This window comes from Acipenser ruthenus, chromosome 21, assembly GCF_902713425.1.
Source record: "Acipenser ruthenus chromosome 21, fAciRut3.2 maternal haplotype, whole genome shotgun sequence".
NCBI classification, from domain to species: Eukaryota; Metazoa; Chordata; class Actinopteri; order Acipenseriformes; family Acipenseridae; genus Acipenser; species Acipenser ruthenus.
In genome coordinates this window covers 9,345,652-9,417,740 of record NC_081209.1, presented here as the reverse complement: position 1 = coordinate 9,417,740, position 72,089 = coordinate 9,345,652, and the positions used below count along the sequence as shown (strand labels likewise).

The 72,089-nt window shown below is 37.1% G+C and overlaps 1 long non-coding RNA gene across 1 annotated transcript; it reads right to left on the bottom strand.

The window, feature by feature from the left end:
• Window positions 1-26,099: 26,099 nt before the first annotated feature.
• On the bottom strand, window positions 26,100-55,592 carry LOC131699070 (uncharacterized). The gene is made up of 4 exons (XR_009308009.1): window positions 55,442-55,592; window positions 52,458-52,575; window positions 27,952-28,033; window positions 26,100-26,282 (listed from the first exon to the last, which is right to left on the bottom strand). It is a non-coding gene; the product is annotated as an uncharacterized LOC131699070 (long non-coding RNA).
• Window positions 55,593-72,089: the final 16,497 nt, after the last annotated feature.

The window sequence follows — 72,089 nt, the reverse complement described above, 5'->3', positions numbered from 1 at the left end:
CTGAAATGCAACAACTCATGTATGGTTCTCTTTACACAATTGTGCAGTTAGACACAAATATTGCCACTACTGATCAAAACATTTCTTCTGATTCCCAATTCACAGTCCACACTGCCTCCTACATGCCAACCAAGGGTAGTATACTGTACAGCAGTTCCCCAATGGCAGGGCAATGATGTACTGGTAAATGGGGGTCCATTTCCTTATGACTGATATAGGGAAAATAACTAGAGTGACCTTGCTTCCAAAAATGGAGTACTGTCTCTTTAAAAAGTGTATGTTAGATTATTATTGAGTCATTATGTCTTTAAGTCTCTCCATTCTATATGCAATCTTCTCCACCCCCCACCACAGAAATGTTTTCAAGTGGAACAGCCTGCAGCGGTAACAACAAACACCTCTGCCGCAACCTGTCCTTCATTTGCATATGAGCAGCTTAATTTTGATGAAATATGCAAATACATGCAAAATGAAATCCATCTCATAATGACACAAGACGATTAAACAATTGTTATGCTTAAATATTCTGTTTAATGAAATCAAACAGACCCACGCGTGTGACAAATTCGCCCCAGCATGGGAACATTTGCGAATATCAAAAAAAAAAAAAGAAAAGGAAAAAAAAGATAGAAACTCTAGTCTGTAGTCAGCGTACAGCAAATATGCTTTCAAATTCCTCTTAAAAAAATTAGGAGCTTTCCCGGAAGCTATTGAATTGCAAATTATATATTTTAAAAACCTTATGGCTCATGATAGTAGCCCTTTGCGAGGCAGTGGTACCATTGTAAACTGAAGCATGTTAAGCTAGATCACCCAACACAGACAGACACACGCACCAACAGGCATCTACCAAAGGGACACTTGAGACACATTTAGTTATTTGTATCCATATGAGAGCTGCGTGCACTTAGTATGACTGTTTAATTTATCAGTGCAATTTATGTAAGCGCCTTTTCTTTTTAATCAGAGTAATACTGTAAACAAATAATACAAAATACAGCTCCACAGTTTATTTTAAATGTATTTTTGTATATGATTTTAATTGCCACATGTCATTATATGAATCATACTTGCACTTTTGTAGATGCACCAAATAGTGTATAGTCTAAAGGGTTATGAGAACCAGATTCATTGCTTAACATGGTCAGGCTTTATTTTAATTAACTGTTATAATCGTATATGTAACAAATTATATTAATGTTTTGTTCTTGTTTGGTAATGAACAGTAACGTATTTATTAACTATTAAAATAAAGGTATCGCATACAACCTAGTGTTCCTTGCAGAATGTTACCACAGATTAAAACATAAATACATTAAAAAAGTTTAGCTATGTTTAGTTAGGTACATACACTTCTGCTGTCATGTTTGAGGTTTCACAGCCTTCCAGTGGTGAGACCTGTCGTGGCATCGAGATTCACGGATGCAGATATTATACCTCCACATGTGTGACACACATGTGAGTGAGAAAGCAGTTCAACAGTTTCAGTTCAAAACCCTTGTGAAAAGAACATGCACTTTCAATGTAGCTTGTATCCCAATAAGCCAGCCACTTTGACATATTGTGTTGTGGATCTCATCTTCTATTGTACAGAACCCTAAACGATATTCTATATATATTGTATATGCCTTATATAAATGGTCATATTGTATATGAAAAATTATAGTGAAATGTATAGGGTGCTGTTTGATACTGTATGTTTAAAATATAGCTCTGCAATACGGACAACACGGGACACAGCAAAGGTAACGTAATGTGTTGTTTGTTAAGGGTGTTCTGCAACACCAAGACAATAGGATACAGGAAGAGGGATATCATAAAGAGTTAGCAGCTTCAAATGTAATTTCAATAAAGTCCCTTTATATTGCATGGCATTTATCATTCTGAGTGGTTTGGGGTTCTGTTGCTCCAGTATTGAGTTATCATCATGTTTTTCTCAATCTGCCTTTGAGCTTCTTTGAGCTTGTCAGGAGGATTCCCCATTTTATTCAGATCATGTCAAAGTCACTTTACAAAATCTAAAAGATTCAATATGGGAGCAATACAACTGCTCAGAATGATTGCAAACCCCATAACATAGTAAAGAAAAGAAACAAAGAGCTAATTTGAAGCTACTTAGTCTTTAGTTGTAATTGCAGAAGGAAGACGGTGAGTAGTGCTTTTCCTCAGGCCAGCACTCTGCTTAATCCTACCCACTGCTATGCTGGCATAGTGATGTAGGCCTTATTATATGACCAGAGTGCTGGGAAACCGCAGAATAAGTGCATTATTGCTCATTAAGTTTACTGGGTGTTAGACCTTTTAACGCGCCACCTTAGCGCAATGTGCCACTGAGTGCTCATAACACCTTGGAACAAGTGCATTGAGAACAGAGTGCTGCTGCTGCCCCCATGCTATCTCTCACACACTGCGTGGGACTGGCTTCACGTCTGTGTAACTGCAGCGGGAGCCGGGGTAACATCTACATAAAAGAAATATTTGACAACCCACAAATGCTAGCCCCAGGCGGTTCATATTTTAATATGTTTTATTATCACTTTGGTAATGCATATAGTTATTAAGAAAATGGAAATGATGCTGATAAAGAAACAGATGTTTTCTTGTTTTTGCTCTGTAAAGACATAAACAGAATCCCTGATTATTCTTGGTGCCACAGAAATATTATAGTAAAAAGAGAGACAGGGTTGACAAAGACGGACAGTAGTAATAATACAACAACATATAAAAGCCAGGGTGATTTTAAAACCTGTGATACTTGCCTATTTACCTTATTTACCATTCACCTATTTGATGTGCATATAAAATAAAACCACAATTATTAGACAATTGCTGACTATTATATGCTTTTAAAAGGCATATACTGTATATATATATATATATATATATATATATATATATATATATATAGCATTTTAGCATTTTAAATGTATATATTTTATGAATAGTTGCTGTTTCCCATATTATGGAAACAAAATGGAACAGCCATTTGGAATATTTTGGATTTAAACTGAATCCAACTAAAAGACCTTCATCTAAAGTCAAACCTGCTTTCCAATTTTTTTTTTTTTTTTTTAACAAAAGGTAGGACAGAGGATTCTGAAGGTAATGATTTCACCTGAAGGCAGGTCAATTCTAATTAGTCCTTCTAAAAGAGTACTGCATCTTTAACTGTATCGGATTGGAGTCAGCATTGATTTCCATTGATTTTGTTCCCTCTCTCACTTTCTGGCTCTCGACCTTCCGGATTCAAGGTGAGAGCTTATCCACTCCATTAGCGCAGCACGCCCCTGAACTGCACTTTCAACACCAGCCTCACGCGTCCCGTTCACACAAAATGCAGATGCTATCACTGAATTGTCAATGAGATGACGCAACTGCTTTAACAGAACACTGTATTCCTGTACCCACAACTCCAGCAGCCTGCTCCCAATACACTATTAAGTTCTGCTTTCAAAAGGATTTGGAATACATGCAATTGAAAACAGGGTTCAACTCCATGGGTACAGTAATATGTTGAACCCCACTGTAAAGGTCTATAGAAGGGAATTTTACCCATGAAACCTAAGTGACATCCAAAAATGATAGGGTGTATTTGCAGGACTTGTATATTTCCACATTCTTATTTATTCCATCTGCAGTGCATTCTATGTAGGCCCACTTGCGCAATTTTGCTTATTTTGAAGCCATTTTCCATCCATTTTGTAATGTGGGTGCCATCCTTAAACAGTATCATCTTCCGCTATCTTGCAATGCTAAAAAAAACTTTCTGAACACTGCAATTGTTTAAAGACGCTGCTCCATTAAATGGATACAAAGTTATAAAAAATGACCTTAAAATTTGAAAAACTCAACAATTAGGTCTACATAAGATTCGGTACAGATGCAAAACATTAGAATTTGGCAATTAATTAAATATGATATTATTGTGGTAGTTCCATTAAGGTGAACCACCTTCCATAGTAAATATTTTTTTTATCATTTCAGTAGGCAAAATTCCCATCCTATAGACCGTTGTTCTTTGGTAAAATGTGACTGAATCGTAAGATATGAAGCATATATGTGTGAAATCAGTACTGTAGAATCTACTGACTCGGTAGTTCATAATGACCTGTACTCTGACCCACACTGTTATAGTGAAATGCATGCTGACAGCAGCTTTAGAAATGTCAGTATCATGTACAGCTCTGTCTGTACAGTATATTTTCCAAAGGTTATATCACTGATTTGATTAAATATAATGTGAGATGCCTTTTTAATATGGTTCTGATTGCGATCATAACTAATTAGAATTTGGTCCAGACCCAGACTGGCTGGAGGGGGTACTGGATATATATATATATATATATATATATATATATATATATATATATATATATATATATATATATATATATATATATATATATATATATACTGTATATTTAAAGCTGTGATATATATATATTGTTGTTGTTGTTTGCGGTGAAGTGTATGGCTTTCTGACACCACAGTATCGAATTCCTACCAGCGCCATCATTTAAAACTGAGCTGTAATTCCCAATAGAAGGACCCAGGAACTCAATGATGAACTTATATTAGTGCTGAGACAACCATGGAAGAAGAAGCAAGATCTAATTGCAAGATCTCAAATCTTTTCGTTGCTATTTGCCTTTTCTGTATAGCATAGCCTTGGTGAAGTTAAATACCATAATCCCGACCTGAAAAGTGGTCGCATGGCTATCGTAGGGGGTCATGTGATCACAAAACATCACCTTAAATTCCTTAGCGTTTCATTACAGTGCATATACACTTAATCCCTAACAGTAATAGATGTATTATGAAGCCAGCCCTCCCGTCGTGTTTTACTGGTCAACTAATTAATATTTTGTTTTCCTTTTTTACTTGACTAGAGCGATACCATAAGCACACAGCCCTTAACAACGTGGCCTCTTTGAAACAAATGTGTTTGGTGGGAAGGTGAGTGGAAGTGAACCGTAAAAATCATGTTTGTTATGAAACTAATTTGCTTACTACAAACCATGTCAGGAACTTACCATTTGTGTTTAAATCACAAATAGCTTATACTATTTAAGCACAAAAAGCTTTAAAAATAATAATGATAAATAGAAAACTGGGTCTGTAGGCTTTTTTTGCAGGTTTTCTTACGAAGCCACGCGCAGTGTGACACAGACTCGTATAGTTACAAATAAAATGTGGAAAAATTTTGTCAATAGCAATCTATTAATGCTTGTTTTTTGGTTTGGTAGATAAAATGCAATAATTTCTTTACTTGGTTTTTCCAAGCTAACATGTTTTGTTTTGGCGGATTATTTGTAAACGGGTCCGAGATGAGTCCGTAACTCAAAACACTGTCATCTGAAATTAGTGTTAATTTAGCTAAGGGACCGGGAACCTAGAATGTGTAATGGGTTTTCTGAAATCAGGAGGGTTTTTTTGTTCTACCCTCTCCTGTGTCGAAGTACTATAAATGGAAGTGGCTACTGTACAAAGTACATGTATATATATATGAAAAAATAAATAAATAAAAATAAATAAACTGGTGGTAAATAAAACCGCCAGTTTATTTATTTATTTAGCAGACGCCTTTATCCAAGGCGACTTACAGAGACTAGGGTGTGTGAACTATGCATCAGCTGCAGAGTCACTTACAAGTACGTCTCACCCGAAAGACAGAGCACAAGGAGGTTAAGTGACTTGCTCAGGGTCACACAATGAGGGAGTGGCTGAGGTGGGATTTGAACCGGGGACCTCCTGGTTACAAGCCCTTTTTTTTAACCACTGGACCACACAGCCTCCTATTAATTCAAGTAGCATATGATATGATGCATATAGAAACGAATCCCTATTACAATTAATTCCATATCCACACTACTGCTGCTTCTTGGTCAAGCTGTCTAATTGAATAATAATAATAATAATAATAATAATAATAATAATAATAATAATAATAATAATAATAATAATAATAATAATAATAATAAAGATGTTACTAGTGTTGATATGTGTTCTCTGTTGTAATAAGAACCAGGTGATAATAAATCTAGTGCTTGTTTCCTGTGCACAATATACACTGTTAAGACACATTGTTTCTGTATGGGAAGGCACCACAAATCACAGATCTCCCAGATTTATACACATTTTTTTTTTTTTTTAACAGATTGCTATCAAAACCGCCAGTGAGTACCAGTATGTATTCTAAATGCATGGGCGCCTTACTGTTTGTGCTGTTTAAGTTGGCAATGTATGGACAGAGGCCTCGTTCTCCCGAAGGGGGAAAGCAGTAGGGGAAAATAGAAAAAATAAACACATGCAGCATAAACTCCCCACACACATGCATGCACTATACAGTGTCTTGATAGACATTGAAAGAGTTAAAAGCAAAATCTCCAGTAAGAAGAAGGCTGTTGAGTCAAGTCTAATCCCTGGGATCCTGGTGTAGGTATATATAAAGCTGTGCTTCACAGATCACTCCTGCTGTGACTGTGGCGGAGGAGAGCTGCTTATTTTTGCACATCGATCCACCTGAAATTCCTTCAATGTGCTTCTCTTCCCCTGGTGCCAGAGAGTACACAGAACTAGGAGCTATCAGTTTCAGCTCTGAAACGCTGCACCCTGCCAGCACTCATAACATAGCCATGATGTAAGGGATGAAAAACTTGACAAGAGAAAATCTAGGGGAGGGGGAGGCGTGGGGTTTTACACACATTATTAACCCTTAATGCCTGTGCTAATCCCCTTTCCCTGGCAAAATAGCTGCGCAGAGACTGCTCTTATCTGATCTTTGTTAAATCCACAGACCTTGATGATCTAAATCCTTTGTCATGCTTAAGTTTATATTAGAATTTCCATTACTTCAGTTCTGAATGCTTTCGTTCACCACCCTCCTTTTAACAAAGAGCTTTAATCTTTGTGCAGCATTGAAGCTGGAATAAAGAGCTAAACTGTAATGTTTAAAGAAAACGACGTACCTTGTATATAGAAATTTGTGTTTGTGCAAAATGCCTCGCCTTCCTGAAACTCGCTGATAACCAAGCGACCCCGGAGACAGCAAAGAGACTTATATTAGCAAGCAGACACATCCTCCTCAATGTCTGAATACAAGTGTCTGTTTAACTGGAGCAGAGCCTGTCTGAATGAGTGTGAGGGGAGTAATAAAAAGAACATGCTCTTTAAAACGAGTTAAACTAACAGAATCCAGGGTGGTCTTCATTGGACAACTAAGTGATTTAAAGTCTGACCATTATCAGCTATCAGCATTTTTGCTTACCAGTGTCCCAAACTTCAATGTACTGCCATTGCTAGAGCGCATATGGTTCTATATTAATTGCAATGTCAATAATTGTAGTGTAATAAGATGTAATTAGAGATACCTAATGCCAAAGGAAAGGCACTTTCTCCCCAGACAGGATTGGATGTAATTGTACACATTTTGTGTCTGTTTATTCTGCAGCATCTCTCTTGTCTCCCACAGAGGTTGCCCTTTGGGGTCCCCAGACAGGTCTGTAAACTGTTTTTTAAAACAAAATACATTTAATGTGCACAGCTTGATCTTTTATAGTTACGGTGAGAGAAAGGCCTTGCGATATTCACAGACAGGATACATTAAACATTTACTTTACCCCACAGCACAGTTACTTTCATTTTTGCGAGTGGACTTTTCCTCAGTTTTCATTTGAGGGTCCCTACTCTTAAAGGGGTCGCACAAGCATTGCATTTGCAGAAGCTCTGGTGTAGACCACTTATCTTGAAATAGATTTCCGATTTTCTTTCTTAACCCAGGATTCCAGCCTCCTGAAGCAGAGATAAAGCATTGATGGCCACGTCTGCAGGAATTCTTATTGTTATGGTGTTGCACCTCTACTGTCATCAGTCGTGATTACATACTGAACATGCACCTCTTATTGTGAATGATCACCTATTACCAGATTGTTTTATTAATTGCCAGTGTGGTACGTAAGAAATACCTATTGATAATTGGTTTAAATTTTAGTTTGTTAAATATTCTATTTTTGCTAATTAATCATTTTGCTAATTAATGTTCATGTTACTTACAGATTTTATATATATATATATATATATATATATATATATATATATATATATATATATATATATATATATAAACTTAATTTAGAGTTGTACTTGTTGCAAAGAGGTTTAAGCTATTAATTCAGTTTATTTTCTGTGGGTTTTTTAATGATTAATTCTGTTGAAAAAAGCTGCCTGTCTTTGTATCCCCAACACTTAATGGTGGTGTGTAAACAGTATAAAACAACTTCTGAGATTATAGGTTATGAACCCTTGGATCTTATCTGCCATAGTGAATACTGCACACCCTGTGACGCAGCATTGCCATTGACATGATTAGGTCAATTAGAGATAGCTCACATTAACCCCTCATTGACTAATACTTCTGTGATTAAAGTAACAAACACATTCAGAAATCGCTTGCGGTTACATGGATTATTTAAAATAGTTTATTGGCATGTTTGAAGTGGAAATAATGGAGACTAATTAATTTAGATCTACTGACATTGGTAATGCCTTTTTTTTTGCCAAATGAGAATAATTAATAGCATACTTTACAAAAGAGATTAGGTTGTTCTAATTATATAATTATATTATATTATTTATTTATTTGAGTTCTTATGAAAAGGCCCTGTGGACAAAATAAACAAGTGCTTAACTTAATATGTTGCGCTCCATGTGTTAACTGCATTCGCTGGGCACACTTCTGTTGGCAATATTTCCTAAAGTGAGTGAAATATAGCATGTTCAAATCCACGGGTTTTGTATAACTGAGATGTATTTTTCGTGTCAATTAAAAAAGGTTGGCTAAGGTTGGTTTGTGTTAGTGGGCTTATCTTCTGGCAGCACAGAGCTCTACTGAAGCCAGAATGGAATGCCTAAATCTGCTCTCCAAGGGGGGTTTTATTAGCCAAGTTAGATATGCTATGGGCAGACAACCAAGCCCAGACTGTTTATATTAAACTAATGTCTAGATTGAGTCTATTCCAGTGATCTAAAACAGTGGCAGATCTAATCACCACCATACTAAAACTACGAAATGAACCTTTTTTAAATTATATGTTGTGTGTGTATTCAAGTTTATGAGGCTAAAAACAAAAAACACTGCGAGGGGAAACCATAGTGGAAATAATTAACTAATAACCAGCAATGGTTATGTGCACCAGGGCATTATATGATGCGGTCTTTGTTTATTATTTTTGTTTTTTAAGTTAACTATACTATGTCAGTTTCATTCAGAAGCTGGAGGCAGAGTTGTGATGTTGTTATAAAGGTAAAGCCTTTATGTTGTTGGGTTTATTGTAGGCAGGGGTGAAATTCTCAACAAAACACTGCAGGTACTCACATGCACAGCCCAGTGTAAGCAACCATCCCTATACTTCCCAGGCCCTGGGTACTCACCTACAACAGGACCTGGCCATGCTACAATAATAGTCTTGGATTAGAACATATATGCCTGTTTCTTTTATGTATTTTTTACTTATTACTTATCCTACAATAATATATTCTGTGTGTTTCTCGGTTGTGTTTCTGCGTAGATTAATTACCATGATCTATTCCATAAAAAGATGTTCCAGGCAGAAACAGTATAAAAGTAGACTTTAAAAAAAAAAAAACAATTGCAGTTTCTGCACAACAAACATTTTTTAGATGTACACGCAAGTGAAAACTTATGTTTAACTTAAATAAACTGTTTTAGAAAAGGGGGCATTGTACTAAGAAAAAACACCTCACTGTTGTGGTTTTTGTTTATTACAGTCCTCATAACAGAAAATACTAGGATCACAACAAAACAAAATGTTGATCACTATGCTTAACATGTACCTTGCAAGTTGGGCCAGTGTTTGAAAAGCGTGAAGTACACCTCAATCTGTATCCCGATTCTGACTCGCTTACCAAATCTGAAGCTGCACTTTCTTGATCCTGTTTTTTTTAATGTTAAGCCCTACTGTCCTACACATCACTTGCCATTTTAGAAACTTCCATGCAAATTCTGGCAATGTGGTAAATCAGTGCAAGGCAAAACACGTTTTGACAATTATTTATGATATTTATCAACTATGTAATTTACGGATAACACTGATGTGGCTTTTCGCCTTCAAATTCATGTGAAGCAATGTTTGTTTCGAATATTTCAGATAGTTTCTCCGCCACACTAAAGAAAATAATTATTAGTTCATAATAATCAAAATTCCTCCAGACTGCTGTTTTCACTTTGCACTGCTAAGGTCTTGTTGATGTGACTCATGCCAAAATGAAATCTGATCAGAATGAAAGCTCGGCCAATCAACATGCAGTGATTATACTGATGTTAATGGTGGCCAATAGCAGCTAACAGAATCAGAAGCAGTATGAGGAAAGAGAATGCAAGCAGCTGAACTGAGCTGAATGAAAGCGCATGTGAGAAACGCTGCACTAGTGGACTGTGCGAGTGGATGGAATGCATCCTCGTTGGAGGAAATGGAGATTCTGGCATCAAAATATGTCCCGGTACAGAGTACCGGTGAGTACCGGCAGAATTTCACACTTCATTATTGGGATTCCAAGTCTATAAGTGGGGCAGTCAATTATACTGTTGTACGATATGAGGATATAATACAGGGAGTTAAAGGATATTATTATTATTATTATTATTATTATTATTATTATTATTATTATTATTATTATTATTAATTGCAAACACGTGATTAATATTACATAGAACTGAAACACAACAACCTTGCAATTTGAGGTGAAAAGTAAAAATAAATGCTGCTTTTTGCATATAAACTGTAACTCAGCATTGTATTTTATACCATAAATCTAACACACTGGTACGTGCTGCTGCACAGAGATATTAACGGTACTTCCCTCGGGTCTCACTAGATGGCAGCACAAATGTCTCCCTTGGTATCTTAAAAAGAATGTTGCTAGTTTTTCAAAAGTTTTACGTAAGACTTTATTTGTCATTGACATATAATGCCATGGGATACAGTCAAAGATGAAATAATGATGTATTTATGTTTTAAATTTTAAAAATGTAGCAATGCATTGTAGCTTCTATGAAAGACAGCCTGTCTCCCCATTCCAAGGAGCAACTAATCACCCACGTGATTGTAGAGAAATAGTTTGACTTGGATATTTGATAGCACGGGCATGCTTGTGTATCTTTTTTTGATGGAGGAGGAATGCTCCAGATGTAGTCGTTATGTTTGTGGCTGTTTTGTGATCCCTGCTTTGAGAGACCTTGCTCAGGTGCCCCAATCAAATAGTGGGTTTCTGTCCACATTGTGACCCTTAATGCTGAATTGTGTCTTCTACCTTCTGTTTCAGATATCCAAAAGTAGTTTTCAAACTTGATTACCTTCCAATCTCTGATTCTCCCATGATTCCAGCAGGTTGTGTAAACGAAGCATAGGAAAAGCTAATACGAAGCTGTTGATATTACAAATGGAATGCTTCTGTAAAAGTTCATTCCTTTAAGCCCAGGGATTAGTCTGGTTGCTCTTCGTTGGACTCTCTCCAGGGTAACAATGCCCTTTGGGGGCTGTGGTGACCAGAATTGAACACAGTACTGTAGACTGTATACATGTTAGACAGTACAAAATCACACATTGTAAAGACTAAAAGGATACAAATAAAATAGATGCAGAAATCTAATTAACATATGCAATATTAGACCTAATCCACCAATTAGGAAGCACTACCAATGATCCATAGTACATGAAGATGACCACGGGTCCTGCAGATAGAATGTCTGGCTTTAAAATCTGATATGGCACTGTTAGGGATAGAAGCATCACAATGCAGAGGGCTGGTCACCAGATATATTGGAATTAGACAAAACCAGGTGTTAAGGAGTTAACATTTTTAAAAAAAAGTCCAGTTTAGCTCTCATAGCAACTAAAAAAAAAAAAAAAAAAGAAAAGAAAAGAAAAAAGATAAGCCCTTTATCTGTTAGAAGCCTGTCGCCCCATTACTGCATGTCTTAGCATTTGGGATTTTAAAATGTCACAGCATGAACCGCTGGGAGTGCTGGGATATTATATAAAGTTAATAATGTCCATTAGACATGTGAAAAAACAACACTATTTACAAGTAGGATGTATTTAGATATCTCCTATTCACCAACATTGTTAAATAGCTCAATGGATTTGTAAGAAACAGCGATAGTCCCAGCGATAAGGTATGACCAGCATATTAGATTTGTATCAAGAACACAGATCAGAGGGGGGCTTGGTTGTATGAAAGTCTTTTGGCTTGAGGTATCAAAGAATTCCTTGCTGAGCTGAGACCTACAGGAGATAACACCCGGTCTATAAAAGCAGTGAGAGATAATCAAAGGGGACACTACCACACTGTTTTGGGTGTTTGGAGGAAAAACCTGTCACGGTTTAGAAACCATTTATGAAACGTGTAGACACTCTCTTAATACTCTTTGGATTGTGAACCTTTTTCATTTTCAGAATAAGATGATGTTAAATAGGCATATTGGGGAACAGAGAATAATATGAATGAAGTAATAATATAGATTTTTTAAAATGTGATATGTTTCATTTTCATACCACATAGATTACAACAAATAATCGTTTCTGGTACCAGTATGCATAAATAAAGTATGATCTGCTGCTGGCAGTTCCCGATTGGTATTCATCAAAGCGATTGTGTGATATTATTTACTTTATCCAAGGAATTTGCAGGTTTTTTTTTTTTACTTAGATCAATGTAACAACCAAAAGGACATTGATATATTTCACAAAGTATTATTATTATTATTATTATTATTATTATTATTATTATTATTATTATTATTATTATTATTATTATTATGTTTAAAATGTTTTTAAATTATCAGTTTTCACTCGCTGGTACAGTACAGTACAGGGCTACCAATTTTGCAAATTATCAATTGTCCATAAAACTTAAGTTATCTGATATGTGTTTGCACCTAGAACAGCATTCCCACACACAACAAGATTGTAAAATTGTAAATTGAAAAGTATGTTCTTCATGTAATGCTGGTAGTGGTCTATAAGAAAAGCATCTGGCAATCTTCTATGAGATTGCTACAGAATCATATGATCTTGGCCATAATGTATGAAACTAACTAGCTTGCACTGTATATATACTTATATATACTGATGCACAAAAGAAACGCAACATTCAGGTCTAATGGATTTAATAAAATATTTTAAACATAGATATCAAACAAAATCACAGAAAATGTGAACAAAAATACAGATCAAAGAATCATGATAAGTTTTCAGTATAAAACGTGACACACTGTCAAAATGAAAACATTACAAAGTTAGTATCGGGTATGACCTCCCTGAGCAATAACACAATCCTTGCAGTGTTGACACATAGACCTGATCAGCCTCTGGATAGACTGCTCTGGGATGTTACGCTGCTCTTCCTGTGCAGCTGCAGCCAGCTGGCATTGTCTGGTTGCGGTTGTCTCCTGTGCATGGCACTAGCGATTTGGTTCCACAGATGTTATATTGGACTCAGGTCAGGAGAAAAAGCTGGCCATGGCAAGACCTTGACATTGTTTTCTTGAAGTCGTGCAATTGTAATCCTAGCACAGTGTGGTCTTGCATTGTCCTGCTGGAAAATCGACACTTCCGGATTGGCTTGCAGGAACGGAAAAACTGTTGCCTCAAGGACTTCGTCAATGTATCGCTGAACAGTAAGGTTGCCCTCAATCTGCACCAAAGGAGTTATTGTGTTAAAGGAGATTCCTCCCCACATCGGTTGGCTTGAACAACGCGACAGTCAGCATAATGCTCACCACGACGTCTCCACAGACGTTGTCTCCCGTCAGGTCTGTCAAGGGAAAAACGGCATTCATCTGTGAATAAAACACTCCACCACTCTCTCTGCCACCAGCTCAGATGTTCTTTGGCACACAGAAGACAGCGATTTTGTCTCTCAGCTGTCAACATGTTACCACTGAACGGCCTACGAGCATGCAAATCATTTTCATGCAGACGGGGAGCTACAGTCATTCTGCTGATGTGCGGGTTATTTCTTCCTGGAATTTCTCATGCTGTAGCCACTGCAATCTGAAAATGATTAGATGGATCAGTCAGATGTGGTGGCCCTGGACCGGTGTAGTGACCCTCTGCCTTCCAGGATGGGGCCTGTCCCTCACAGAGCCGGTTTCCTGGTTGCTGATTGTTGAAGCAGAACATCTCATTTTCCAGGCAACTTCTCTCACAGACATGCCACCTTCAATCATGCCGATACCAACCAGGTGATCTTCATTACTCGAACGGGGAATGGTCATATCTTTCGCTGTTCTTGTGTTAATTAAAATCATGTCTTTTCGAATGGCTATTTATACAGATTCTTAATCAACTCATTTTAGCAATTTTAACTCAACTCAAATACCAAACACTGAGCACCTGGCGTTTTTATTAAATCACATGAGCTCAATATTTTGTTATCCCAAGGAAAAACACTACTCAAGCAATCAAGAAAACTATCTGCTCACTATTTAAAATGTAAATAACATCATGTATGTGCCCAGTGAGCTAAAACTTGCATTTTCATTGTGCATCAGTATATTTCAGAATTCACATCAGGGATGTCCTATGTGTCTCAAATGATTCATCTGAGTAACATTCCAGTTATAGAGAAATGTGTACAACAGATTGCTGGGATTTCACAATGTTGTCTCACATTTCTGTCCCTTTTTCTGTAAATTATCTGGTAAGCTAGCTATAAGAACTGAGCAACTCCAACCTCCCAACTTACAGTGCAGCCCAACTGTCCTATTTGCGAGGCTTCTGGTGATGTCCTGTTAGATCATTAAAAGGGCAAGCCGCTACATTTATCTACATTAGCAAATCTTAATTCATTCTTTCAGCTTGAATTAATCAAGATATATCCATGAGCTGCAGTCATACCGCCAGTTGTTGGCCCAGAAGAATGAACAAAGTGATATCAGGAGATTGCTGCTTAATTAAACAATTCTGCGTTTATGCCATTGTGAGGCAGGCTCTTTAAGCTGATAGCCCATCATAGCACAGCTCTCACTTCTGTGCTAGCATCATCTATCTGTTCATGAGACTAATACATGTGTTTGTTTCCAACTGGAGAAATTGTGTGGTTTTTCACCATGTATACTGTAAAGAGTATAACATTAAATCTTACAAAAAATGTCAATCTTTTTGTTTTTAAATGAGTAGTTAAGAGGTGTTTTATAAGGACAGTAATCCGCTCAATGGTGTGTGGTAAGACTGCTTGCTGCTGTTCCAGGGTGGGTTATATGACATGCCCAACCATGTTAGTGCTTATGTATACTAACTCATTTAAAACACCATGGCGTACTATATTGAATACTGTCACCTAAGTCTACTGTTCACTTTGTGTATGCACAATATGTATTTTAATTATCCTACAATGTGTATGTTGAATAACTGTAACATAACATGAAATCTCTTTCCTGGCTCCAAAACGGCCGCTGTATGTAGAACAGGTGCAGTCAAATCAACAGAGGTGGTAACAATTAAAACAAGCTGCAATTGGCAGATACTATAAAGTCAATAGGACGGTCTCTAACTACATACACATGTGTAGTATTTATGTAACGCAGCATTCTTTAATGATTTTAATAACTTGAAAAGATATTGAGTTTCAGGGTTATTTTCCTTATTCTAAACAGCCCTCTTGATTAGCCATCTCCTTTGGAAAAACTTTGCATATGTTTTATTGCTTTATTTTATTAGATTATTGATGCGCCGTTGTTTGACTGGCTCTTAAGCATGTTGGGATGTTTCTTCCGATTGGTTGCAATATAGAAGGCTATATCTTGGAATCTGCTCCAACTGCTGTTTTAAATGCACTGCAATAACCAAGTCTAAGCTTGTGTATTCATTGCAAAACAACTGTTAGTGCTGATGGTCTTAATTTAACATGTGTGTATTTACCTATTTTTTTTTTTGTCTACAAACCAGGATTCATAAAGGTTGTATCTATGTTAACAAAATATGAGGGGTTACCAAGATTGGAAAAAGTGTAGTGTTGATTTTGGGACAGCACAGCTTTAGTAGAAATGCTGGATTCACTGCACTTTTAAGTGCCTTCCTTACAATCCCACTGGGGTTGCCGACAAGCCAATTTAAGAGCTATAAGGAAGATACGCTTTGTAAAATTACATTGAACTCACGATTCTGAAACATGGGAAGAATTTGGTGAAACGTCTAAGACATTATTGGTCCCTTATGTGAAAAAGTGTTTGTCAATCTGGTTTTATGACGGTTTGTTATGCTTTGATACGCTTTGTGTGTTTGAACAGCATCTTAAAAGCCAGTGCTTGACCTATAGTGGATTCCTCCTTTCTAATACATTCCATTTATATGAGGCAAACTTGTCTACCTGTTATGACGCACAACTGTATAGAAACATGAATTAGTATTTAAAAGTGCAGCCATTGAAAGTAGCCACGCGGACGCATGGACAGCACAGCGTTTCTCAATCCGGTGTGTTGCTAAAGGCAAATACCAAGGTGACAGGTGTCTGTACAGTGAAGCTGCAAGACCCTACGTATTGATTTAGAACTTGCAAAGATGATCCTGGTCTCTGCTGTGTCTCACCTGTTTCAAATACTTGCACAGACAAGATAAGTTAATATCTCTCTCCCATATAGTCAAATTTTTTGATCTATTAGGTTATGCTTAGATTAGAAGGGGGAATTATAGTTTAATACAAAAAATGTGTGTAGAAAAGGATGTTCAGCCTGAATCTGATTGTAGTTTTCTTTTAATGTACATGGCGTTTCCATAGCCCTCCTATTACACCGTTTCATTCATATATATATATATATATATATATATATATATATATATATATATACTGTATATATACACAGTGGTGTGCACATGTATTAGAACACCCCATTGCTTTTGTTGTTGTTATTCGTTGTACATATGAATTAAAGCCACTTTACTGAAAATCTTGGAAAATTGTCAAAATAGGCAAATTAGCGATTGTCTAATTTAATTGACGACTTTAATAGGGCAAACATGCAATTAATTTAAAAAAGTAAGAGAAAAGGAACACAGCCACAAATGGTCAAATGCAGGTGACCGTTTAGAAGTTGTTTAAGATGCCTAATTAAAGCACAAAGTGATCTAATATTTTCATACATTATTATTATTATTATTATTATTATTATTATTATTATTATTATTTTTATTATTATTATTATTATTATTATTATTATTATTATTATTATTATTATTATTTCTTAGCAGATGCCCTTACCCAGAGTGACTTACAGTTGTATACAAAAATACATATCAAGAATTACAGTACAATTAAGAGTAAGATACAAAATACAATGACTTCAGTCCTAATATATACATCAGTTCCTATTGTTTCCATATGAACGCAAATTGAAATTCTCACCCCTCTGAGAATTTCCCCCCTCACCCCCCTCAGGTAGGTATATAAAGGATATACATGACACATCTTCTAATAAAGAGGTGTTCTAATACATGTACACGTTACTATATATAGATTGAGGAATTACATGGGACTGTTCTGATGTCTGAACAAAAACCTTCATAAAATGTCAAATTCATTACCAGTTTAAATAGAAAGGCTGAGTAGACGACACGTTGGGGAGAAAACAAGTAGACAGAGTGTGAGCCTGGCAGTTGAAAGGTCACTATATTTGATTATAATGAGGAAGGCAGTTTAGTCCCAGCACTGAGACAAGCTAAAAACAGCTCAAAGCCACTCAAAGCCAGGTAAAACCCAATACTGAAGGAACTGTAATCCAGAACCATACAATAGCAAGGGGAATGTAAAAAAAAAAAAAACATGCCGTTAAAAGCTACTGTACTAATATAAAAATCACTATTAATAAAACAGTGTTGTACTGATTCTTACTTGAGCAAAATAACACAAATCAAGCGCAGCCAAAAGTCTCCATACACACAAGACAGAATACATTCAGCACTTCTGGAAGATGTATTTCTGTGCATCCCGCCATGCAGGCATCACTTAAACGAATGTTTATGTCACCCAGCACATTAAGGATCCTTATATTTTCCTTTCCTGTTGGACGTTAATACCAGTTAGGGCCTCCTATGTACTTTATTAAAAAAAAAAAAAAAAAAGTCCTGGTGCCAATTAACAAGTAATTCAATATGAAATGAAAACAAAGCCGTCGCCAAGGTTTCAAGTAAATAGCCGTGCTGCGTTGGTGAAAGTTTCCACGCTCCCAGCCTGGCTGGGAGGTTTTTGGCTGTGGGGAGTGGAGCTCTGGGCCTCAGACAGCACACAGATGGAATATTTTTTCTGATTGCTATGGATTGGTTAATCCATCTTTTTGTACCAAAACTGTGATTTTATTTGCCCTTACCCAGTACCTGTGGTGCTGCTTATCCCATAAGCCACTTCAAAGCAAACGGTCAACTTATCCTTGCATGGAATCTGTGTTTCCTGAACAGTATGATATGTTCTTTTGGTTTCTTTTTACTTTTATAAATCCAACAGTTTTATTCAGTTTTGGCTCAGTACATGTTTTACTTGATGATGAGACTGCCCAGAAAAAGCTCTGGTTCAAAATAGTATTTTGTCCTGCTCTCTGGTACTTTTTTGCCACTAATTGATTATGTGTACAAAATCGACAGGTTTTTCTCATGTTAAATTATTACAATTCAATATTGAAGCAACAGAAACCAGAACCACTCAGGTTAATTCTTGAAGTCATGAAAGGAAACGGAAGGTGAACAAATAAATAAAAAGACATTTGAAGGTACTCGCCCTTGCAAAGATGCTGGTTTTATTACAGCTTCTGGTGTGGTATCATGGTTGCTCTAATTGACATTTTACAGTCCTTGTTGATGACTGCATGTGTGTGATACAATTCATCCATGTTGGGAACAAAAACAAAAGGCACATTGTTATCAGGAAAGTAAAGATTGTTTTTAATAATGTAAGGATGAAATTGTGGCTAGGGTTACCAGACGTCCTGGGAAAACTGGGCTTGTCCCACTTTTCAGCCATTGTTGGTCGCGGTTGGAAAAAGTTAAGTTGTTCAATTGTCCCAGTTTTGCTGTTGTATTCACGTTTACTTTTAAACTCACTGTATCAGTGTGCTCAGCAAGTTAACAGCAGAGTAATGTATTAGGTTGTGTTAGCGTCACTGAAAAATAAATGAAACAATATGGATTATTTGTTTAATAATTCTGGTTATGTGTATGTCATATGCAATGGTAGTAGCTGATCTAATCTGCATACATTTAGCATGTTTTGGTCAGGTGACAACAGAAAGAAAGCAATGAATTGTTATGATTTGCAATAAATACACCCGATGTTTCATTTTTAAATTATGATTGTGTTGTTCTATACAGTTATCTTAACTGCTTCGGAGTTGTTACGGCATGAATTAATACAAAAAATAATAATAATAATTTAGTTTTTACTCTGGAAATCTGGTAACCCTAATTATGGCCCACTGTGTCAGGAGGTACAGGTGTATGTTAACAAATGTAATATCTACTTCTATCAGATTTCATTAACTTAAAACATCTGGTATATTTCTAAGGTATCATTGTAGTTAATTTGTTTCATGTTTTGTTCTTTTTAGGGGAAAGGCTTTAAGGTAAAAAAATAAATAAATGTTGGTCTATAATGCTTGCGTTACAAGTTTTACTACACTTTGTTTTGCCATAGCATATCACAGTAACATTTTATAAAGAGACCGACCGACCCAAGGGGTAACCAACAGACTGATAAGGTTTTTAAACTCTGTAGTTAGTATCTTCTGCAGTCTCCACTGCGTTCTTCTTGAACTGTCTTTTTAGGATTACTCCCAAGACCCGGCTGTACTTATTTATTATATCCTTCCCATTAGCCATGTTGCTGTAGGAGGCATCTGCTAATTATTTAATTATTCTTCAACTATAACCGTAGTCTTGCTTTTTTTTAATTAGTCTGATTCACAATGACCTGTTGAAAATAGTTTTTCGAGTGTAAAAAATGAATGCTTACCATAACACTTAAAGGGGCCGCTTCAAAACCAGCTTATTTTGAGTTTGGTGGACCTTTGGGGACTGAATTGCAATAAGACCACGAAGAATGATTGCAACATCACAAACAGGGTGCACTTTACCACATTCTCCTATAGGGGAACTGCTACAAGGATGTTTTGAAAAAAACACATGTTATAGCACACATTAGTTTTAGGTGCCGCTCAGGTTCTATGCCGTTATTCTCAGGTTATCTGTTTGCATTTCCTGGTCAATTTCACCTGAGTAGTGTCTTCCTAGTCAAAGCATATTAATTGCTATGTGAAAGCATGTAAGTCAATAGGGGAAGTAGCTTGTTGACTAATGACAACAAAGGATCCATTGAAGAATAGGGAACAATTTCACCAAGCAAGTGCAACACTATCTGAAAGCATGGCTTGCAAACAGAGATTTCTTTAACCAAGTGTAGTAGCAGATACCATGTTTTAAAATAAAATACAAGTTTGCAATAACATGCGTTTGTTTCAAAACTGAAAACTACGGACTTATATAACGCATTCCTCTCACAAACATTGCTCGAGTTTATCACAGTAGCTCAGACATCAATTAGACAAATTAAATCGTCCTAAGTTAATACCAAATGCTAGACAGCCCTAAGCATTTTTTTTTCGTCAAATTTTACAACCAAAATAATAAGTTTATAGAGTTTGTTAAACAAAGTGGTGACAATAGGTGGACAATCTGTTTGTGATTAACACTGCTGCAGAGCTCTGATGCCAAGTGCCTGCAGTTACTAGAGCTCTCCAGAGCTGGTGGGGAGGGTATTCGGCTCTGTGGGATTGACAGATGTTGGACAAGGAGCTTACACTGAAACTGGAGGATCAGGAACACTCCGCCAAGTCCACCACCTGCCTGCCAGCACCAGTGTGCTTAAATGTATTTATTTAAAAAAAGGAGACAATTCTTAGTCTAGCAGACAAATGTCCTGATCATTTTCAGTGGCAATGATTTTATTTCAGCCCACTTTTTTGTGAATGTGAGTGCATGTGGGTTTTGTATCTCCAGTCCTTTTATTTCTCTAAATGTGCTTTCAGCTGCTTTGAGCTGGTTTGGAGAATCCTACGTGCCAGGACCGAACATCCTTCATAGTTCCATTCAAATACAGTATGTATAACGTGACATGTGATCTTTACACTTCCACCTATACTATTGACAGCAGTAGATGGGACTGGTTTGAAGCTCGCATTGTGACATGTGGTACTCTGGATTTTCCAGACAAGCTCAAAGCCAAGTAAAGGCAGAAAAAGAATAATTACTCTAATATGGGAGTAATAGAGCTACTCAAAAAGTTTGCAAACATCATAAAACATAAAGAAAACACTTGAAGCTACTTACTTTTTAAAAAAACAATCAATTTAAATAAATGACTTCATTCGCATTTAAAGACCAAAAATTTAAAGAAATAGTTAAGAGTTGTTTGCAAAGACACAACTAGCTCGAAGACATATATTTTCTTCCTCTATGCTAAGAAAACTTCTGTCAGTGGCTGAAATGGTTCATCTTTCCATATTAACTGTTTTTTTTTTTTTTTTGCAGCATTCCTAAACTGTCTTTTAAAGGTCAGTTTAACATACTGTCTTTATACAGCATAGACTGGGGGATGCTGCTGTCTAAATTTGGGTAATAATTATAGGCAGATGAAAAGGGCCCTAATCTTCTGCCAGTCTAACCTGCTGACCGATAATCACTTCTTGGAAAACAAACGGATATCACTCAGACATGGCCATTACCGTTTCCTGGAACTGTTTCAAATAGCAATTTTTTGCAAAATAAAATATATATATATAATGTATTAGGATTGTTTTTATGCTCCTTTTGTCCAGTTTTGTTCACTGCTACTTCTTGAACTACAAAAATCTCATAACCCTTTTTAGCTTGGCTTCACATCAAACTGAGGTTTGACCTGTGCTCCCGTTTCGATCTGCCAAATCCATTCCCAACTGGAGTTGAGCTTGAGTTTCCTAGACTTGGGCTGAGAGATGTAGCCAGCACATATGAACTTCAGCCTGGCAAAAGAACTGTCATAATCATTCTGGAATTTTGCCTTCAGTGATCACCCTCAAAGAATGGTGAAGACACCAACTGTGCCAAACTGTGAGTTGGTTTTGTGATGTGGACTGCTGAGACCACCAAACTAATTCCACTAACCAGAAAAGGGAAGGCATGCAAGACTAGTGAATTATCTAAATGTGTTCTGGAAAAATATTCATATCAATTGACTTTAGATCCGTCACAGGATCAATCTGTATCCTTGTGCTTGAAACCTACCTTACCAAGAAAAAGATTAATACATGTATGTGCACGTCTGTTACCACAGGACCACATTCTGAAAATAGTTATGCAGTAAACTTAATCTAGGACAGGACACTTACTTATTGTAGAATGGTAAAAAAAAAAAAAAAAAATCCAGTGAATCAGCTCTCCTAAATGATTACCTTTCTCCTAGCTCTCCAGCAGCTATTCACCTCATTAACAGTCTCTCTCTCCTTCTGGGAACCATAGCTCTTTTTCTGCAATCATTACTCTTTGATCTCTCTGCTTTATCAAAAAGCACAACACAGCCACCGCTATACAAATTCTTCAGTAGCTGCCATTGCCACCAACTGATAATTTGCAACCTTATTCCTAGGTTCCACGCTAACTCTGTGTGAACTGTTAGAACACAACCTGTTTTTGTTTTTTTGTTTTATAGAAACAAACCCAAGCTGAGAGTCTGAGGAGCCAGACAAACTCAAGTTGGGAATTACAAGTGGTAATGAGGCATAACATTTCACATTAAGTTATTTTAAAACAGACACATTTCCACTTCTCATCCCTTCCATCTGAAGGAGATACTCTCCTTGCCAGTTCTGATGTGAGTGCAGCTTAAGTGTACCTTAAGGTCTGTGTGTTTATATTTGTGACAAAACAGTTGGAGGAAAACTAGTTTTTCCCTTACTTAATATTCTTCAATGTTGATGCATTGGCACTACAATGGCACTGCATTGGTCCTGTAATATATTTTGACGTCATTGGTTTCACAATAGTATGAAAAACAATACGCATTGCAAAAAAAAGAAAGAAATGATCGACAGTTCATTTCTTACTGAACCAAATGATGTAGAGATCTTTCTGAGCTGTACTGTATGTATGTTTGGAGAAGGACTTGGATGTTGACAGAGTTGTCTTGGGATTGCAAGAAGTGTCTGCAATTAATTTGTCAGCTGGCACAATAAATCTTTCTTGCTGAACGGTGTACTTTATGAATGCCAAGCATAAAATTCTGAAAAATAATCTGAAAAGCTAGTTCAACAATTCTGAAAAGGAACACTAAATGTTCTTAGGTGGTAATCTCTGAAAACTCGCAAATGAAATTTCATGAAATGTTCTCCTAAAACTTTATTTTTATGAGTTTTGAAATAGGAATTACTTTTCAGAGAACCATGAAAAAAAGACAGCATTTGTTGTGTGAATAAAAACTCACTGTATGGTTGTCTGGATCTCACCCAGCAAGCAGCTTGCCATTGAACGACCTGCAGGTTACAGGTGAGACAGGTTTGATAACTCCTGGATTGCATCTGATCAGTTCAAAGCAGATTTAATATGTGTGTGGCTGCAGAGATTACTATCACATCATTTTTACTAACAGAAATGGAACTGCTGGGATCAGAAATACCTCATTCACACAAACTAAATGATGCACGATCATGATGTTCTGAATACAGGATTGTGATTGAAGTCAGTAGCAATTAAGTGGTTTGTAAATAGGTATCAATAGACAAATGGATTGTGCATTTATCAGTTTAGTAAATAAGAAATGAATACCTGACATTTTGCTAGAGATGAAATACATTATTGGTGGCTTATTTCACAGACCTTGATTAGTACTAATCTTGGACTACACCTTACCTAAGGTTTGTGATACCAGCTGGAAAAGTTACATTTTTAAACTTCTCATATCATTGGTGGCTGAGCAATAAGCCAATTGATTTTCACAGTATACATGCAATATTTACCAGTAGTGTCATAGTGCAGCATTCTAAAAGGGTTCCTTTCATTTTCAAACTCTTGCATTACGAAGTTGGATAGGGAACAAAAATGGAAGGAGACCATGTTTGATTGTGGCACGCTGACACACTACCCAGCCACTAGGGAATAGTTTCTGTTTCGAATACACTTTTCGAGGTCTGTAGACACTTCAGTGCGGAGCAAGCATTAAACTCTGAAACAAAAAACAACAAGCCTGCTTCCAATTCCCAGCTGTGCCACACCTCCACTGATTTCTGTACTTCCCAACTCAGCACCTCTTTACTCACCCATTACTGTGCCTTTAAAGTGATGGACAACAATAAAACCTCTTTAATCCACTACTCTTTAGGTTTACAGTCATTACAAAGTGCTTAATTAAGTAAGCCTTGTTTAATCACTACACATTTGAATGCTAAACGAGTACTTGCGAAGCGTGACACTTGACATATTCTATAGAAAAATAATTACAAGCGGGAGTGCTGGTTTCACCAAGCCTGCAAACATTTAATTTCCAGGACCTTTCTCATTCATCACCCAATGAAAATGAAAAACCTAGATGAACCTGGGTAATGGGAGAACTCCCTCATTCCTGCTGCGTGACTCACAGAGGGAGCCAATTTCACAGCCAGAGAACTTAAAGAGGCAGATACAGCACAGACCCGCTTTACTGCAGGGACGATACACTTCTATTATATAATATAGCGTAGTCCCTGAAACAGCCATCTGTAGTACGTACCATTATGGTACCATTATGGTAACATGGATTGCATCGAGACTTCCGGCAGGATGCCTAACGTCAGCGAAATGAGAATGTTTTCGAACCTCTGCTGTAAGATATAAGCTGATTTTCACCCAACAAGTAGTCATTCTGACCACGCCGATATATATATATATATATATATATATATATATATATATATATATATATATATATATATATACGTAATTTGATTGGCTCTTGTAATTCTGATATTTGCATGAATCCAGATTACCCATAATTCCATAGTTTCTGCTTTCTCTCACATTAACTCGAAAGCTACTTGTATTTACTTACTCACCTGAGCTTTCTACTTGTCAAAGTACAGTTACACTGCACTGATGAGCCCCAAACAGGGTGAAACATTTATGCAGATACTGTGCTTTGATTTTTACAATATTAAATATGGACTGGAGAGGAGGGCTATAGTGGAAGATTATTGACCTGAGGGAAGACAATGGTTACCAACAGGGGGCTCTAATGCCTGAAGCCACAGGCTGAACGCATTGCACCCTTTAATTTTCCACTATAAGCTGATTCTGAAATGCCTTGTTTAAACAGTGCTGGAAATGTTGTGTGGTCATTTTTATATCGATTGCATTTATTATATATTTTTGTTGCGACTTTCTGTTATGTGGAATGTAATAAATGAGAACCAAAACAGTGAGTTTTTTTCCCCTTCATTTTACAACACCATTTCCACCTTTGTTTTATTGAAATGTTTAAAGTTCATTTTCAGTTTTCGTCTGCTTGTTCAGCTACAAAAAAAGCACACGTAAACCATGTTATTACTTTATGAAAATGTGTCTGTGACTACTGTTTACTATGAAGAAGCGGCAATGGCAAGGAATAAAAAAAGCAATAAATAAATAAACTGTCAACTTTATGTACTATTTATTTCGGGAATAAACAAAACAACGTTTTACTTGACCTATTATTTGGCAGCCTTTGTTTTGTAGCTAATTCACTGGGGTTAAGTAAGGCCTACACAATGTATTCTTTACTCCTGGGATATTTTTCTATTTTAATGTGTTAAGTATTGTAATGTCTTGCTGTAAAATAAAGGCACACACACAGGGACCACAGCCACTACAGTAAAGTGCATGCTGTAGTCAAGCACCGAGACAACAGTTCTGACAGGTGGAACTAATTCCACTGGAAAATATTGGACCCCACAAAAAATATCAGCTGTTCAGTATTTATAAAACATTTATTGTTGCTTAGACATTGCACTCTAGTGTCTTATTAATCTGTTATACATGATTTATGAAGCTGTAGGACTGGGAGCATGATACTCTCCCCACTAGGTGAGGTCACAGTCCTAAGATGAGCTTTTGGCTGATGTTCATCCCCAGTCATGCACTTCTAGGACTGGGTTATCTCAAACGTGGCTCTGCTGCACAGCCAGCAGCTGAGGTAGGGAGGACAGCATAGCTGCTTCACCCATAGGGGAGGTCTACGTGCTGGGGAGATGGAGGGAACACCACAGGTGAGTTATTAAGGACTGTTCCATTAGTAACTAAGAAGGGGCAAATGTTGCCCTGCCCTGACTGAATGTCAATCATCTTTAGTATCAATGTGTTGCACATCTCTAGTGGCCACGTTGCAACAATGGAAACCACCATTAAGTTAGAAAGGGTTAAAATGCAACTGTGGAAGGCATGCGTAATAAACCATTGTCTATAAACACAATGTTCTGTATTCTCAGACACACTAATTGCTGCATGTGGTGTACAGTAAAATTAGAGTTTCGTTGCCACGGCTAATTTCCTTTTGGGTTCCAGGGCTGACTTTAAACCAAATTGACACAAAAACAAACAGACCCTCTCTTTATTTAAAATTAAACTGTAAAATGATCCTGATGAAGCAGGAGGCAATTATACAGGGCTAATTTGTGGTCTCAAAGCTGCACCTCTTCCAAATGACACACATGGGGAAAAGGGATAAAACTGGTATTGAGTTGCTGTGAAGAAAGTGATGCTGAGTCCATGCAGTATGATTAAAAAGTCTATATTCCTAGGTGATGATTATAGGGCTTTAGAAAACATTAAAAAAAACTTCAGTGCTTGCGTAAATATTCCAGTGTACATACCAGTTAAGAATGGAGGCTACTTTCCATGATTTAATATCCAAACATGGTTGCACTAATTGCACTTTGTTAAACTGTAACCTCACAGTAAAATAAAACAGGATGCATTTGGATTTGTGTAGGTTTTTTTTTTTTGTAATTACTGTACTCATGGAGTTTTGAATTTGGTGCAAACAACTCCATTTCAGGGCAGGGCATCTGTACTTTATGTAGAAGCCATACTACCATTCAGCAATACAGCCTTACACTTTCCCTTCTGAGCTTGTTCGGATTATAGGTCCATTTGAATTACTGGGATCAGATTAGCAAGGGTTTCATTTGACTGTTTAATTACATTTTTTATTATAGATTCAACTCACACTGATGATAGCATTTTACATTTTAGCATTAGGTTTCCTTTTCAGGGATGTGTCATCAGTATTGCCTCTACGATAACAGATATTAAGAAATGATATTATGTGACAGTAGGTGGAAGATTTCTTATTAGGTTGACTGTCGTTCTGTATATTTTCTTTTTCCATGAGTATTTACCTTTTGTGTGGCAAAATGTTTCCTACACATCTCATTTTAACATCGTAAAGGGAAATTGTGAATTTTAACACTGTTTTATTTGTGTTTCACATAAACACTACATCTATGACAAACAGCTGAATAATTTAGTTTTTAACTGGGACATAAAGGGTCCTAGATCTCTCAGACTAACTGTGGTTTACTTAAAATGCCATATGGTGCACAGCACTGACGGAAGAGGAGCTCCAGGACTCAGGTGAAAGCACCCTGATCGAGCGTTAGCCAAACCCTGCCCTTAAGAAGCCTACACTGTTTGAGAATGGGCATGTTAATGCAAAAAGAGCATTAGCCTTCAATGTTAATGTGTAGTACGCTATCGTCAAAGGCGATGTAATAATAATGGCCAAGCTTAAAAAAGACCAATTTGTCAATGTCTTACAGTGGCATTAATCCAAGAATGAATGGTGGAGACAGAAACAGAAGCAGCACAATTACACAACAAGATCCATTTCCACCAATGTTGTGCTACTTACCACCTAATTAGCACCACGTTTACATTATCATCATGCAGCATAAAGGGGTTGCTGGAGATACTGCAACTTGGATTAAATGAAGCTGAAAAACAAAATACATCATTCTCATGGAAACAATGAAAGTAACAGAAAGGTGTTTTTATTTGGATGGGGTTTTAAAAGCAGCTCTGTAGTGCTGGACGAGAGCTCTCTTCCTCAGCGTGCCTCAAGCTGATAGCATCACTGTGGCGCACGCAGTGCAGTACCCGTGGCTGTGCTGACAGGACTGCTCCCTGCTCATGCAGTGGAAACACCACTGGTGTGTGAATATCAGGTTCAGATAAGATCGCTATCTGAAATGACTTTTTGCTGCCTCCTAGCTCTCTGGCATCGGTGTGCATTGGACAGTGCCTGGCATCATCCTGTACAGCATGTAAGGACTGGATGGATGCTGCCTCAATACTGGAGGCCATCTAGCGCAGTGAGCTTATGTCTCATTTGCTTCCAAATATCTTCCTCTCTTGGCTTTAAAAACCAATTAACTTCTCTGTTGTCTTCATGTATATAATAACTTGACAAGCTACCAAGCATGACTGCGTCTCCTTCCCTTTCTTATTTTGTGATGATTCAGAGTTACAGATTTCAATCTCCTCTCAGAAAACACTGTTTTTGGACGTTACTTCCAAAAATATTCTTCTCCTGGTTTGCCCCATCAGAATTAGGTTGGTTGTAATCTTTCAGAGACGATGTCCGGATAAGATGTTAGAACTTCCTGCTCCACTCTGGAAACATCCTATTCAACTTTTAAAGGAGAGCAGGGGTTGCTAAACCTCCTCACCCCTTTCACACTCCACTAATCACCAATGCTCTTAATTTGTTTTGTTAAATCCCATTGTTATATATTTTTAATGCTGCCATTGTAAAGCCTAGTTAGGATGTGTGATGTTTTAAGTTGTGTCAAAATACATTTTTGAAAAAACAATGTTATCAAAATGATATTAACCAATCCACAACGTATACAGCATTGAACTGGCTTGTTACCACATCAGGACCAGTGTGCTATTATTATTATTTGTTTATTTAGTAGACGCCTTTATCCAAGGTGACTTACAGAGACTAGGGTGTGTGAACTATGCATCAGCTGCAGAGTCACTTACAGTTACATCTCACCCGAAAGACTGAGCACAAGGAGGTTAAGTGATTTGCTCAGGGTCACACAATGAATTAGTGGCTGAGGTGGGATTTGAACCGGGGACCTCTTGGTTACAAGCCCGTTGCTTTAACCACTGGACCACACAGCCTCAGGACCACTATACTATGTTGGTTTACAATCCGTTGTGTTACCATTGCTATTATAAAGTGTTTATAAGGCTGTAGGAAGCATCGTCATTTCATTGTGCTTTACTACACTTTGCAACACAGGGAAAGTGGAATCCTTGTTCCAGTGAAGTTAGGTTTTCATTTCTGAGTGGTTTTAGTGAGAGTCATGCTTAGCAGAGGTAGGTGGATTGTGACTAGTCAGTATCACCCTTGGAGCAGAATGCTCTGTCAGCACCTTGTAAATCACACCTGGAAGTAAAAATAAAACATTTGTGCCCCGAGAGCCTGTAAAAGAACTAAACTGTCATCAAAGGCTGTTCATAGCAGGGGAGGTGAAACATGCAATCAGCATGGATTTAAACTACTTACAGTACAACCATTTCATATCATATGTAACATGCAGGTATTATCAACAAAGGTGTTGAATAATAGTATAGGCAAGATACATATTGGAATCAGGCTACATTACATAAATGTACAGGTTATAAGTGTAGTGTTTTGGACCACAAATAGTAACAATTTAGCACAAGGGCAGCTCCCGTGGTGTAAGACATTGATAGAATTGTATCATAGTATCATGAAACCAATAGTATTAGCATAGCAATACTATGATACCATAATACACAGTGTAATGTTTGTTTCAAACCCTTTAGATTTCCATTGCTGGTAATGCTTTTGTTTGCTTGGGTCACTTTAGTGGAGTGGTATTCAACTACATTCTCTGCAAACAAACTCTTGCAAACAAATAATTAACAAAGCCCACTGTAATGCTGTTAAAACAGCAAGCTTTTAATCCGAGTTTTATTTAAACTATGGGATTCAAATGATGAGTTAAATTCATGGGAAATGCATGGAAATCTAATTTCCCTTTCGTACTGCCTGAAATTGACACTCTCTCACACAGTCTTTGTTTTTGGGAAATGACTGTGCATCAAGAATTCAAGCTAATAAAAGCATGTCTTTTATGAATCGCTTTATTTATCTTGCATAAGCATCTTAAGCGCCGGATTTAAAAATGTAGCACTGTGTCTAAATATGTATCAACACGTTCTAACTCCAGTGTGTTTAAATGTAAATGAAAAGTTTCTAACTTAATGCACGTCATCACAGTAAACTGAGAGAAAATAAACTTAAGTGCATATTTAACGTACCATCTTTGACAGGCATTTCTTAATTGCCATACAGGTTTTTTTTAAGCCCAAATAAAAAATCTTTGACAGGCTGTTTTTTTTTTCAGGTAATTTACCATGCTTGAATAGTTTTTTGTCTTATTTTCTCTCGCTCTTTGTTGTTTTGTCTCTCTCGCTGCCTAGGGCTATCGATGCTTTACCTCACCAATGTGCATGTTTAAAAGAAAAAGCATAATCGTGGTTCTTTAGGTAACCAAACTAACGGTGTTTAGCCCAGTAAGTCATGTGAATATAAACTATTGATTTATTGATATGAGCGTAGCTTGCATACTTGAGTTGTAAACAAGGAAGGAGAAGGATTATTACCAGATACAGTGCAGTGATCACTTATTCTTGTATTATGGTGTAAGAAAAACACACACCACTAATGTGTAAAGGTATTAAAAATAAGGTCTGATTTATTGTAATAATAGAATACAAACAGAGCAGCGAGCTCTGGTCTCAGTAGGATGTACCTGAACCCCAGGTGCTGGGTTATACATAAAAGAGTTTCATCCCTCAAACACAAGACATACACAAGACATGCGTAGCATTTGAAGTACAAACAATGTCTGTATATGGTTGTTAATAAGTAGTTTAATTCATTTCTACATGTGTAGCTCTCAGAAATATGTTATTATTAAGCAGATAATATGCTATGAGAATGGAAGACAGGATGACATGACTCCAGTTGATTTTGTCCTTGCACGATACGTTTTCGCCGGTGTCCTGGGTTTCTGTGAGATTCTCTGGAATTCTGTCAAAACTGCACTTACTAAAGACAGACATTGATGCAAAAAATCCTCCACTCTTATGTGTTTTTATGTAAACCCTTTATTACAGTATAAAATAATCTTACAGTCCCTCCTGAAAACTTCAAAAACTTAACAAAGTTTTCCACATAAATTCACCCACAGACAGTGTTATATTCCTGTCTTAGGTTGTCCGGTCTGTATATACCAGTTCTTACCCATGTTGCCAAAAAAAAAAAAAAAAAAAAAACCTTTGTTAGGGTTACACAAATGTCCTGTAGATAGCGGCGGCCTTTCAATGTTACATATCTGCTATTTCAGCTTTTGTAATGAAGGACAGCTGACGCTTGATGGGTCAATGGAAGGCTCTCACAACCGGATTAGGTCCGTGGGCTGCTTTAGTGCAATATATAAATATTATAATGATATAATTTATTTTCTAAAAGTTTTTTTTTTTTCTCTCACTCTCTCTGTGTCATTTAAAATTCTGTTGAAAGAAAATAATAATATTTAGATATGTTGGTTTTCATAACCTTGTTAAAGTAAGCATCTCCAAAATACTGGTATTACTGTAACACAAACCTAAAAAAAAACCAACCAACATTTAACGAGCTACAGTACAAGCTTGTTGTTTCTTATTACAATTGTGGTGTAACTGTGATAAGTTATACAATATTAAATATTACTATGCCAGAGTAAAACAATAGAGAATAAGCACCATTTATTTACATTTTTAAAAAGTCACCTAGATGTGATGACTGAAACAGAAAATGATACAAAGTGAATCTAAACAACAAAAAGAAAAGCCTACAATAATATATATATATATATATATATATATATATATATATATATATATATATATATATATATACACATTGTCTGATATTTCCTAATAATAACAATCTATTGTCATTCATGTATTATGCAGCAACCCAAACCTTGCAATTATAACAATGCAATTATACCACAGCCCTGGGTGAAACGTGCATCCCAGTTCAACACCATGTTTGTAGCGTGGTTCAGTTCAAACGTGCATCCCAGTTCAACCCCATGTTTGTAGCATGGTGTAGTTCAAACATGCATCCCAGTTCGACACCATGTTTGTAGCGTGGTTCAGTTCAAACGGGCATCCCAGTTCGACACCATGTTTGTAGCGTGGTTCAGTTCAAATGTGCATCCCAGTTCAACACCATGTTTGTAGCATGGTTCAGTTCAAACGTGCATCCCAGTTCAACACCATGTTTGTAGCATGGTTCAGTTCAAACGCTGCACTTCTGTTTCGTTACAGTTGTCCCATCGCTGCAGTGGTGCCGCCTACTTCAATCTGAACTCACAACATTTCTCTTTTCTAAATCCTCCCAGATAGAAGGAACACAAACTTCAATATGCAAAGCGTTGTATACATGAAATGATCGATCGGCATCACCTTGTAACCTCGGGAATAATTACACTCACCATCAGCTTGTGTTTACTATGCTGGCTGCATGTAAATACTCCCTCTGTAACCTGAAGCAGCTACTTGATTATTCCATATACAACTGCACAGTCTCCTGCTGCATGCCACAGCATTTTTAAATTACCGGGCTATTTGATTTCACTCTGCCCACAGACTGATAGCTAACCAGACGACATCTTTGGTATTGCTTTTAAAATGTCAAACTGAACACCAAAAACCATAAAGGGATTATGTTTAAGCACTGACAATTTGATTTTTCCCTGAAGTCTCACAAGCTTTGCTTATGTAGACCATTTCAGTTTGTTCCTGTGCTTGTTTTCTGACCTCTGTTTCCTCACACAGTAGTAGCATTACATTTGAATATGAAGTGTGAGGGCAAAAGGTTGTCATTTTGAAGTTCAAAGATTGTGATTTTGATCGTGTGATTTTTCTCAGCTATGAGGTTATGGCCACTCAACGTACATACTCTGTAAAATGTGAGGAAACCTGTATGGATGCCGTTATACAAGCAGAGCATGTTGACACTGAAGCACTGAGGTTACTGAGATGAGATAAAGCATTACTCATTCTATGCTGTATAGATACATGGTTATAAGTACAGACCTACCCTTCTATGGAACACCGTGTTATTTCTGTGGGGTAAACGGTTTGTTGCACTGTTGACCCTTTGGGTAATTGGGACAGGGCAGAAAGACTTGTAATATAAGATGTCTTCTAAGAGCCCTAAAGCCTATTTAGCTGGGTGAACACAACACTTTTGGGGAGGGAAATTATAAGATCATGTAATAGAGAGTATAGAGAAATTGCGAAACTCGTATTTGTTTTAACTGAAATAACACACCATAAATGATGCGGAAATCAATTAAAGTGGTTAGAGCTAATGATATAATTGCATAAAATGTACCTGCTGTGCAATTCTATTCCCTTTGTACAGTGTTTTTTCCACCTGCAGAGTGAAATTATCCCCACTATTTCACACCTTCGTTCCTTCCATTAACCAATTTGCTGCCTCCCCCTATGACTGCCATTTGCACCCAGTGGCAGTTCTTTGACCCCAAAGACACTGACCCAGAAAGTGAAACATTAACAGACTGCCTACAAGTAAGGCATGCAAACCAAGAGCTTTTATCAACAGTTAACATTAAAAAAAAAATTAAAATGTTGTACACATGCTTTTTGGTGAAACATGCTTTTTATTTTAAAAACTACAAAAATCTACTTAGCAAATGTAAAGAATTGTTTCCTTTGCTATATCCACTCTAAATAAATATTGATCAACATTTTTTTTTTCCAATATGCCCTAAAATGTAATGTTATGCACCTTTACAGTATGTGGATCCATGGGCACTGTAAACAAAAAAAAAGCATAAATAACCAACTTTTTTATATATTTTATTTTTCTGGTACAGCTATCGTTGTCCTTGACTCATTATTACAATTTTGTATGTGCGATAGTCTACAGTGTTGAATTTAGAAATACTAAAATAAACTTAAATTCAACGTTGGAAAAGACTTCTTGTCGAAACGTTTGTCATAAAAGTTTCTTCTAGTATTTCTAAACTGTGGTATAGTAGACATATACATGATCTGCACACTGAACACGATTAAATGTGGCAGCAAAGTTTATGCAAAAATACAGTCATTTATTTTATACAAAAGTACAGACCAAAAGTACTAGCCAGGAGTGCAGGAGTGAAAAAAGAGCAAATGTTTCGGTCAATTCAAGACCATCGGTATACACATATTCTTGAACTGAGGTGCTACAGTACTTTATATGGATAAGACACTCCTAAAATGAGTTTCTTCCTTATTTAGAGCGCAGAAGTACAAATGTCTGTGCTCTTCATTTCTGTCTTGTGCGTGTGAGTGGGCCTGCCAATTGCATCCCCCTATTAAACAGATGGTTTGCTAAAAATAAACTGCTTTTCTTCTTCTCTGCTTAGACTGTTCAAACCAATACCACAACCTCTTCATAAAAATGCAACGTATAGAATGCAGACGTTATACAAAACTCTTTAATTATTATTCACTTTTTTCCTAATAATTCCTGTAAAATGTTGATGACTGCATCATGAAAAACAAGCAAAGCAATCTCCATATTTACATTTGAGTTCTGTGTTCATTTGGCAGGAAGTTTGTGGAGCCCGGTCAATGTTTCTTAACAGGCATTTGTTTGTATTGATGAACTGGTCCTGGCACGATAAGTATGCAAGAAAAATACATTTACAGACAATCTTTGCGCGAAACAATGGTGTTCAACAATAGACCACAATACTTTGCCAGCATGTGATTACAACGCAGTACAAAAAGCTGAAGGTAAATGATGCAGGTGCACATTTTCTGTAAATAGTTTTATTAGTAGTAAACCAAACAGAAAAGTTTAGACATTTAAAGGTGGCAGCCTAACTGGAAGTCCAGAAATATCTCAGGTGTGAATAAACTCTGTATCCCAACAAATTACAAAGCCAAGGAGAAAAACACTGTTTTACAAATCAGTTAATACATGACATGTAAAGCCTGTTTGAAGGAAGAGTGGGAGATGTTTCATCCTTTTGGTTTACTCATGTCTGAAAATGACAGCATCACTTCACCACTGCGTCCTTCTATGTAGTTATTAAATTAAGTACTGAGTGTCTTTGTCAATATTACAACCTAGTACACGGTTGCCAAACCAGTTCAAGACATGCTTGCTGTAGCTGATCTGTGGAAAGTTCCAGGAACAAAATCTGTAAAGGACTGTTTCATTCCATTTCACCTGCCCCAGCCTCCCACTAAACAGAAGATGCCAAATCACATCATGAGCACAGTTGACACATTATCCCTTCTGCACTTCACGAACACTTGTTAGATGTTAAAAAAAACACCTCTTTCTGGTGTTTATAACACCTCCAGAGGTGTACTCTGTAATTATTATTGTACTATTAAACCATAAAACAAGGCAACCGTCAACAAGTGGAATTTGTAGAGGCCCCTCAGAGAGAGACGGCTCAGCGCACGGGCCAAAAACCCTGTGAAGCAAGGCCAGAGAACGGCAGCCAAGAAAGTGGTTCGAAGTGATAAAGCACTTTATTTTGATGCTTTAAATCTCTTAGCACTCAGGCCTGCTTAATGTAACAGACCCACTGAGACGTTTAGCTTGGGCCTTGAGTCAAAAAAGCCACAGGGAACCACTTACTGAAAGAAGCTTCCCAGGCAGCAGGTATTGGCACTTTAGCCCCCATAGTCTAGTGCTGTGTGGATTAGCAGCTTTGTGGAACTGAGTGTGAGAGAGAGAGAGATGGGTCAGGAGAATGATGGCCTGCTTTGATACTGTTTCTGAGCCTTGTAAACACATGTTGACTGTATCACTCCCGAGGTGTCTTTTTAAATAAATGTATTTTAACCACAATGGGTCATATTTACAGTAGCAAGGTATTTACACCAAATGAAATGTTATTTTTGGGAAAGTAAAATAAAACTGTTAATACTACAATATGGTGACCAGGAAAATCAGTTTGACCCAAAAGATTGCAAGTTGTTTATTTATGGTGCTTTGTATGTACAAACAGTGATAAAGCTTGCCTGATAGGGTCTCCTTGTACATTGTAGTGCAAATTGTTACATTAAACCTTCCGTCGTCCTGAGAAAATGCAACTGGATTAATTTCTTTCGTGTAATTGCTACAGTAAGTACAATCTCCCTAGATATGCTTAATACAGCTAACGTTTACATCAGTCAACCCAGAATTAGATTTAAATATAATGGTATGCATTTAATTGGACTGTACATCTACACATATAAACATTTACAGTGGTATATTTCCATGTTCATTTTGCAATAATTTCCCATGTGTATTCAGGACTTTATTATGCAGTAATGTGTTTTACGAAAGCAATACCACACTCCAGGATGTTTAACCAGGGCTCAATATCTGCACACCTAGGGGTGTTGCTTGGCACGAGGCAAAGCCAGGGCCTGTGGATTTCAGACTATATTTGAACAACCTAGAATGTGTTATTACATTTACAAAATGCCTGCCCCCCCACCTCTACCAACGTGAATTAGTGTTTGAACAGGTTGCAATACTTGTTAGCTAATGCCCCCTTTATTCTTGCCATTTTAGAAACTATTTCACCATGCTTTACCATACTTCTCCATATATGCATATGCTTCATCACCCTTTACCGGTTGTACACTTTGTATTGGTTTCAGCAAATTTACCACATTAAATCATCTATTAGTGCCCTGCTAAAAATTGCTTTAGTACTACTACAGTATACTATAGTACTACTATAGTATATTATAGTACTGCTATAGTATACTATAATACTTTTTTTTATGGCAGGGTGGCAATATAGTATTGATAGAAACCAGTATATATTTTGGGCAAATATGCCTTTCAACGAACAGAGCTAAAGTTTGTAATTATTTATTTATTTACAGAATTAATTCCATGCAAAACAATCACAGTACATTGGAATAGGAATACAAGGTTTAAATATGTAATCATATAAATACATATAGATATGTGTTGCCTATCTATTTATTATGCGCCTCTCACAAGTGGGGGAAAAAAAAAGCCTAGGGCCAGTGAGAGAAATCATTTTCAAATTTGACAGATTTGCAGTCACATCATTGCTTTCCTGTTTGGTCAAGCGTTTTGCATGTGTCTTCCACTGGCATTTATTACATTTAAATCAACTCCATAAACGAGTTATTAAAATGTTTTGACATAAGTCTATCAGTAAATAAAAAGACATCCAAATGTCATATGTCTGGTTTGCATTATATTATTGGCATAGGATTTGACACAATTGGTTGTGCGATTGTACAAAGTGGCATGCAATATGACCAAAAAATAAATAAATTAAATAATTATATGTGCCCTCCTGCAAAGACAGGGTTTCTCCAATTTAGCTCTGAAACAAATGGGACTGGTGAAAAAATATGTGATCTTCTGCTACACTTTGATCTTCTGCTATTTATAACAATGCAGTTACAAATAAAACAATTTCAGACTACAATCTAATTCTAAATTCATGTGATGTGAACATCAGTGAATGATACATTAAGCATTAATTCGTATTTGCCCTGTGCCTGTTCATAATAACCATTACTTAAACACTCAAGCATGTAAAAAAAGAAAACAGTTATCCTCAAAGGTGTGCCCGTAAGACCAGAGCACTGTGCCCGAGACGCCATCTCAGGAATGATCAGGAATATCGCAATACTGATGTAGTAGCAGAGGACCTAAAGTCATTCTACTACTCTGAGCTCTCAGTCTCTGCTTTTGCACAATTGCTACATCTCCATTGTGATGTCATTTTATTATACATTTTTGAAAAACAGTTAAATGTTCAGGAGAGAAAAATGATCATCGACGTTATGAGAAATACACATGTGTGCCTGTGACCAGAAAACTTTGAGGACCTTGTAATGAATTAAGCCCATTGAAGTGAATGGAAAGGCAAGCTCTGGACGTGAACCGCTGACCATACGGTTCAAAGACAAACATTGTGTGAATTCCCTACGAAATACTTTAAACACTGAACTGTTTCATTATTGCATAAGTAAAGTACAGTTTACCTAACCTGTCTACTGACAAGCTACAGTGAATACTGAATGGAATATGCAAAGCCTGTACTACAAAGCACAAAGGATAAGCAAGGTCCATTTTTTTATTAAGTTACACCACTTTCAATTATGAAACTCTGTTAAAAATGACCTTCAAAAAACAATTCATTTTAACCCTCGTTTTGACTATGTACCGATGTCTGAAGATCTGACAATCTTCTGTACAATTCCATGTGTTTTCCGCTAAGGGGGTACATTGTATGCATGTAAAGAACACAGTCTGTAGAGAGTCACTCTAAGAAGAATTAAAGCTCTGTAATACAGATTTACATTGAGAGCCGGTATAAGAACCATTTTCTCGTGTTTGCTTCCGTTGCAACCCACTGCAAAACATGACAACTATGATTCACAATGTGATTGAGCTTCCTCCAGGTTGAACTGAACCTAACTAAGGCATCCGGGTTAACACTGGATGTGGGCAATGTACTGTATGTGGTTAACCCAGGAAGTGGAAATGGACTAAACCTTGGTTATCCAGTTGAGCTAATCTCCATCTGTATCCCTGTGTGCTGCGGTCTGTCTATCCCCTCAGCTGTATCGAGCTGTTACTGTCTTCCTTCCATCAGACCTTCTCTTTGGGTGGTCTGTTACTTAATAGTACCTCATTCCTGAACTGTGCTTGGGGGGATCTTTTTAAGAAGCTAACCTGCTAACCTCATTTAGTCTGTGTGGTATTTGTTGCTGATATTTTTTCCGAGTGTTGCAGTGGGATAGGTTAGTGGTGACACTCTGGTGTATCACCTGTAATTAGAGAACATATCTGAGAGCTACAGGGGGTGCTTTAAACATTTTAAAGTCATCAGGACATGATGACTGAGCCATGAAAATAGTTTATAAAGTGAATATAAACAAGGAGAAGAACACTGTGAGCGTGGTATCGATGACCCATACCAAGTAGTTATATGGATGATGTAAACCCTGGGTTCTCAACTGGGTGTCCGTGGCCACCCGAGGGAGAAGGTTTCAAGGGGTCCTCCAAAAATAAACCAGAAAATGTGTTATTTTCCCTGCATGCTTATTAGACTCTGAAACCTATTACCTTCAGCATATCATAAGCATGCACAGAAATGAACGCGTTCTCAGGTTATGTAACACATTCTCGGGTTACCTATGGTATAATAGAGCTATTTCAGCGGGAGCACGATAGATTACAAAGCAGAGGAAAAATTGTTGGAAACACACACAATAAATACCAGACATGGATACATTTTTAATTTGACCATCAGCAAAACCCACAGAATGATGATACAGAACTTCATCCATAAGGGCTGAAGAACAGCGAGGAGGTGGTGTTGTGAGTAAAAAACATAAAGCCATTATTAACCCTGCAAAATTAAGGAAATACCAAGACAGCTACTTGAATTTCGGTTTTATTTGTACTGGAAGTAGAGATATACATCAACCCGCAGTGTGTAATTTGTGCACAATTACTGTCCAATGAATGTTTGAAACCCTCCAAGTTACAGAGACATTTAATTACCAAGCATGAAATACATATAAACAAGCAATATTAATTTTTTGAGCAAAAGGCTTAAGAATTGCTTGGTACTAAAGCCGTAATGAAATCCACAACTACCGCAGATAAAAAGTTTGTAGTGTCATCGTACAAATACTGTTGATTTGTCCATCAAATCAACAGTATGAAGGTCACTCTTGAAATCAGGAATACCTCTGTTAAGAAAGGGGAACAAGACTAAAGGCTAAAATGCAAAAGAACACAGAAATTGGACTCTGGAACAATGGTCAAAGGTGCTTTGGACTGTTGATGGATGGACAACGACACCTTTGCCTTCTGCCAGTTTTGTTGTGAATTAATATCCTTATTCCTTAAGGATATTATCTTCAAGTATTGTGCATCCTTTTTAGACAGCTTTTTGGGTCTTCCAGTCCTGGGCTTGTCAATTACAGATGATGTTTCTCTGTACTTGTTGATTATGCTTCGGATACCACATCTTGAAAATCGAGTGATGCGAGCTATTTCACTCAATGTTTTTCCTTCTTTATGCAAGTCAAGGTTGTTATAATAGTAGAAAACACTAGTGGAGATGTTGAGTAAATTGTTGATGCTCATAATGCATCAGAGTAGAAAAATGGGTAAAACACAATAGGAGTCTTATATAGAGAGAGTTATATATATATGGTGGGCTGTGGAATTTTTATGCTGGTGGGGGGGTGGTCTCAGAAGCAAAAAGGTTGAGAACCCCTGCTGTAAACTAAGCTATTATTTATGGGTTTACAGTATAAAGCTACAGCAATATTGTATATAACTAATATTCTGGATCATGTTGTTTCTAATTTTATAACCTAAACATAAATATTGTATTACTCAGAACATTGCACTGGTGTGTATAAAAGTATTTTTGTTATATACTGACTATCTGACTCGTTTTAAGAACTATTCCAGAATTGCTATGGAAATCAATAGAAATATAACTTGCTGGGCCTTCTGTGTTCATATGAATCAAAGCAAGTTTATGTTTGATGAACCAAGATGTGTCATTTTCTTACTGACAGTTGTCACCACCAATAAACAGTGTCAGTTTACGTCACAGCTTGCAGTTTGATGACAGCCAGCATTATTTTGGTTGAACCCACCGCTTGTCATGAATGACTGGTATCAACATGTAATCCTGTTATAGAAATTGACGGTGGGGGGGCGATGCAGATTGGCAGCATGGAATGAACATGGTTAGCTGTGAGCTGAGCAAGGATGCCACGTTTAAATCCTGATGATATCACATGCATCAAAGCTGTAGGATTCAATCCCAACTAAATGCAGCTTTAACTAATAGCATAAGGAATATTGTGCACCCAACTGTACAAAATAGGGCTGTAATTCCTGCTGTGAATGTAAGGAAAGTTTGGGAACGAGAAGAGGTCATTCATAGCACACCATTGCCCTTACTAACCGGATCTACTTTAGTAGCACAGAATCAATTTTTTTATTATTGTTATTTTTGTCATATTCTAATTTACAAAAGGGCACTAAATCTAGCTGCAACATGCACATTAAGTAGTGAGCCTAACGTGCACCATAAGTCTAAATGTATCCCATTTTCGAACAGAGAACGCATTAATTTACGTGGACACTATTTGGCTAATTTACATACCATAGCATGCACACTACATGTATTGTGAGCGATCATTTAATGTGCATGATAATGTCCAAGACTTACCCATGACCACCGTGATATAAAAAGCCCCATCAGTCCAGGTGTATCTTTTGGTCAGTGGCTTATTGTGAAAGGTGCAGGTGGCTTACATTGACTGAAAAGGAGCGATCAACAGACTCAGCCCTCCGCAGGGGACAGGCAGAGGCAACGCAAACTAAAAACTGCACACAGAGGAGTTAGAAATTCTAGTAGAGGAGGTTGTTTTAAATTATAATACCTTGTTTGGTCCAGTGTTTTATTTAAGCACTCCATTATTTGTACCAATGTAATGAACTGTAAAATAAAATCTAAGAAATTATAACATTCATTCAAGTTTATTCATGCTTAATATAACCTGTTATTTACAGGTCATTTTCACTGCTCTATATGAAAACTTTAATAATGCTTCTATGATGCCATAATTATCGCTCACTTCAAGGTGCACATTACGATTATCACCATTTAGTAAATATGGTGTGAATGAAGCTCATCTCATTATTCAGAGTGCCTCATTTAAATACATTATCATGCATTCCCATACAAATCACATATTCATTCTGATTACCATAGTGTGGCACAATAAAATCAGTGTGCACCATAATATGCCCATTGTTTTGCACGATAATGAATACAATTGCAATAGGAAATACGGAAATCATGAACGTGCACACTAATTACAATGATGCCGCACCATAATCATAATGTTTAGTACCCCTTAATACATGTGTGTTTTAAATGCTACTACTTCACCTGGTAGGCTGTTTCATGCAATTTATAACTTTCTGTGTAAATAAAAGTGCTTCTTACCTGTTCTAAACTTACTATTGCTTATCTTATGTTTTTGTCTTAACTTGGATTAATGTTATCTATACCATTTCGGATTTTATAAACATCAATTAATAACCCTCTTTGCTTAAATCCTGGCTAGCTTAAATACATGTGCAGTCATGTGAAGCTATCAGTGTCATTTTATTTTGGTATTGGTGTGAAGTAGGGGTCTTAATCTTTATTGATTATTAATCCGACCTGCGATCGATTAAATCCACCTGCTTGTTATTGATATGAAATTGTATTGAAAGACAATTGCAAGTAATCACTTTTAGTGACGTAATGTGACATTTTCTTTTGCGCTGTACTGGTCGTTTGCATTTTTTTCAGCCAAATACCATGTCTAAAAGAAAAAGATTAAAACTATATCAAAAACATATATGTTACCGGAAATTACCAGTTGCACTACAACCTAGAATACTCTATTTAAGCTTTCAGGTTTGAGACTAACAAAGGTAACTTACTGAGTGCAATTTTATTTTAGTTAGCGGAAGAATATAGCTGTTAATTTTCTCATACCGTTTGAAAGAAATATTTTGAATAAATGTTGCAAGTTGCAGTAATTTTCTCTTCATTCTGAGATATTGTGGAATATTGGGGATACCTTCCAGCTGCTCTTTTGCCAAAGTCTTTAAAAGTACCCTCTGCCATTTTCCAAGATTTGTGTTTATTGAAACTGCTCTCAGGTAGACAAAATTAATCAAACCATTTTTTTTTAATCGATCATAGCCCACAGGAGGGATTAATCAATTAATCATTAATCGATTAAAACCCCTCGTATGACTATTTAGCACATGAAAGATGAGGGACAATGTCAGGCACGGTGCTGGTAGACGCTTCCTTCTCAATCCTGACCCTGTACTCAATCCTCACCTGAACACCTACTGCCATTCTGTCCTGTGCCCCTCTCAAGCAGAGACTGACAATTGTGTGGGTGTTTTAAATATGGGGCAAAGTTTAGACCAACAAACATACTTTGTGACCTGAGCCGGATTTCAATCTAAACATACCGTATTACACTTCCCACAGAATCTCACCTGAGTTGTACATGCAATTATAAGCAGGTAACAATGTATTTAGCAGATGTCTGATTGCTCCTGACTCCTGGCTATTTTTGCTCCTGACTCCTGGCTATTTTTGTTATTTATTTGAGAGTTCTGTGAAAGCCAGGACTAGTATTTCTAACCATGACTATTTCCTAAAATCAAATCTTAGAATTATAGAATCTAAATTTGCTATGTAAAATACTTGTACTACAAATACAGCTAGATCATAATAATAATAATAATAATAATAATAATAATAATAATAATATCTCATTCCAGTGGAGGTAATCACAGTCACAGCATCTGTTTTGTCGTACGGTATTTAAGTGAGCCAAATCTTTTAAAAATGTCAGGGGTTAATTGCACGTGGAATCAGCTACCCACACAGTGCCACATTATTCTGATTGGGCAGCGTTAGGTAAGGTTGCAGGCAGATTAAGCAGTGGGGGTCACATCTAGCACCTTGCCCACCATCGCTCCCCTGGCCTTGCACCGTCATCAGTGTTTGTAACCACTTCAGTCACTATGAAAACAACCAGTAACACAAACAAATACAAGTTGAAAGTGGGACAATAAGAGGCGAGGAGGATGCATAAAGCAGCAGGAGAATGTACTGTCAAAGCAAAGCAATGACTTGGTTTGCTTGTTTTAGTGCAGCAAGCTGTGATCCAAACAAGATGATACCGGACAGCCTGCGGCCACCGGCAACGGTGCTCTGCTAGCGATGAAGAGACGTTGAATCACTTGTGTGGAGAAAGCATATGTTAGCAACTGAACCAGATTATTGGGTTCTTTTTTTCCTGTTTTATCGTCTGAATCATTTATAAACCGTGAATAAGAGTGTATTTGTTTGTGACATGCATTTTAAATATGGGGTGAACATGAGTTCAGGTCTCAGTATATCAAATGCACTATCACCAAAGAAAGGTTACATGTTAAAACAACGTGGTCACACTTGTTAAAGACCTTCAGAGGTTATAGAAAATATCAGGTTGTCTGTACAACTGTCTTTTCTTTTGCAGTTTTACATCATAACACACACATGGTCCAATTGTGATAGCGCAAATTATTGTATGTATGATTTTTTATAAATATCTAAAGAGCTGCTTATCCGATTGTGATGAAACTTTCTAAGAATTTTTCCAATTTATTGGGTGCAACACAATCGGAGTGTACTTTAAAACTGTATTGAGGTCGTCTCTCTGACCATCTGTCTGTATGCCCCACATTTTTACATCAAACTGCTTATCCAGTTGTAATGAATCTTGAACATTACATGGTGTAGTTTGAGTATCAGAATCGGGAGGCATACTGTATGGAGGCACCCTGTTTGTTTTTACATATTTCTAGATTTACCTACAAGGGTGATATAATGGAGGTGGTCGTCGGTACTTTACAGATTTCTCCATAACTCTAGAGAACCGCTTATCCATTTGTTATAAAACGTGGTATTTATATTATTAAGCATGTTACTGACAGTATCAGATTCTTGAGCTATAGGGGAGTACATGTCAAATTACATTTTTGCATATACCTAGATAATCACTTATCAAATTGTCATGAATCTTCATTATTCTTGTTCTATACTATTCTGTATATAATGGTTATATATGTCATGGTCATCAGCTTTTACACTGATAGCTCTAGTTATGTCGTGGCAGGGGATTATGCTACTGATGGACTTGTTCCATTATGATTACGCTTGGTCCCGGCATACTTTAGCATGTTAGCACAAACAACTGTTAAAAGAACATCATTCCTGGTTGTTATTGCCAAGAATGCTGCTGCTAGGCAGACTTGCCTTTCAGATTGGTTTGATTTCCGGTGGGAATAGTTATTTGAACACATCTTCCCTTGGGGAGCACAAGTTTCCCACTATATTAGACCAAACAGCTTCCCCTGACTAACTTGTCTCAGCAAACAGCATCAGTTTGTCTTTCAGTCAAAGAGATACAGGTTGCTATTTTATTCTTCTAGCAAAGTCGTTTTTATCATAACTTAATTGTCAACAAATTGACACCTGCAATCCTAAATGAGTACTTCATACCAGATGAACATTTTGATGTCTTTAGATTTGTTCAGATTTTATGATTGACTGCTCAAAGTTACTGACAGATCCTGTATGCACACTTGTTGCAAAATGCCATTAAACATGATTTGAATATGATCTTTTCACATCTAAATCACTATACAAGTCACAGGGCTTTCAGCAAATTTTCCCCAGACGTTACTTATCATTCAAGCTTTAAAGACAACAGAAAACCGCTCTGCTCAGCATTGCTTTTAATGCCTTATATTTTATGATCACTGTACTTGACTGTGGAGTATTGCTCAAAAGTGTTTACAATATTTTTACTTGTTCAGTAATTGCGTTGGCTAAAATGAATCAGATGTGTCCCTTGTTAAATATATTTGGCCATAAAATCTAGTTAATAAGTTTTATGCCACGCAATAGCAATTTTTGACCGAAAAACAAAAATAATAATAACTTAATTAAATCTAACATCACAAGTAAGTGGTGAATGAGTTTGCCCCTGTGTTTATATTTTCCCACTAAGAACCACTGTGCTTCCTCTTTGTGTGTAGGATGTAGCTGTGTACAATTGTTAAACAGATGGCATCTTGTGAAGTTTGGGCAAGAACTGCGAATCTCTGTGATGCAAAACGCACATAGCGTATTGACCGATCAAATGAAGGTCATACGCAGGAATTAAAGAGCTTTTTTGTTGTTTTTTTTTTTATTTCTTTATGTGATTTTTAATGTTTGAAAATCAAGACACATTTTAAGCTAAAATGTGGGTAATATACATGACCCTATCATGTATATCACCAGAAATCAGACTTTGTTTACCTTCTCTACCATCAAAACTGGCTTTCCATTGCGTCATTCTATGTGCTCAACATTTATACTCCTGCAGCTAAACTAAACATTTATACTCCCGAGGATCTGTATTATTTAAAATAGTCATGTAACAGAATCTAACTGTATACTGCCCTGGACTAAGTATCTCTCTGTTCTCACGGTAAAACTGTGAAGGAGTTGTAAAGAAAGAGTAAATCTGATTTAAACAGAGTTCTAAAATAGAAATAACTAATATTGAATTAGCAAATTCAATTTGGGATAAAAGGCAGTCTGGTTTGCAGCTCATGTTAGTAGCTTTAGAACAAGCATGTATTTTTTCTGTGTAAAACGACACTGTATTACAGCTGTTAAATAAATCTGTGAGCCTAAAATAGACGCAGAGATCAGTGTTTTATCTGTGCTTTCTAGAACATTCATTTTAAACAAGACCTGCTTCCAATAGGAAACTGCATCGACTGAAAAATAACACATGGCTTTAGGGAATCGGGTTCCAGACTTCTTGAGGAATTGGCAAGCGCTGGCTTCCTGGGTCTATTTATCTGGATATTATTTGATAAGTGCAGCTTGTATGAACGCAATTAGGATGAACTCTCTTCATCAAAATCTATTTTAAAATTTAACAAGGAACAAAGCTGATGTTAATTTTCCCCATGAGTGCGGATCTTACTCTCTGTCTAGCTGGTGGTGAAAGCTGAACAGTGTGTTTAAAAGCGGTTGTGCATAGGGCTAATGAGAATCGAGGAGCTGAAAGTTAGAACTATAGAATACTACTGATGCACGTAGGTTACTTGTTAGAAGACAAAGTAATGGATAATCTTAGCACCTGACTTATGTATAGCTGTAATAATAATAATCATAATAATAATAATAATAATAATAATAATAATAATAATAATAATAATAATAATAATGTAGCAGCAGTAGTAATAGCAATAGCAATAATATAGATATAGTAATACTGTTAAGGTATATGTGCTCTACTGGAATGAATTAGCCAATCCAAACTGATGTTTATAAAATCAAACACATTTATGACAATTGATTAAAGAGTGTTATGAAATACGCTATTAAAAGTGTACATTTTCATTGTGGGCACTTTAAGTATAATAGCTAGCTAGTGGGATTACAGGTCACATAAACTAGGGCTGGAGGGAGGTCCCCTTGCAGACCCTGGTGTTGGGTGCCACAATGTAAAATGTGTGCTACGGATCGAGTTCCCCACTTCTCTCAAGTATCGAGAGGGCTGTTCTCTGCGTGCTGTCACAGTTGTTGGCTGTTATGCTAATAAAGGCAGCAAATAAATGACCTGTATTCTGCTTGTAGTGTGAGATGACTTGCTATTTTCTCCAGCTACTGAGTAGTAATAATAATAATAATAATAATAATAATAATAATAATAATAATAATAATAATAATAATAATAATAATAATAATAGGTCATCTGACAGTCATGAAAAACGCTGATACATCTGAACTTGTAAGTGGGATGCTGATGAAGCTGATATTAATAGATCCATACCACCCATTAGCCCCTCTGGATAAGTTGTACTGCAAATTAAGATGGAAGGGTGGTGAACATTACTGACAGCCTCACATCTCTCCCCCTTTGCTGGCTCTGTGGAAGTCTAGAGGGGGAGACCTTGTCCCACTTTGAGGATCTTTAGGTGGCTCATTTACAGCCGTGCCCACCACTGTGCGCGATGTAGTTCGGCTGTATCTTCAAACAGGGATCCAGCTGATACATGCGTGGTTTTTTTGCCTTGAAAATAATACAAATGGATCTTTTCATCATATTTTTTTTTTTGGTTTCATTTCCATCATGAAGGCTGCTTCATCGGAAGCATGTTTGCATTTTTCCCTCTAGCAGACATCTGCTGCAGTTCCGCTGATTAAAAAACCTCAGTGTTTCATTGCAGCTGATTTGCATAGTAATAGCGTGCATATTAAGCAACTACTTCAGAGGGTGGGCGGGCTAATGAATGCAGCAATCTCCTCCGTTTTAACTCAATTTTGCCTCATCCATATTCAGATGACCTCGGGGATTGCAATTCCGTTTCCATTGAAATTATCCAAGTCAGACCCAATTTGCAGTGCCCTTCCATTAATCCAATTAATTAGCACCATTGATATGTACTGTCTTCTAATGCAGCTGTGTTTGGCTGTGCAACTGTGGGCAGCCTGGCACAGTCTGGAGGAAACAAAGGCTGAAATGGTGGATCACAACCCCACCAAATCCCACCTCAACCACTGACTCATTGTGTGACCCTGAGCAAGTCACTTAACCTCCTGGTGCTCCGTGTTTTGGGTGAGACGTAATTGTAAGTGACACTGCAGCTGATGCATAGTTCACACACCCTAGTCTCTGTAAGTCGCCTTGGATAAAGGCATCTGCTAAATATAGAAGTAATAATAATAATAATAATAATAATAATCTACATCTTTTTGCCTGAATTCCAACCTTGAGCCTTACCCGTTTCTGATACAATTGTTTTTGTTATTATTATTTATTTCTTAGCAGACACCCTTATCCAGGGCAACTTACAATTGTTACAAGATATCACATTATACATTATTTCACATTATACAGATATCACATTATTGGTATTAGCATTATCTGGCACATGTTATTAAGAGTGTTATATGCTGTGGATATATATATTAAGAGTGTTATATGCTGTGGGTATATGGTTGTATCTGTCCATCCATTTGTCCATCTGTATGTCCCACGTTTTACGTTTATCTCTATCCAATTGTGATTAAACTTGGTAATGACATTATTTACAATAAGTTATTGAGAGCATGAGAATGAAACAAGTTCCAGGATGAAAACACACATCACTGAATGGTGAAGCTATTTATACAGCACTAGATGCTTTTATTCTGAAGACGGAGTGACTGATTGAGGGGTATTTAAAAAGATTACCATGTTCCTCTTATCTCATTATAACACCTTTCAAGTGAGATGCACAGGTTTCTTGTATAAACGAGACACAGAATAATATGCAGGTGAGTCTAATAAGATTTGATGTATTGGGGCTGATAATAAAAAAGATGTATCTTTTGGCTGGGATATATAACAAAAGACTTACAAGCAAGTCATATTCTGCCTTCTCAATACACTTTATAGTTTTAAGGGTTTAGAGTGTTAGAATTCATTACACTGCTGTCCCTTTTTGCTCTGTATGACCATTTTTTGGTTGAAGTCACTAAAGCCTTGTACACACACACTGTGGTTAGCGTGACAACCGTATTAACAAACTGCACTCACTGCAGTAGTTTGTTGTACACACACACCTTTCATTACTGAAGTGAGGCATTCCCTGTTTAAACTAACTCCTGAACTCTGTCCACCATTACACGACATTCATTAGGTTTGTGTGGCGGCAGCATGGAGGCTGTGTTTTTGTTTATGCTTTTGGAAGAAAGTACAGTAAGTAATCGATCGTCAAGCGAAGCGATGCGCTTTTCTGCAAAACCAGCGAAGACGCCATTTTGCTTTTTCTGCACTGCTACGTACAGTGGTGACGATCTGCAGTACCATGATGCGATAGATCGAAAAATGTGGGCGATCTTCCGACCAGAAAGCTGGAGGGAACGCCTTGAGTGGTCTCCAAATGACTGGATGAAAAATGTAAGGAGTCGTATATGCGTCTTTGTCATTTACTGAGACCTTTCCTGGAGTGCCAAACACACAGATGAGATGATCGGTATCGGTGGAAAAACGAGTTGCGGTCGCACTGTGGCGTTTGGGGACGCGAATTTTTCTATATTGTTTTATTTAAGTTGCAAAACCAAAAATACAAAGTTTTTTTTTTAACTTACAACCGAATATTATACAACTGTACTTCGATTAAATAATAAAAAAGTATATGTATTTACTAGTTATGAATTTATATATAGGTGACTGATAGGCAGCAGTGTGGCGCAGATATATAGGGGTGGCAGTGTGGAGTAGTGGTTAGGGCTCTGGACTCTTGACCGGATGGTTGTGGGTTCAATCCCAGGTGGGGGACACTCCTGCTGTACCCTTGAACAAGGTACTTTACCTAGATTGCTCCAGTAAAAACCCAACTGTATAAATGGGTAATTGTATGTAAAAATAATGTGCTTTCTTGTAACAATTCTAAGTCGCTCTGGATAAGGGTGTCTGCTAAGAAATAAATAACATATAGATATAATTTATTTATATAAAAATTATTTATATAAACAATGAAATCCACAGAGCACTTACCGCAGTTGTTTTAGTGCAGTTTTAATACACAGGCACAGTTGCTGCGCATTGAGTGACCAAACTGAATTAATAACAGAACTCGCTACTTGTTCTGAACAGGGTTAACTAGTGCGGTTATCACAATAGAACTGTGTGTGTACGTAAAGCATACAGTGCAGTGGTGCCACACCGCACATGTATGATTTTATATGCTTGAACCAGTAAGTTAGCTACCTGAATGCACTGTAGTGTTACTAGTTAACCACTTGACTGACACTGAATGCACAAGGTACAGTATATCCTGCTGGAGTAATACAAAAAGCTTGTCTACTACTTTAAAGTGTGATTATTCCATTTGAATTAACCTTGACTGATTTAATTAACGTGTAAAGGGACTGGTGATGGTGCAACGGATTCACCTCTGCTGCTTCTTTCCTGTCAGTTCAACTCTAACATTGCACAGCTCGTTTGCGTGTGGGCGGAGATGCTGAAAGTAACCAGCTTTTCCGATCATCAGCTAATTTTTAGGGATTGAATTGGATTAAAACCATATACTGTATAACAGAATGCCACCACCTAGTGTAGTAAATGAAAAATGTGTTTTATCTATAATGTTTTTTTTTTTTTTTGCAAGAAAGCGAATTCCTGTTCAGCCATTGGTTCCGCCTCTCGCTTTATTTACAGTTTTCATTGGTTGAACTAGCTGCAGATTCACGATGCCCCATCTATCAAAGTTGATTGACAGATGACTTTACCAGTCAAAGCCGTAAACAATGAGAAATGTGAATACAAAGTATGAATAATCAGGAATTGAGATACTCTCTTACACGGTAAACTGCTGTTATTTAATATGCTTGATGGTGGCATTTGATCATGTACAAGCTTTTTACACAAGAATGGGGAATTCTTCTTGAGAGTTCATTTTCAACTTCTCTTTAACTTACAGCAAGACTGGAGATACTCTGGGCTATCAACCAAAACTTTTCCAGCCCCGGTTTAAAACATGTAATCAAAATCAACATGCATTACACACTGTCCAGGGTGACAATACTCGACAGTGACTGCTAAGTTTTGTCAAGCAATAACCATTTTCTTAAAGATTTGATGTGGATCTCAGTTCAATAGCTACCGACAATCCCCTTTTAATAAAACAAAGCTATAAAATATATTGTATTAATATATCTGTAGCTCAATACATTTCTCCCAGTATGCTGCATGTTTTCTGTGGTTCTCAATTTTCTGCCTTCACAATAGACACCTGAAACCCCTCCAGAATGCATTTACCATGAAGCACACTTACAAATTACCATAGAAAAATGAATTGCCTTGACAATATCTAATGTTTTGTGACACAGCACAAATACGCACTTAGATCTTGGATTGAGGGAAAGTAGCTCATTGGAAATATTAAATTAAGCAGTGTAACAGCTGAGAATAATTCAGTTTTTTGCTCTGCTGCCTAACATTTGGTATACTGTAGGGAGCGGCGACTGTAGTGTTTCTTGATGGACCGACAGGTCTAAGGCAGAGGCGAGCTGCTATATGTGACAGAGAGGGTGCCCATTGTGGTGCTAACAACGATGTACAGGGCCTTTGGCTACATCTTGGACACAGGACTAGATTACCTGGCTGCCAACATGTTAATCCCTGAGGAAAGCTATGGCATTCATTCAGCCTTCAGCAGTAATGGAGGGACCCAGAGTATGCCAGGACAACATGCACCACACCAAGGCAAGCTATTAACAGACTGTGTTCATACTGTGATAATTCACCAACTGACTGTTTCCCAGCTGTCCGCTTACTTAATGGCGAATTTCACATTTAAAAATGGGCAATTGTTCAGTGAAATTTTATTACCAGCATGACCATTTAAAAAAACAGAGCAAACTGAAATTTCCAAAAGGGTCAACTTTTTCAATTATCGCATGTGTACCAACTTTATCCCCTGAGGGGAGAGATTTTCTTCTTTAATCCTGTCTTAAGTTGTTGGTGTGGTTGTCGCAGCGTGTAGGGACTTGATCAAAATCACAATTCCCCTATTTCACTTTTAGTCCTCATTATTTTATTTTTTTTATCAATCTGTTGTCTGAGCTGCTATCTATGTCTGGTTCATACCTGAACAAGCTGGAAACTGGAGATGACTTTGTCCCGAGGGGAATCTCTGAGCAGAGTGTTCTCCTTTGCTGGGAAGCAGGAGAGCAGAGGAAGAATGAAACTCAGCAAGGTTGCAATGCTGTGAAATCCAAGAGAAATACAGAGGGGTTGATTTCATCCATTTTTAACTTACCGAAATATAGCTCCCTCTAGATTTTTTTTTAGCATTTTACAGCACTGGGGAATTGTATTGTATTTCATCAATCATTAGCGATAATCCCAGTCTAACCACAGGCGGATGTTTTTACCTGTATTCCAGGGTGATTGACCAGTGCTGTGAAATGGTCCAATAAAGTTCTGATCCCAGCTTGGTTTTGGTTTGACCCGTTAGTGTAATTAACCAGGGTTTGATACATCAGCTCTTATGTAGGCCATCCATACCAAGTGTCTCTCTTTTAAAATCTTTGTAAAGTGATTGTAGCTAACAAAATAATGCCATAAATTATTATTTATTTCTTAGCAGACGCCCTTATCCAGGGCGACTTACAATTGTTACAAGATAACACATTATTTTTACATACAATTACCCATTTATACAGTTGGGTTTTTTACTGGAGCAATCTAGGTAAAGTACCTTGCTCAAGGGTACAACAGCAGTGTCCCCGACCGGGGATTGAACCCATGACCCTGCGGTCAAGAGTCCAGAGCCCTAACCACTACTCCACACTGCTGCCCTATAAATCTTACCTGCTGTGCACTTCAATTCATTATATGCTGTAAGTCTCAAATGTCCACTTGTCAAAGAACCACCAGATTTTTTTTTTTAAATTAGTATTTTATTTTATTTTATAAAGTGATATATGGTACTGCACTTGGTTAAAGAAATATCAGCTTGCAAGCCCTGTTTTCAGTTAGTGTTGCACTTGCTTGGTCATTTCACCCTTCAATGTCTTTTCTGGGTCAAACAGATTCAAGTGGTGTGGAGGCCTCATCTCCACAGAATGCAAACAGTACAGTAGAGTGCACAGAAGGGTACCCAAGAATGTAGCAAACGGACATCAATGAATTACATTTAAATTAAACCTGATGGTTTTAAAAAGATCATGGTTGTGGCCACATGAATCTTAATGTCTGCAACCTTTAACTATATTAAATCCTACTTTTCTCCCAGGTTGTGACCACAACCATTAACTGTCACCATAGTCACTAAATCTGAAATCGAAAAAAAAGGTAAATTTGAACAATGAAAACTAAAATAATCTCAAGAAAAAATGGTTAAATTATTCAAAAAGGTCTTAACACTTAGTTCCAATAATGATATGTAGAGGAAGCTGAGCAGTAAAGCCACCCCCCTATTTAGGACACATGTTGTTGGTCCTTTGACTGGGTTAATCCTGATGTTTTACTATCAAATGCAAAGGGATCTATATAGTATAGCAGGACTACACATTGTAGGGCGTCGTCATTAAGATCTGTTACTGTTTAGATCATTAAAATAGACCCCATTGAACTATAAGCACTCCGCATATGTCCCAAAAGTTAAATAATATTTACTTGCCTTAGAACACAAAATTGAAACAAAATGCCCAAACAGGCTGCATGCATGTCCCTTTAAGAGACATGTCAAGATAGTGAAAACAAATGGCAGTGTATTCCCCGAAGGGATAAAAAGGACTTCATTTGTGAAGCATCCTCGCCAGAAATCTGGTACGCTACGGCAAGTCCTTAGTAAAATGTGAGCACTCACTGTAATAATTGTTTAGGGTCAATTATTCCCAAGTCGGGAGCTATCAGACTGATGCGCTCTAACATGCTGCTATTGAGTTACTGAACGGTGCATTAGCATAAAAACAGCTAGCCAGCGATTTCCTCCTCTCAATTGATGCAATTTTCTCTTAAAGGTACTATTTTCCAAAATGCCATTAAAGGGTTTTTTAGTTTACTAAGTAACAAAGAACCTTTTGCTTGTGTATTTTTTCTTCTTTTTCCTGCCTTGAAAGACCTTTCCAGATAATGACGTCTATCAAAACGTTACCTCTCCTGTCACTTACACCGTGTCAACATATGGAAATGAATCAGGATTTAATGGACGCAATTACCAATGATTTGTGTAGGGCATGGATAGTGTCTTAAAAAGCTAGTTTCTTTATCTGTCTGTAGTTTTATGGTGTCTTGAAGCTGGTAGTAGTTCATAGATATTACATCACCAGATCCCTTTGTTAAATAGTTGTTCCATTTTGATTTTGGACACCATTAGAGGAATAAAAACCTCTTAAACCAAAGTGAATGAATTTTATTGGTTTGCTTAATTCAACAGTAAATTACTGTATAAGAGCCCTTTACTAATTCACTAATTTCACTGTATAGGTCAATAGACAAAATGTAGCTACACTGCTGTCACCCATTTGTAACAGTATTTACACCATGTAAAAGTATATGATTGAGAAGATAATATTGTGTTAGACTGTAAATTATGTTTCTTTGCATACTATTTTAGCTCATTTACTATGTCTATTCAAACATTTACTTAAATGGGTGCTAGTGGCTGCTCAGTGTGCACTACAATACAAATGGTTGTCTTTTTTCTACAAAAAAATATAGTGTCTATTTTGTATTCTTTACTTTTTTTGTGTGGGGGTTGTAAGGGGTCCAATGATCCCGCAGTTCATTTTCATCCCCCTACAGTAAATTTGATCAAATGTGACATTATATTTCTATTTGTAAATAGAGTTTAGATGATAACGTCATAATACTGTGTTAATAAAGTATACCTTTACTGGCCTAGGGTATTGTGTATGATAATTCTAGCCATTTGCATTGACATTTCCTCTGCTAAATTCAGAACTGTCACACAGTTTAGACAAAAAACAAGTTCTGCAGCAGATTTTTTCTTTTGTAACTTCCACTTTATCTTTGAGGCTCAGAATAGCTCTTCCTATCCTGTGCTTTTGTGTTTGGTGTAAAGCAGTAAAACTGTTATCCTGAGCATCAACAAAGAGACTAACCTTCTCATGTGTTTTTTCTTTCTTTCTTTCTTTCTTTTCTTTCTTTCTCTAAATTCCAGTAGCTAACAGCTTCCTCCTCTTATCAGGCTTCTCTTCCGAAGCTGACTTCATCTTTAGAGCGCAGTAGTTTCCTTTTTGCCACCCTCAAGAATAGCGCCTAGCCTCTATATTCCTGTCACGTGCACCCCAAAGGTTACATGACCCATTTCTTATCAGCAGCAGGCACTCCGAGCATTCTGGGATATCACCAACTCAGTCCTGTCTTTTCAAGAGCTATCTCACAGAGTCTGGTGCTGGGCAGCTGACCCCAGTGACCTTGTTTTCTTCCTAGAATCTTTACAGAATAAAAATGAAAGAAAAAAACAACTCCGGTTAACTCTCCTGGGAAACGTCTGATGAGATTGTTCCAAAAGACGACTTAAAAGAAATGCTCCAGGCCAAAAGTACAGTGGACTAAAAATCAATAAATACTGGCAAAGCATTTTCGTGAATAAAGTGTGCGCATTTAACAAAGGAATGAAGTTCGATATTAATTGTACATTAGAGTATCTCTATTGAACCTTAAAGGTGAGGTTGTTGGTTAACCTCCAACCACAAAAAGAGGAATTATACAAACAACCTCGGAAGTGTCGGTCACTGTCACTTGACTTGCACTTATTGGAATCTATTTAGAAAAAAATGTCTAAAGCCACGCAGGTTGCAATATTTCTGTGCAAAGCAAAGGGTATATGTCCTTTCTACTGTACGGTCTCTAGCTATACCAACATATTTAACTGAAGAATGAGATTTGGTCGTGCCTCTACATTCTTTCATTTAATTAGCTGGTGTTACCTGACAAACAACTCTGTTCTAGCTCTCAACTCACCTTTTGCATTCCTTTTCTCGATTGTAGTTCCACAAATTGCAAGGTTGTTGTTAAATCGTGGATACATAGAAAAAGGGTTAAGTTTGGGATACACTTCAAAATGCAGTTAATAATATGTACTTCATGCACTTCTCACACAACTGTGTCATTGTGAGGATGATTTTCCCATGGTTATACTGTGCCTTTATTACAGTTTACCATTTTTTTTTTTTTTTTAATATGCCATACCATACCTCTTTGGGCTTCACTATGCTTACCTTTGCTTTACCATGCTATCGCTATGCTTTATTACACCTTACTATGCTTTTACTATGGGACACTTTTATAAAGGACCATGCTGGACAGTTCAAATCTTTAGCATTTATTTTTGAGGGGATGAGTTTATTCAGGGATACCAACATATTTATTGAGCATGGGTCTGCGTGGAGTAGATGCACAATGTTATTATGCACAGTTACAATGTACTTAACATGTACATCTTTTTGCACAATATATGTAAGTACACAATTGAAAAGGGTTAAGTTAGGTTTAGGGTTAGGGATAGGGTTAAGATTATGTCATGCAAAAAAAAACATTACACATTAAGTGCATAGTAACTATGCATAATAACATTGTAATTATGTGTAAGTACACATGTCTTTACTAAGTAAGTACTATGTAAATACACAGTAATTAGAGAAACTTAATGTAAAGTGTTACCTTACTACAGGCTATTACATGTTAAAGGGGTACCAGTTAGCTTTATTTACACTGTTACTGATTCTCTTTTTATTATACTTGGAATATTCTGGTTGTTAATTCAGGATATGCAGATAATTAACCCCTGCATCCTGTTACCCTTTCTATACGTCACATGGTATGATTGCATACATCACATGAAGCGATAAGGTGCCTAGAGCATCAACTTCACCTATAGCATTGCCTTTTGAACTATTGGCTTACTCTAAATGTATGTGTTAAAAAGAAAAGAACCAAAAGATTTTTAATAGAAGAGAAGGGGTTATATTGCTAGTGCTAATAACAGGTAAGATAATAATGTTAAAGCCTTGTTTAGTCGTCCTTTAAGCACAGGAGAGAAATAATTAGTTCTGTACGTTAGTAACATACATGTTTAGTCAAGATTTACCATCTTTTTCCCATCTTTTTTATTTTATTAACTGATAAGAGATGGTGACCATATAAACACAGGTTTTTACTGTATATGCATTGACAGAAAATCTATTATTTTATTTTATTTATATTGCAATGAAAACTCAAAAATGGCCTTGGTAATACCATCTGAGAATACACAAGAGGCACTTGTTAAAATTCCTATTTGTTAAAATGCACCATTTGTTAAAAACTTGGCAAAGAGTGGGTTATAATAATGAGGGTGGAGTGCTGTATTAATAAAGTTAAAAGCCATCTCTATTATGCACGCTGTTAGGCCTGCATATTGTAAATCATAGCGTTGTTGGACCTTTAGACTGTAAGGATATTTAGAAATGTATGCTGAAGATATTAACATCTCCCTTTGTTTGCAATGTAGACATGCATTTTTAGATTCAGCTGCACTGCTTCAAAGTGTGTGGGAGCTGCTTGTTACTATACTGCCCCCACCAGGGCCACTGTGTGAACTACAATCAATTCACACCTCTGTAAGTTAGAGTTCTGCATTCAAGACAGACACTATTTAATAAAATAACACAATTGCTCTATATTTCAATTTTATATTCTCCAGAGAGCAATTTGCACTATTTTTTTTTTTTGTGAAAACAGGAGGTGGACCGTCTCGATTCATTCTCATTAGTTTTGTAAATGACAGTCAATTTTCTTTTCACAAAAAGTTGTAGGTGGCAGTAATTCTACTAAATGTTCTGCAATTCACATGTATTTGGCTTTTAAAACTTTTTATATTTTTGTGTAGAGAAATCAAATGAATCATACCAAAGTGAGTACCATTGATAACAGAAGGTGATGCGTCAAAATTAATACATATCAAAAGAAAAATAAATGTATATTATTATCAGTGTTAATCAATGTAAATATATATATTTTACTATATTGGAAATAAATATTGTTGGAATTCAATGCTAAAACATTCTACAAGATGGTGTATGTGTTGTTTCCCACACACTGACCTTTACAATTGTTTGTAATTCTCATTGAAAAAGACTTCTAGTCAAAATGACTACTACGTTTCTTTTAGTATTTCTGTATTTCTCATAAGGTCAAAGTTTATGCTAATTCTCCATTTACAGTAAATTCCTACTTATTCCAAAGCTAAGGTCATGTAAAATAAAATGACATTACAATGCAGATTGGCAGAGCTTGAGAGCACATGGTAGGATTGTAATTGCTTTAGTTCCTCGATACTACAGTACATCAGTATTGTATCCTGGTCTCACAAGCTCAGCTCCAATCACAGATTTGGCATGAACAATGCTGTTCTTTAAAGAAATTAAAGTAAAAGCTATTCACGTATGACAGCCTCATCACGGTAATTCACTAACTGGATTCATACATAACATTATATGTGTTTTAATATTTAGAGCTGCCACCTAAAAACCATGTATTATTTATTTTGCAGTATTTAAAAATATGTCCTTCAAATCTGTTGCATCGTATTGATCACTCAACAACAACAACCCTAACTTTAGGAAGCTCTCATAAGTTGCGTAGCTATTTAATGGTAGAATTAAAAAGGCTGTAAATGCTATTACTAAATGCAACCATATACAAAATAAATATCTGGATGGTGAATGGTGCAAATATAAATGCGGAAGTTCTGCTTGGTAAGGTTAGGAGGTAAAATGTGCAACCAATTTCCTAATCAAGTATCGGGCAGGTAATAACAGACAATAATCAAGGCATTGATTATTAAAAAACAAGCAACAACTAAACAACTAAAAGCCATGGCAATCAATAATTGATTAGCTGTTATAGCTCTAGTAAACGTATTGCAAAAACCCTTCTTAATAACACTTTACTCCAATGCACAGTATTATGATAAAAGTGTAGACAATGTATGAAGAAGAACAGGACTATGGTAAAGCATGCTTAAGTGGTCACTTAACTATGGTAAATGCATAGTATGCGCATACTAAATGACCTGTGCACATTTTTATATTGGCTCTGCCATATTGTTCTCTATATATTTAATTTTAGCCAGTACAGGTATTTCAATTTCACCTCTCCCAGTAATGACGAAGTGTGGAAGACAGAGAGGTATAATTAGTTTGTCAATGCAGTGAGCACTGCATTGGTACTGTGAGTGGAATCTGGGAAACAAGATGCAGTCAAGCAAGACAAAGCCTGTGTCAGCCCCTTGTGTACTGAGGCCACAGAAACAACAATCTCAACATGTGGCAACGCTTCTTGTTTTTCCTGCTCTTGAATTGTGATTTCATTTTAATAAGATATGCAGAAGCTGTGTGTCACTACTCAAGAAAATGAGTGAACGGTTCTGTATTCTGTTTTAAAGATATATATATATATATATATATATATATATATATATACAGACGTGCTCAAATTTGTTGGTACCCCTCCACAAAAAACGAGGAATGCACAATTTTCTCTGAAATAACTTGAAACTGACAAAAGTAATTGGCATCCAACATTGTTTATTCCATATTTAATAGAAATCAGACTTTGCTTTTGATTTTTTATTCAACATAATATTGTAAATAATAAAACAAATGAAAATGGCATGGACAAAAATGATGGGACCGCTAACCTAATATTTTGTTGCACAACCTTTAGAGGCAATCACTGCAATCAAACATTTTCTGTAGCTCTCAATGAGACTTCTGCACCTGTTAACAGGTAGTTTGCCCACTCTTCCTGAGCAAACTGCTCCAGCTGTCTCAGGTTTGATAGGTGCCTTCTCCAGACTGCAAGTTTCAGCTCTTTCTATAGATGTTCAATAGGATTCAGATCAGGACTCATGGAAGACCACTTCAGAATAGTCCAATGTTTTGTTCTTATCAATTCTTGGGTGCTTTTAGCTGTGTGTTTTGGGTCATTATCCTGTTGGAGGACCCATGACCTATGACTGAGACAGAGCTTTCTGACACTGGGCAGTACGTTTCGCTCCAGAATGCCTTGATAGTCTTGAGATTTCATTGTGCCCGGCACAGATTCAAGGCACCCTGTGCCAGGCGCAGCAAAGCAGCCCCAAAACATAACCGAGCCTCCTCCATGTTTCACTGTAGGTATGGTGTTCTTTTCTTTGGAAGCTTCATTTTTTCATCTGTGGACATAGAGCTGATGTGACTTGCCTAAAAGCTCCAGTTTTGACTCATCTGTCCAAAGGACATTCTCCCAGAAGGATTGTGGCTTGTCAATATGCATTTTAGCAAATTCCAGTCTGGCTTTTTTATGTTTTTCTGTCAAAAGTGGAGTCCTCCTGGGTCTTCTTCCATGGAGCCCACTTTCGCTCAAAAAGCGACGGATGGTGCGATCAGAAACTGACTTACCTTCACCTTGGAGTTCAGCTTGTATCTCTTTGGCAGTTATACTTGGTTATTTTTCTACCATTCGCATTATCCTTCTGCTTGTCTATTATTTTCTTTCTGATCTCCTCAGACAACTCTCTCCTTTGCTTTCTCTGGTCCATGTTCAGTGTGGTGCACACAATGATACCAAACAGCACAGTGACTACTTTTCTCCAATTAAATAGGCTGAATGACTGATTACAAGATTGGAGACATGTGTGATACTAATTAAAGAAACTAATTAGTTTCAAATATCACTATAATCCAATTATTTATTATCTTTTCTAAGGGGTACCAACAAATGTGTCCAGGCCATTTTAGAATATCTGTAGAATAAGCAATAATTCATCTATTTTCACAGCTTCTTAGCTGTAAGGGTACCAACAAATTTGAGCATGTCTGTTGAGTGTCTTCTCGTTTTGCACTTTGGGTTACATTTTTTCTACACAAATGTTCCAGTTTGTATGTTGCTGTGTTTGTATGCTGCAACCTCCATTCCTGCTTTCCAGCTAATCTCATTTTACCACCTAAACACTGAAAGCAGTGGTTCAAAAACATGCGCTCTAAGGATTTTACTAGGTGAGCCACTTGGAAGCACAACACTGGCACAATTGTTGCATTATATTTAAGATAAAGATTGTCAACAGGGTGTCCAGGATGGCACTAATTCAATGTGACATATCTGTACATTGTGTTCATTGTTCTGGATGGATACGTGACCATTCCTCAATGATTATCAACTCTGATTCCTTCAGGAATGTTGGGAACGGAAATCTGCAGCGAAAGCAGTTATTTTATTTTTTTAAACATCAGTAAAGTTGAACAGTCTTGGCTACTGAAGTACCTGCCAACTGAACACCCACTACTCAAGATTGGCCTACTGCAATGCTCTTTTGACTGGGGTTACTGTTAAAGTACTCAATAGGCTTCAGTATGTGCAGAATTTAACTCATACCTCTTCCTGTGAGCACATAACACCTGTACTGTATAAACTGCACTGGCTCCCTGTGAGGGATCGGCTTGACTAGACAATTCTGCTCCTTACCTATAAGACCTTAAATGATGCTGCCCCTGTTTATTTGAGGGACCTATTACAAAAGTACATTCTAGCACGCAATTTAAGATCCATGGATGCCGGATGTCTTATTCAACCTAGGACTAGACTCCGTACTATGGGAGACCCGAGCTTTTTGTAGTGCTGCCCCATGACTATGGAACATGCTGCCCAGATCTATTTGAGATTCTGAGTCTGTGGATATTTTTAAATCTCTCTTAAAGACACACCTTTTTATGATAGCTTTTGCTGATTTATTTTAACTTTTGATTTGTTTTATTGAACTGATATTTTATCTGTACCTTTGTATATTGTATGCTTGTATTGTTGTTCTTGTACAGCGTCTGAGAAAAGCGCTCTATAAATAAAATATATTATTATTATTATTATTATTATTATTATTATTATTATTATTATTATTATTATTGTAACTAGTTTAAAACAGGGAGATGCAGCTTTGCTATGGTACACTTCCATAACAAATGTATCAGCCTGTGATGGGGTGCTAGCTCGCCCCTATAAATATGTGTTTGTTGTTATTGTTAGTTTTACTGTTTTCATTATGTTTTTGTAATTCTTGGTTTGTTTTGGATTGGCAGGGAGGGGGTTAAATTCCTCCCTGCAAAATACATGTGAGAATGTGGCTGGAGCCTTAAGTGTTTAATTGTAAATTATTAGTTAATTGGGCTCCAGCCACAGACTATAAAAGACAGCTGAAACCCTTTGTTAGGGAGGAGTTTTTTTGGGGTGAGTTTGTTTGTTGGTGTGCTGTGTTTTTTAGTTTTTGAAGAAAGAAACTGTAGTGAAGGCGAATGCCCAGCCTACATTTCTGTATTTTGTTTAAACCTTTTGTTTGGGCCCTTGTGCCTATTTATTTGATTATTTTTGTTTAATAAAGATCATTATTTTGCCCCTTCCACTGTCTCTGAGCCTCAAACCTCTGTCATCCTGCCACACAGCCACATCAGGGATAGGCTATTTGTCATGTATATTACATATCATAGCCTCTGATGTTTGATCAAACCCTTGTTCACCTCAGGATGGTGTTTTTTGGGTAAAATGATGGTGCACACAATAGATCCCCAAATCTAGCAAAAAGAAACTCGCAAGTCAAACCACAGCACGTAAGTCCTTTAAAAAAAAAAAAAAGAGTGGCTTGGCACACACCAATCTGTAAGTATCAGCAGGAGAAAAGAATATGAGCCAATTCACAGTTCAAGGTAAATACCCAGAACATATTGCTTTCACACAGCTCCCTCTCCTCTCTCCATTTTATACACTCCATTGCAGCCTGAAATGAAATAGGGTTAAACTGCGATCCACACGTTTTTAGTGGGATGAAAACTACCACTGGGAGACCCAGGACAATTTTTATATAGAATTAGAAAACAAAAATCAATATTTAATTATCTGTGAGCTTTTTGTGTCACTGCATCTTTAGATCACTAAGTGTGCAAGCGGGCTGCCACTGCGTAAGTAAGTCATTAAAGGAGCAGTATCTTTTTACAAGCCATTTATCGGCCTGTGTTAAACCCTAATGCACAAACCTGTGCTTTTTTGTCTTGCTATAGAAACTCTGGACTCGCATCTCATTTCATTTTACAATGGGTTTATAAACAGAACCCGGGAAAACGACTTACTTACAGCAAATAAAACGTGTAACATATTTCTTATTCTGTGACATTCGAATTTAGTGATATAAATTTTTCTTTTAACTCATTGTGGTAAAGATGACTGGTGCAGTTCAAAAGAGTGTAATGTCCAGGCTGCCGTTTCCCAACAATAATCAAAGTTGAATAAATCCAACAGAAAGTTCACAACGAAATTCAAAACAAAACAATAATAAGCCCACTACCAACGATTACTTAGCGCAAGCGGAGGTTTTGACGTAGCTGCTTCCCCTTTGTACCCAGCAAACTCCTCCCTGCAGTCAACGCGTCGTCGTGTTTTCTCCAATAGAGGGCTGCCCCGCAGCTGACTGCAATGGAATAGTCCTGAGTACTTGCAGCTACGCGCCCCTTCTAATATGGTCACCTTCCGATTTCCACCTACCACCGAGGTGGTAGATCTAGGAGGCAGCATACCTTCCCCCTTACACAGCGCCCTTTCTAATCGGGAGGGAGATTTACAGCATCGATCCTTTCTCTCTCTATCACACTCATATAAAGGTATCGTGCCTCACACAGTACTAGAAGATAGTTACATTAAAAGTTCAGTATAACAAAAAACATTCACTTACTTATTAGGTGTGTATGGTTATTTGTAAATTTAAAAAAATGCATATTAGTCCCTTAGGGTCATTCCAGCTCAAGTGGACCAACAGAGGTCACTAGACCTCTTGTGTCAGTTTATTATTTTTTGTTGATAGGGTGTTATTTCCCATTTAAGACATGTTCTGCGTGGTCCTCCGACGCTGTAGTTCTGTAGTGGCTTCACGGCGGGCTTGAACTGCGAAAAAAAGTGGATGGCTAACGGCACTCGTTCCGGAGGATACAAGTGCTCGTCCTCGGCTCTCCCGAGTTAGTGGGGGGTTTGCAGTGGTGAGCGGGTTGAATAATTGGGCATTCCAAAATTGGGAGAAAATTTAGGAAAAAGAATTGCTGATTCCAAATAAAAAAAAAAGGAGTGACAGTCTACCTTAGAAATTGGTAGTCGACTAATCACACATAACGTGACGGTGAAGTAATTGTGAAGCGTGTGGTATTACATGGACAGAAGAGCATTCGCAATCCATTAATATATAAATTACATTTTAGAACATTAATAAATAGTTAGAAAATCAGAGCACCTAGCATTATCAAATACCTGACATTAATATTAGTAGTGTCAAATTAGCAATCGTTCTACACCCATAATGGTAATTTACAGGTTTTCAAGACAAAGTCCAGTGTTTCTATAATAATACATTATATTTTGTATCGAGCACTGCAGTCATAAAATAAAAGCAATCAGACTAAACTAAAAATATATATTAGACAGCAAATTATATGTGATTGGATATTAAGGTTCATCCTTTTCTATTTTTCTCTTTCTTTCAAATTTAATTAAAGATAAAAGCATTAAAGTTTATCGCGGCATACTTGTCCTCCTCCAACAAGAAACATTCATTTCATTTTCGGGGAGATGTAATTGCTTTATGGTAATCACTTTAAAATCCGAAGGCTGTTCAATTTCACCTCTTGTTCACATTTTTGTACACTTTTATGTGCTGAGATTACAGCTTGTTTTAAATGTAAGGTAGTATGTTAGGATAACTCGGGGAATTGAAAGTGGAATCATATTTACATTTCAGATTAAGTTAAGGCAGATACAGTATCCAAATGTCACTGATTGCCAACACACGCAATAAAGTGAATAAAACCATTTAACAGCAGGAAGAAAAAACCCCAATGAGGAGCAGTTTATTGCTCTGAGTCGCTAGTTATTAGTTAAAAAAATATACAGGGGTATAGTGGAGGCGGTCGTATATGTATGTATGTATATCACGCTTTACATTTCTCCATATATCAGGAAAACTACTTGTTCAATTTGATTAAACTTGATATAGGGGGTGTCTGTCTGTTTGTATAGCTCTGCATGTCACACTTACATCTTTAGATATATCTTAAGAACCACTTATCTGATTTTGATAAAACTTGGTGTCCACATTCTTTAGCATACATTATAAAGAGTAACACCATCGGGGGACATACACAGGTGCATGTACATCCGTTCATAGCTGTACCACACTATCCTGGGAATCACTTTTCAAGAAAACGAGCATTGCAGTTTCACATTATATACTAATTTGTACATGATGTTGGCATCTGACATGGTCATCAACGTTTTCGTCATACTGATGGCTCTAATTTTGAATTCACAGCCGTGGCAGGGGGTGTGCGTTACATTCCTTTCAGAATCCTTTGACTTTCAGTGGCAATGGCGCAAGCATGATATGTGTAGGTCTTTTTAAAACAGCATCCTTGTCTATTGTGATGTGCACAAGCCCATCTCATCTGTATTTTATTGATTTGGTGTTCTTTTATTTTAATTGTAACCTTCACTCTTGTGTAAGTCTGACCATCTTTGCGTTTTTGCATTATACTTCATACTTTTTGGACTGGACACACCCAGACACGATTCAAAAGCCGTCAATTTTAAAGATCTAAACAGTGGCGGATCTTAAAAATTCTATATACTGTTTATGCTTCTAGTTTCCCCAGGGGATCATTTAATGATCCACTTATTAACACTAGGTAACACTTTACATTAAATGTCTAATTATTGTGTATTTACATAGTAGTACACAATGTCATTATGCATAGTTAGAATGTACTTAGAGTAAGAAGCGGGCTTCAGAATAAAATATAGCTTATACGTCCCCACGTCTTGCTACAACTGTTTATATAATGTCCTGTAATTTATCTTTTCATTCTTAACATCCTGACAACTTTTTACACTTATAACTTTGAAGTCTGTTTCAAAGCTCTTTTCAAAATGTCTGCTCTAGTGCACTGATAGTGTAAGGATTATTGCCCACATTATCAAACAGATAACACAGCAATAATGATCCATGATGTGGTACGGAACAGAAAAGCCAGAGCACTTGTTGTGTTTTTTCTGCTGTTTTTATCGCTCTTCCCGCAGTGATTTAGAGAACAGATCTCAAACCCCAGTGCACTAGATTGGCCATTTTGAAAAGAGCTTTGAAACAGACTTCAAAGCTATAAGTGTAAAAAGTTGTCAGGATGTTAACAATGAAAAGATAAATTACAGGTATGTTATTTAAACAGTTTTAGCAACATCTGCTATATTTTTCGGAACCCCACTATTAGTATATTCAACGTGTAAATATTTTTTCCACGAAACATGTAAGTACACAATTGTATCAGAAAACTGTACCAGAGTTAGGGTTAGGGTAGGTTTAGAGTTAGGGTTAGGGATACAGTTAGGATTGGGGCTAGGATTAGGGTTATATCATGCAAAACAGTACACATTAAGTACATTGTATCTATGCATAATAACATTGTAATTATGTGTAGGTACACATGTATTTACTAAGTAACTACTATGTATATACACAGTACTTATAGACACTTAATATAAAGTGTTACCTAACCTATGTACAGTAAAAAAAAAAAATAATAATAATAATACTCATGTGTGGTGTAGTCTAGCTGATTAAACAGACTTGTTTGCTATGTTTGTGTTTCAATGGCTCTTTAAGAACCCCCTCCTCATTGATAAATGTTGCCGTACCCTATATGTATGTAATTCTCCTCATAATCAAACCCATATACCATATCTGATTACTTCAAACCCACCAGTTTTATGAGGGATGAGGCAAAAAAAAGACTCTTTTCAAGGCAAGAAAAAAAACAAAACAGTTTAGCAGGAATCGGTTACTGCAGCCCTGCACTTCACTGAGCATTTGATTCATGGCTAAATTAAACCATGGGCTTGCAGTCAGGAAGAGCTAGCAGAGCTGGACCTATACTTTTAGAAGGATTGAGCAAAGTTTTTTTTTCTATTTTGTTTTAATGCTCTAAATCACGAGGCAAGCTCATACTGAATCACTGATTCACATTTAAGGAGATCACTCCTATAATGTGAGGGTCTTGCTCATGCAATATAGACTTCTACAGAGCAGGCCAGAGTCGGACTTAACAGTGACTCATTGGAATTGAATGTGCTACAGAAGAATGAAACTGGGGAGGGTAGGAGACCCAGCGTTAATATTCTTACATAAACTGGGCAACAACCCAGACCTTTAATAGCTTTCACACCAAGTTTCAAATTTTAAACCTTCCCCTTTCTCTTAATTCCATATCTTGTTTTTTACTTCATTTAGCTACACAGATGCCAAATGTGTTTTGAAAGAAGCATTTCATTTTAAAACCTGATATCAGGTACTGCATTAGGTTAAAGGAAATACCTTACTGTCAGGAAATCAGTTTGCACTTGCACTTCCTGGGTCACTTCAGCAGTGTCTTCTGGGTAAAAGCATGTTACTGGCTGAAAGCATGTATGTCAATCAGGGAAGCAGCAGCTGGTTGGTTAATGACAGGAAAGAAGCCAGTAAAGGGGTGGGGACAATGTCACCTTTCTCTGCATGATTTTCCATGTGTGTGTGTCTGCTAACCGGGGGTAATTTGCAGGTAAAGTGCGGGGCACGAACCCCATTACTGATACTTGCAGACCACCTTTGGAGTGGGGACATTATGGCTCTGGGCTGAATGGCTGGTGCTGTCTAGACCTGCTGGCACACTGCCATGCTCTATCCAGTGCCTTTGTCCCTGAAAGAGTATGTACTGTTCAACTTCATTGACTCTTATGGTATACAATATAGCACTTAGGGCAATGCATCTGGTCCTTTGAGGAATTTACATAACATACAGTACACATTATGTGTCTGTCTTTTGTTAAATGAACAGCTCCTGCTTCTTTCTTTATAGAATGTCAGTACAGGATTCATGGCTCTCTTGTAGTTATTTATCAATAATGTGTCATGTGTTTGTCTTTAATTTACATGTTAATGTTACAAAATGAGAGTCTTATGAGCGCACCGGCTTTGAAATCCATCTAAAGCTAATGTGACTCCCAAGTAGCGTCAAAGCCTGAAGATACACTATGGTTCTTTTGAGAAATGTCCTCCCCTAACAGCCTCTCAAACCTAATTAGTGCTAATTACCTAATTGTCTTATGGGCAGGTGTTTGAAGTTAGGAGGCACAGGTGAATGTGTGATTAGATTCAAATAAACACAAGGTGCTTATATTAAGTGGAACTGAATTAATACCCATCACCGTTACAGTGTCTGAATTTAACCTGGGTGAATTATCCTGCACATCTCTCAAGGATTTGTTGTGGCAGCCACCGCAGTGAAACTGTGGAGTTTAACACATGGCAACTAGGTAAAACTCTTTACTTTGCTTTCATGCTTGTTTGAGATACTGCTTCAGTGCTTTCTAGAAACCTGGTTGTGTGACTGACTGTTTTTAGTCTGATGTGCTCCTGTGCTGACATTTTGAAAAAGCTGTCCATTGCTTTTTTTATATATATATATACAGTACTGTGCAAAAGTTTTAGGCAGGTGTGAAAAAATGCTGTAAAGTAAGAATGCTTTCAAAAATAGACATGTTAATAGATTATATTTATCAATTAACTAAATGCAAAGTGAGTGAACAGAAGAAAAATCTAAATCAAATCCATATTTGGTGTGACCACCCTTTGCCTTCAAAACAGCATCAATTCTTCTAGGTACACTTGCACAAAGTCAGGGATTTTGTAGGCATATAGTCAGGTGTATGATTAAACAATTATACCAAACAGGTGCTAATGATCATCAATTCAATATGTAGGTTGAAACACAATCAACTAACTAACTGAAACAGAAACAGCTGTGTAGGAGGAATAAAACTGGGTGAGGAACAGCCAAACTCAGCTAACAAGGTGAGGTTGCTGAAGACAGTTTACTGTCAAAAGTCATACACCATGGCAAGACTGAGCACAGCAACAAGACACAAGGTAGTTATACTGCATCAGCAAGGTCTCTCCCAGGCAGAAATTTCAAGGCAGACAGGGGTTTCCAGATGTGCTGTCCAAGCTCTTTTGAAGAAGCACAAAGAAACGGGCAACATTGAGGACCGTAGACGCAGTGGTCGGCCAAGGAAACTTACTGCAGCAGATGAAAGACACATCATGCTTACTTCCCTTTGCAATCGGAAGATGTCCAGCAGTGCCATCAGCTCAGAATTGGCAGAAAACAGTGGGACCCTGGTACACCCATCTACTGTCCGGAGAAGTCTGGTCAGAAGTGGCCTTCATGGAAGACTTGCGGCCAAAAAGCCATACCTCCGACGTGGAAACAAGGCCAAGCGACTCAACTATGCACGAAAACACAGGAACTGGGGTGCAGAAAAATGGCAGCAGGTGCTCTGGACTGATGAGTCAAAATTTGAAATATTTGGCTGTAGCAGAAGGCAGTTTGTTCGCCGAAGGGCTGGAGAGCGGTACACGAATGAGTGTCTGCAGGCAACAGTGAAGCATGGTGGAGGTTCCTTGCAAGTTTGGGGCTGCATTTCTGCAAATGGAGTTGGGGATTTGGTCAGAATTAATGGTCTCCTCAATGCTGAGAAGTACAGGCAGATACTTATCCATCATGCAATACCATCAGGGAGGCATCTGATTGGCCCCAAATTTATTCTGCAGCATGACAACGACCCCAAACATACAGCGAAAGACATTAAGAACTATCTTCAGCGTAAAGAAGAACAAGGAGTCCTGGAAGTGATGGTATGGCCCCCACAGAGCCCTGATCTCAACATTGAGTCTGTCTGGGATTACATGAAGAGAGAGAAGCAACTGAGGCTGCCTAAATCCACAGAAGAACTGTTAGTTAGTTCTCCAAAAGGTTAGTTCTCCAAAATGTCTGGGCCAACCGACCGGCCAAGTTCCTTCAAAAACTGTGTGCAAGTGTACCTAGAAGAATTGATGCTGTTTTGAAGGCAAAGGGTGGTCACACCAAATATTGATTTGATGTAGATTTTTCTTCTGTTCACTCACTTTGCATTTAGTTAATTGATAAATATAAACTATTAACATGTCTATTTTTGAAAGCATTCTTACTTTACAGCATTTTTTCACACCTGCCTAAAACTTTTGCACAGTACTGTAGTTAATAGTGTTTTGGTTAATAAAAACTGCTGGGTGGATTTAATATCTCATTGGTAGCCAAATCTAATGTCATCTTTCACTTTGACCACTGACTTAAGATGGATGCCATATTGAGGTCATATATTTTTTTTTTAATTTCTGGATGATAAAGACCTAACACTTAATAATATTGGTTCATACTGAGTAACAACTGATTTCCACAGGTATTGTACAAGGAAAATTAACCCTTTCCTGCTTGTACAAAACTGTCTCCTCCACAGTGTCAGAGCTTCAGATCTCAGAAACCATTTAAAGTAGTGACTTCATATTTACAGTGTTAATGTATATAAACCCTGTTTGCTGCTGTTGGTGTTAGTGATCAAGACATCAACCTGGCTTGCATATTGAGGTAACATTTGCTATGAGGAAAATGGTGAAGAACAGTCTAGTCTGGGATGTAGCTGCTTTACTTTAAGTGGCACATTTGTGGCATCATACTATTATTCATGTCTATCGAATCCTATGAAGGCCCACTTTCCTACTTTGCATCCATTTTGTAATGTGAGTGTCATCTTCAAACAATATCACATCATATGTTTAATATTTACCACGTCTCACATTGCTTAACACTGAAGTTGCTTAGCGATGACGCTCACTTCAAAAAAGGGATGTAAGGAAGGAAAGATGACCTTAAAATGGGCAAAATTGCACAAGGGGGCCTTCATAAGATTTGATACACAGTAGATTAGATTGTTTCAGAAAATCTACCCTATAGAAGGTAGATTTCACTGGCAGCCCATCTTCTACATTTGCATCCTTTAAATAAATTTAATATAAAAGGTTTTTGTTGGATCAGTACTGCCTGTTAGAAGTCATGCAGAACTGTTTTTGAGTATAATAATTACTTTATTATGTATCAATAGTTTTGAGCCTCTTTGAACAGCCAACTTTTTAAAAGGCATTTTTTATCTATTTGAACTTTGAGTTGAACCCAACCCCATGATGTACACTGACAAATGCCAGTCCTTTTATTTGTCCAGTAAATTAAACATCAACCTTTTTATCACTGAGTTCTATAGCTATATAACCCTACTTTACTTAAGAAGTAAAAAAGCAAATCCTGCACTTTGGCTGGCTCCTGATTCATAATAAACAATATGGTTTCAAGTCATAAACTGCTACAATGTTCATAGATGCGCTGGGTCGTTTAAACCAGGAAACTGAGCAGCATATGGCTGAATGGATAAATGACATAATTGTTGTTAGTTGGGCTATTAGCGCACTTGAGCCACACCAGCGACCACTATACCGTCTTCAATAGAGTTCATTTTACTGGGATGCCAAGCTCCGGTTACTATTACAGGGACATTTCCAATTGCTGATTACCTCATAAATAGGTAATTGTAATCATAACCTAACTGAAGTCAAGGGGCATGAATAATGAATGGAAACAGGTTGAGATCTTTAAGAGTATGATGGAAAGTTTCTTTCATGTGGAGTGGCATTCTGATAAAGGGAGAAGGAAAAGTGTTTGGGCAAGGATCAAGCCTTCTCTCTCTCAGGTGTATTGCATGTTTATACATAACTATCTGGTACTAATATTCCAAAAGCCTTGATAG